The sequence below is a fragment of the Callospermophilus lateralis genome, chromosome 10 (assembly GCF_048772815.1).
Source record: "Callospermophilus lateralis isolate mCalLat2 chromosome 10, mCalLat2.hap1, whole genome shotgun sequence".
NCBI classification, from domain to species: domain Eukaryota; kingdom Metazoa; phylum Chordata; class Mammalia; order Rodentia; family Sciuridae; genus Callospermophilus; species Callospermophilus lateralis.
This window is the reverse complement of record NC_135314.1, coordinates 37096801-37168889: the sequence shown is the minus strand read 5'-3', so window position 1 is coordinate 37168889 and position 72089 is coordinate 37096801. Positions and strand designations below refer to the sequence as shown.

The window sequence follows — 72089 nt, the reverse complement described above, 5'->3', positions numbered from 1 at the left end:
GTAAAGATGTCAAACAACATACAGCATTATATTAAGTGTTTTAAATGTTTACATAAACATTGGCATATACTTCTCCCTTTGTATTTTTTTCTTTTTTATTTAGCACTATGCTTTTGAGATTTAGATGTTTTTACAGGTCCTTCAGTACTTGGGAGGGATTGATTCCAAGACCATTCTCAGATGCCAAAAACCCTTAGATGCTCAAGTTCTTATATAAAAAGATGTAGTATTTATAAATAACTTGTATACATCTACTTTGAATTATCTATAGATTGCTTATAGTATCTAATGCAATATAAATCATGTAAATAGTTGCTATGCTTTATTATTTCGAGAAAATAATGTCAAAGAAAAAAGTCTGTATATGTCTAAAACACATTATTTTTTAAATGTTTTTGATCTGCAGTTGAGTCCACAAATACAGAACATACAAAGACAAAGGGAAGACTTTTAATTCATTTTAAAGGAGGCATAGCTTCTTGTGAAGGACTATGCCAGAGTTCAATTTTCCATTTCCTTATTGTTGAATCATTTCCATTTTTTACCATTATAAATAAAGCTAGAATTAACTTCTTTAAATGTGTTCATGCAAAGTTATGCTAAAGATCTTCTAAGTTGTTAAACATACAAGAATTCTTCATCATAAGTTGAATTTATCTTTGATTTTACTAGATATAATCTAACTGCTATCCAAAGTGTTTTTAATACATGCAATGCACAACTCAAATTATGTTTTTTTGACAAATTAGCATTATCAGACTTTTAACGACATGTAATGAGTATGAAATAGTATCTTACAATGTAATTTTTATTTCACTGCTTGCTAGTGAGGAGGAACATCTATCTTCCATTTGGATGATTTCTTTTGTGTTCTTTTATCTAATTGACTCAATACAAATGTGTTTCTGGTTTTAATGATTTCTATTCCTTACTAATTTTTCTCTTTTATATTTTGGGTTTAATTTGCTTTTCTTTTATTACCTTCTAGAAAGAAGACTTAAACCTAAATTTTCCTTATTTTTGAAATATTTGATCATTTCTTCTGTGATAGCATCAAAAGTATATTGCTTAACTTTCAAATAATTTATTAATTTCTTCCTTTATTGATTTCCAACTTAAATCTTATTTTTGTCAGGGCTTACTTTTTATTATTTTAATCATTTACCTCTTACTTATGACTTATTTTCTGGCCCAGCATAAAGTTTCTATGCTAGAAAAAAAAAATCTTTTCATGTGCTTAAGAAGACTGTGCATTTTTGCCATTTAGAAAATTGTGTTTTGTAAATGTTCATTAAATCAAGTTGGCTTCCAATTTTCTATATTCTTATTGACATTTCCTGCCCCCGACCCCACAAGTTTCTAGAGGTTGAACCTAGGACCTGCACATGCTAAGCAAGTGTTTTACCATTGAGCAGCACCCCATCCCTTTTAAAAAAATTTATTTAGAGACAGGGTCTCACTAAGTTTCTAAGGCCGACCTCAAACTCAGGTTCTGCCTGCCTCAGCTCACAAGTCTTCACATATCTATCATTCTTTCCTCTGTTCTAGTTACCCTATCAGTAACCTAGAAGGGATATTGAATTATCTAAATATAGTCGTGAACTTTTCTATTTTTACTTTAATTCTAGGAACATTCATATATAACTTCTAAACTCTGCAATTAGGCATACATGCATTCATTATTAGTATGACTCCCTGATGAATTGACCTATTTTGTTCTTTTGCAAATACTCTCATTTAATTCTGGTTTTGGTGTGAGGGGAAAAAAAAGTATGAACTCAAAATTATTTTAAACATGAAAAGATAAAGAAGACTGAACATAAAATTTGCAATAGAATTTTTTTATTTAATTCAGTTCCTCTATCTTAAAACTTTAAATAAACTAATTTTCAGGAAAATGTCACCTGGGGATAGTGTAGGGAACAGATGACTCTAGAGTAGGAACACAAACTAAGTCTTTGCCTTCAGATATCCCTGGTTCTATAGCATTCTAGCTCTTGGAAACCAGTTTCCTTTTTGTTTAAACAATGCCAGAGAAACATCCAAACATTCATCAGCACAGAGGTTGCTGATGTGAGCAAAAACTGGAGGTAGGAAAAAATACCATCTTATCTAAGAAAGCCTAGAGACTCAGATCCATTTGCACTATCACCTCCATCTTCCCAAATCCAACACCTTTTGCAGTCTCTTTTCTTCTGACAGTGGACATCCAACAGCCTCCCCATGGTCATGGCCTGCCTTGCACTGAGGGATGTCCTCAGAAGGGAATATTGAAGCCATTCTCTCTCCATTTCCTCTGAGGCCCAAGCAGTCATGCAGCTTCCTAGGTCTTGGTTTCTTCCAAGATGTTTACTTTTCCCATTGTGCTTCTTCCTTCTTGTTGTTCCAAGATGGCTTCTTTCTCCTTGACTTCTGTTTAGAGGACTTCCTTTGTCTATTCTTTTAAGGAAGGCTGCTGGAAGCAGATTCTCTTCATTTTCCTTTCTCTGATGATGCCCTCATTTCTTCTTCAATCTTAGAAGATATTTTACTCCATATGGGACTCTAGGTTTACAGTTATTTCCTCTAGCACTTGAAAGTACTGGGACACTTCTTCCTGACCTCTAAGGTTCTAATGAAAAGCCTATTGGCATTTGAATTATTTTTTCCCTAAAGATAAGATGTTGCTTTTCTCTGACTGCTTTCAAGACTTTTTCTCTTCTCTTTAATTTTTGGAAACTGATTATGATGTATCTTTTTAAAAAATTTATATATGACAGCAGAATGCATTACAATTCAGATTACACATATAGAGCCCAATTTTTCATATCTCTGGTTGTATACAAAGTATATTCACACCAATTTGTGTCTTCATACATGTACTTTGGATGATGATGACCATCACATTCCACCATCATTTCTAACTCCATGCCCCCTCTCTTTCCCTCCAACCCCTCTGCCCTAAATAGAGCTCGTCTATTCCTCCTATGCTTCCCCTCCCAACTCCATTATGAATCAGCCTCCTTATGTCAGAGAAAACATCTGGCATTTAGTTTTTTGGGATTGGCTAACTTCACTTAGCATTATCTCCTCCAACTCCATCCATTTACCTGCAAATGCCATGATTTTATTCTCTTTTATTGCTGAGTAACATTCCATTATGTATACATGCCACATTTTTTTTTATCCATTCATTTACTGAAGGGCATCTAGGTTAGTTCCACAATTTAGTTATTGTGAATTGCACCGCTATAAACATTGATGTGGCCGTGTCACTGTAGTATCCTATTTTTAAGTCCTTTGGGTATAGTCTTAGGAGAGGGATAGCTGGGTCAAATGGTATGCTCGGTATAGATCCTTTGGGATCTTTCCTGGTTGGCATTTCTTATATCCATACTTTATACATTTTACTCAGTTTCAAAATTTTTCAAACACTATTTCTTAAAATACTTTTTGAGCTCCATCTTTCAACTCCCTTCTGGCACACAAAGAGCTTTTGTTATAGTCTCCAAGTTAGTGAGGTTTAATTCTCTTTTTTTGTTTGCTTTCTTTTGCTTATACTGTATAATCGTATTGTTCTGCTTTCAAGTTCACCATTCTTTCTTCTATCCTCTCAATTCTGCTGAATATGTCCACTGAGATTTTGTATTTCAGTTCTTCTGAAATATATTTTATTTCTAAAATATTCACTTGGTTCATTGTGTCTTCTGTTTGTTTGCTGATACTTTCTACTTTTCATTTGTTTCTAGTGTTTTTGTAAATGTTTTTATTAAGTCGCTTTACAATCATCAGGAAAATTCCAACATCTCTGTCACGTTGGTGTTGACACCTCTGGACTGTCCTCATTCATGTTGAAATTTTCCAGGTTCATGATAATAAGTAATTTAAAAAATCATATCCTAAATATTTGGGGGACTGTATTATGATATTTTTTTAATCTTATTTATTTATTTATTTATTGCTTTAATAGTCTTCCTCTGCTGATACTGTGCTAACGGGGAAGGGGGCCATTGCCTGATTGATGTCAAGTGTGCTTAGAGGTCCAGGTTTCCATTTAGCCATTTTTGACACCCAAGTAGAGCACCTCACTGCTGGTCGATGACAGTAAGTTTGGGCTCCTACTGGGCACCACTGATATACTCTGGCAGGGAGTGAGAAGGGTGCTTCAGTTTTGCTTTCCATGTGGCCTCCACTGACACCAAGGTAAATTGAGGGCCATCTTCCTGAGGTAAGGTAGGTGAAAATCCCATCTCCCACTAGGCCTCCTCTGACACATGCCCTGGGTGGGGAGAGTGGTCCTTGTAAACAACTTTTCTGTCTTGTTAGGCAGCCCTTTATCTGGTCCTTTAGTTAAAGCAGAATTTTCTTGGAGCTTGTTTTATCTGAATCCATTGTTGTAACTGGGGTACCAGCTTCTCCAACACTAAGCCTTAGATATATAAAAACAAAACAACAAAAACATGCAGGAAACTTGCAGGAAATAAGCAGGAAACCATTCAACCAACAAGAAGGGAACTCACTCCCCTATTTTCCCTGAAGTCCTCGGGTTCTTGGGCCCCCCATTTCATTGCCTTATTTTGTTTGTACTAGTGGTACTTAGTGAAAGGAGTAGGAATAGTCATGCCTACTCTGCCCTGTTGTGGAACCAGAAATCCAAACTGGCATTTTTATCATTATGAAATGCCCATCTTTATTCTGCTAATGCTCCTTAACTTGAAGAATACATGTCCTGACATTGACATAGCCACAGAATCTAACTTGTTTTTCTTAGAACATTGAAAATGTTATTCTTTTGTGACTATTTAGAAGCATTTTTTTTTAAGTCCAAGTGTTTCCTTTGTATTTTGCTTTCTAATTTGTACATTTCTTTTGATTTTAAAATATTTTGTTTTAGCTGATATATACAATCCCACTATATAGTGCTCTGGATTTGAATTCCAGTGTTTTATTCAATAACGTTTTTTTCCTGCTGCATTTAAAGATAACTTCATCAAAAACTAAATGCTCACTATAGGCTTGTAGACATTATTTTGAAATTATTAGTAGAATTTTATAATTTTTGTAAATATAGAATGTTAACAATTAACTTTATTTGAAACAAACTTCATTATAGTGTTTTTAGGTTAAAATCTTGCCTACTGTGTCTTATGTTTCAAAGTTTTACAAGTGACCTTTAATGGATGCTGGACATTGATTTGAATATGTTGATGAAATCACTTGGCTTACAAGATATTTGATAGAAAAATGAAACCTTAAACTACCAACTCTGTTTGAACAGATGATGTTTTTCTGCCTAACGCATCAATATTCATTAAACAGAAGTATGTGCCCAGAGTTCAGGTATGAATAAAAATGAAATGGATTTTCTGAGTGCTTACATGTTAATCTCCTTTTGGTCATCGTTTCTCAACACTATTATGATTTGCCTTCTGTTCTTCAATACAAAAGAAGCAATTAAAATATTACAAAGTCCCCATGAACCCTAAAGAACTTTTGTTCTCATTACTAGTCATTTTTAAACTAGAATTCTGCAGTTGGCTTTACAAACTTGCGTCATTGACTAATTCTAGGAACTCATTCTACTCCTCCTACTTCATCATTCTTATCTCCTTAATTTTTCTCTCTAAATTATGGATATCAGTATAAATAAATAAAATAGGTACTAGGAAGAATAATTTAAGAAAATAAAGACAAAATTATTTATATTATTTTACCTTGTGCTTTCCTATACTTTTATGTGTATCACAAGTGAAATATGATCAATGTTCCCTCTTGCATAATAAGTCCTGTTTCTGTCTTACCTAACAGAGTCACTAAGTTTTCTAAGGGTCTTTTAAACTCACAGCCTATTCTCAGTCCTCTGCAGTCTTTCCAATCCCCTTCTCCTAGCCACCTCTGCTCTTCCTTCTTCTGTTTTTCCCTCAATCACTCCAATGTGTTTAATCCCTTGAACTTCTGTAAAGTCAAAGTAAGACGCATAAGAAAAGTAAGGTACCTGTTATTTCATTGTGTACTGTTAGTGAAGACAGGAGCTTAATAAGGGGGAATGCATTTTACAAAATAATTTTCATGCTTTTTATATTCTATAAACATTATCAATATTTTTAATCATTTATTATTTACAACTTCTGAATCACTGAATCAGTGACTCATTAGAAAATAACTGTCGTGAACAGTATAACGTACAATGTCTTTTAAAATGATCTTACTTCAGAGAGTGAAATAACTAGATAATCCTGATCAGATTCAATTTTGTATTTTGTCATCTTACTCTATAAAAACACACTTTTTAATTCTCACCTATCTGTATTATCCTAAGCATTTCAATAACACTGGCTTTATTTATTTTATGCATTTAATTGTATTCTATACAAAACTTTCAGGTAGCTTAACTGTCTTACCTAGATTAAATGCTTATCATCATTAAAAATTCAGAATTTAGCTAGCCCAGTTTTTAAAAATTCTGTCAAGGCACTCTGTTTCCACTCGACATGTTCTCTGAGAACCGTGGGAAAAACAGTTTGAGCCCCAGAGATGGTTCATTCCTGCAATGTACAGCAGAGCAGTTTTCATTTGCAGAATCAATCTAGTACCAGGCAGGTGTCTGAGTGAGAGAAATTCTGGTTTTATTTACCTTTTATTCAATCCTTCAATTTTTCTTAATTAAATGTCCAGGCTTTTGTCAAGAGTAATTTAATTATATTCATTTTATTCAGAACTCTAAGATCTAGACAGAAATTAATCTCATACACACACATATACCTATGTATACACACACACATATACATATGTATTTCATTGCTATTAGATGGGGCATGAGGAAGCATTTTCTTACAAATTATCCCAATCTGCTCTCTCCATTTTCCCCTGCATAGATAAAATACATTCTACTTGCTCAATAGGAGACTTAAAGAATTAATTTGAGTTTACTTCTATCACTTTGTTCAGTTTCTGCGCTGAAATAATTCTCCTATACAGAGAGATTAAGATTTTCATTTTAAATATAAATCAGAATATTTGGATTTTTCTATAACAGTTACAAAATATAAGAATATTACTTTGTAACCAAAGAAACAAAAATGATAAATTTACATTTTAGTAATCTAACAATGTTTTGAAAATATGCAAAAGAGATTAGCATATCACTTGAAGACCACTAAAATTACATTAATTTAAGTAACATTCGACTCAATAATGTATTTCAAGGCAGTTTACTAAAATGAGGAACAAATAGATGTTCAATAAACAAACACTAAATGAATCTGGTTTTGGGTTCAGAAAAAATGTATTATTATGGAAAAAAATTATTTTTTAACAATTGGTTATTGAAAATACATACCATGAACAGTCCTCAGCAATATTTTAAAATGTATCCTCTGGTATTTTTTTTTTCAATAATTCGATTATGCTGCCATTAACTTCTCCCATATCTAACAAACGATTAACTTTTTTCCTATTTGAATTATAAATTGAGTAAGATTTACCTACATCTCTTTTCCTTAGTGATTCAAAATAATAGTGATTTATGATAGTTTATTATTACATCTCTTACTCAACAGTATGAATAGAAACTTATAAATACTTCATCTACCCACAATATTCCTACATGAGAACAGAAAGAAGGAACGGGAATAAATTATACATTTAAGCATGTAAATGTATAATTTACACACACGCACACACACACACACACACAGAAGGATAACTAGAACTGGTGTAGACTATTATTTTAGGATAGATAGTCCAATCATAGAACATGGTGAGAATATATCTTTTAAATGCCCTTCTTAGTCTTCACCATGATTTGACTCTGTAATAAGTCTTTTTAACCTTCATTTTCATGAATATTTTTAATCAAATGCTGTGAATTATACAAAAATTTCTGAATATCTCTTCCACCTCAACAATACTGATAGATTGATGAATTTTTCTTAACATAGCCCAGGCACCCCCAAAAACACAACAAAACACTGGGGCAATCCCAAATAATCAGATGTATCCTTTGATCTCCATCAGAGGAAATGAAACACCTTTCTTCCTCCCACTTTGCACCCGTTTACCTTGTTCCCTTCTAAAATCCCTATATTAGATGATCTTGTATCATGTACTAAGCCATAGCCAGATGATTATAATTAAATAATCTCATTGAAGTAACTAAGACAACATTCTCCTTCTTTCATCTTTAGAGACACCTGAAAGAAAAAAGAAGATAGGCTCACTCAATACAATATCAATTAATTTGCTGTGTTCTGAATTCATTTCTTGTTACACCATATGATATCCTTGTGTCACCCAGTAAGGAGCTAATCATTTCCCCCTTTACATCATGAGTTTAAGGAATGAAAGTCTTCTCATTCAATCTCAATAGTAAACACATCTCTTTTGAAAGATTTATACACTCTGAAATGTACCTCTTTGCATCACCTATTAATGCTATGTAATGAAACTCAGAGCAAAGAGGTTTTCCAATTTAATTAACCCAGGCACAGCAGTATATTGTTTGGAAAAGACTGAATCTATTTAAGTGAGTGAGGCAAATGATAAATCCACCCATGAGTTATAGTACAACAGGGATATGGTCCTTATGGGTAAGCATCATTCCTAAGTCAGTGTCTCACCTTGACATTTATTTTCCAAAAATTACAAGCTTACCCTTTGGACAGCGTTATGAGAGCATTCATCTTCAGCAAGGTTGCAAGCCTTTGACATAATGTCTACCTTGGGCAATAAAGAACTTTAATTTCTGGGCATGAAAGAATCTAAGAAAGAATGAACTGCATAATGTGAACATTCATTGCTGTGTTCACAATCAATAAACAGCCAAACATGGCATGCATGAATGATATGTGCTGAATAATGTGTGCTTCCAGTGTGACAACATCCCTTTTCAAACCATATGGCTGTATAATCTTTTCTTTAAAAAACTGCTTTGAGTAAAATTCATCATCTTTTCAAAAGTTATGAGTTGTGGGAATACTACATTTTATTGCTACTTAGACTAACTGAATAAATTAATTTAGATTCATCTTCACTTTCTTATTCACATGGGAGTTCTTCATTTTAATCCCTTCCTCTTTATCAATTTCTTAATATTTAAAATATTTATAGCTTGAATTAGTTCAAAGTGATTTGAATGCAAGTTGGCAGCAAAAGAATTACCAACATTGATTGAGTATATTGTATCACAGTATTAAGTTATTTGGTTTGCCTCATAATTGCGCCACAAGAAAAAATGCCCATGCCACTCAGGTAATACAGCTTTGTACCAACCCAGATTACAGAGAAATGTGGTATTACTTGCTCATAATTCCATAGATATAAAGGTGTAATAAACTGAGACAGTTGGGCTCCAGAACTTGCTGATGTGCTGAGCATGTTATACTGCTCTGAATAATAAAAAAATTAGAAAACATAAATATGAAAAAAGACCCTTATTTCTACTACCTAGAAATAAATAGATTTGGATATTATTACATAATAGTATTTTTCTAGCGCTTATATATTTCTCAAAGTGTGATTATTCTTTCAAACCTAAGTGTATTTCAAAAAAATGATCATCTTCTTAGTTTAAAAAGAGCTACAGTCATTGAATTAGGCTAACAAATACACCATTACAAATAATTTCCTTGTGTTTATTCTTTTATTACCTTAATTTGAAGTAGTCTTTATTTTATCTAATATTTTTAATTTAGCTATATTTTTCATTAATATATAAACATTTATAAAGGAACTCTAGAAACATAATGAATATATTAGCCTAAAATGTCAAGAGGAATTTTGTAAGACTCAAAATTATGAAAGTGAAAAATAAGTAAATAAGCCTTTGGATAAAGAAGAATTTTAAAATTTAAAATCATTAAAAAATACAGAAATGAAAAGATCAACATGTTTATATTTTACATAAAATATTGTGGATGTTGGGTGGGGTTGTAACTTAGTGGTACAGCACTTGCCTAGGATGTGTGAGGCACTGGGTTTTATTCTCAGCACCACATATAAATAAAATAAAGGTGCATTGACAGCTACAAAAAATATTTTAAAAAATATTGTGGATGTTAAGGTCTAGCACAACTTTAAAAGACATAAAAATATTGGAAAATTTTAATAATAAATTGAAAACAATGAAAATTAATATTTTAGTATATTTCAAAATATACAAATGGTAATAAAACTGTGAATGGCATTAAATAAAATGGCAAAATGTGGAACTAATTATCAATCTGATAAATATAAATAAAATGAAAGGATAGCATATTAGCAATCCAAAAATCAGAATAAAGCCATAAAATTCCATGGTCCTTTCAAACTGATAAAGCATCACTACCTAGTCTTTACTACTGACATTAAGAGTGTAAAATAATTCATAATTCTACTAATGGTGCTAGCATATGATCATATAACAGCATCATTTCTATTTTAACTGTCCTCCCCAACTATACCTATCCCTTTATCTACAAATACCTATGTGCATTCAGGGCAAACCCATTCATTCCTAAGCATGGACCAATAGAAGCCAAGCTTGTGCTTCTGTATACATCAAATAGCCACACCCAAAAAGAATATTTCTGTTATAAATGTAGATAAAGAAGTTGCAAAATCATCCCTTTGCCTACTTGAAAGTTTAAGATGATGCGTGGGGTGGCTATGGAGAAAAAAATAGCATAGGCTACTCTGCAGAGAGTAAGAAAATTGAGAGACAGAATAAAAGAAAATAGAAAAGGCGAACAACTGTGACAAATGGCTTCCCATTTTCTCATCAGTCTTTTCTTCTGGCCTGATTTTAGAAAATTCCCTTGTTCCCTGATAATATGCAATGTGTTTTGCCCAATTTGTTCATAATATTTGAAAACAAAATCATAAGAGAACAAATTATTTTAAAAATGATAAAAGTTTGTAAAACACACTGTATACCCCTACATATCAAAATCAATCTTTAAAGAGAGCATGCAAAAAAATCCTACGTTATATCATAAAAATACATCATTAAAATATTTTGGATGGAAATGTTAATTACATTCTTGTTTACAAAAGTAAAAAGAAGAAAGTAACACAAATACCAAAAATAAGTGAAAAAAAATTTTTTTTCAGGTTTTTTGTTTTATCTTAATTTATTTAACTGTGTACCCCCATTTAAGAGTATACAATTCTAATTTTAGTGAAAAAATTTTAATTGCTACTTATATACAATTCAATATTATATGAGTATTAAAATTGCTTTCAAGACTTGTAATAAAATTGGTAAATAAATAGCTTTTATGATATTGAGAAGATTATAATGGAAATATCTGTTTCTTAGCTTGAGAGCATTTTAACTCTATCATTGAAGTTTGCATTTCATAGACAGGTGTTTAATTTTTTTTTTTCAGTACTAGAAATTAAACCCAGGACCTTGCACATGCTAGATGCTAAGCCCACTATCCCTGAGCCACAACCCCAACTCTTTGAGGCAAGGTCAGCCAGGTTGCCCTGGCTGGACTTGAATTTGTGATCCTCTAGCTTCAGCCTTCAGAGTAGCTGGGATTATAGGTGGTTGCCAAAATGCCTATCTTAAACTTTTTAAATTACTTTATTAAAGCAAGACTGTCTAATATTGCAATTTCATAATTTAATTATTGTGATAAATTACTAGGAAATTTTTTATTATTTGCTAGTCAGATTTGATGGTATTCCATTATTACTTTATTGATATAATTTAAAAAAATATTCCCATGATGTTTATAAAATACTAGTAAAGTTATTAAGGGTGATTTTCAAATTGTGATCACCATAAATATCATATAGCTTAATCTTTTCATTAAGTTATTCTCAATGAAGTTATTTGCATTTAGTTTCTTAGCATACTAATTTTATAAACATACTGGAAGACCAGGTTTTTATATACTTAAGTCTGAAAATTACTAAAATTTTGCAAAAGTATAATAAATACTTTTGGCTATATAAATCTTCATCTCTTTAGAGCTGGTTAATAGGGTTATTATAAAAGAGCAGATTAATTCAGAATGGAAAAATATATCTTTTTAGAATAGTATTTTTAGTCAATATCTAATGATTTAGGCAATCTTTAACAAATTTTCCTACAAACTATCAATTAGTTACTAATTTTTCTAGTTTTTAGAAGATGTATTCTTTTCAATATTAATGTTAAACTTAACCAAAAGCAACCAATTCTAACTTATCTTGAAATATTCCATAATAAAAAACTTCAGAGTCTAATGAAGCATGACCTTCACATCAGTAATGTCTAATGTCTATCAGATAACTCTTTTCTTACTATTTTATCCTAGCATATATACTCTAAATAATATTGCATTTACTCAGTTATAGATAGAAATCATGATCATTTAAAATCTTGACGCTTATATTTATCTTTGAATCAACTGGTTTTAGTATATGTTTTTTTTTTCATTCCCATATAATGTCAATATTTTCGGTGTGAGAAGTCTGCATTCAATGCTACCATGGTCACTCCAGGCTCTGGCCCAGACTTCAGACTCTGGCACAGTCTGGCTTAATGAGGATGATATGATACATAACTCACAGAAGTGCTGTGAGATTTGCTTGACATAGCTATAGAAAGAATCCTTGAATACTGTCAGCATTCTAGTTAAAACTTAGTAAATGTTAGTGGTTGATGAGTAAATTGAAATCAAGGGAAAAATGTGGACACTCATGTTTGTATTCTCTGTACATTACTACATTTTATTCCTTTTTTTTCCATTTTCCACTTAAGTATAGTATCAATTTAATTACTTGTCACAGTTTTTAAAAAATGTGCATGGTTGGGCTGGGTTGTGGTTCAAGCGGTAGCGCGTTCGCCTGGCATGCACGGGGCGCTGGGTTCAATCCTCAGCACCACATAAAAATAAAAAAATAAAGATGTTGTGTCCACCGAAAACTAAAAAAAAATAAATAATAAAAAATTCTCTCTCTCTTTCTCTCTCTCTTTCTCTCTCTCTCTTTCTCTCTCTCTCTTTCAAAAAAATGTGCATTATTGTGTTTAAATTAGTAACAGCCAACTTATTCTTTCTCATATTTAGTTGCATCTGCTTTTCTCAGTAATTGTTCTCCAATAATATTTAAATATTCAAATTCTTAACATTACATAGTATGTATTTCTCTTGTTTCATGTTATTTTTCAGGTTTAATGATAATTTAGACAAAAAGGGGGGAAAATGTATAAATTGGTAATTATGTTTGCTAGTTGCCAAAAGACACCTACTATTTTTCAATTAATTGTAGCATTATTTCTTTGAGACACACTTTTTCAAAGTTCTTGAGTCCTCTCCAACATATCCAGATTACTAAAGTTGTCAGAGTTTCAGATTTCTCCCTTCGCATCAAGCTATCCCCCAGAACCAGCTTCCTTCTTGGGCATGGATATGTTTGGGTAAGAAAGGAAGACAGTTCAGGTTGATAAAGCAATACTCCTGGGAAAAGACTATTAACATGTATAAAGGGATTTCCTTGCAGTATAAATGCTAGCACGCGCCCTCCTGGTGCCTCAGAGCCTTCTTGATGTATATATGCAGGTAGGGAGAATTGAATCAGCCCTTTGATACAGTAATATAATAAAACTTTCATTTGGGGAGCAGCAGTTCTTATTTTTCTACTCTCTTGTGGGAATGAGTTGCCAATCTTTTACTCCGGCTGATACCTTTATACCTCTGAATTCTGACGCTTCTGCAACTCTGCCTCTGATAATGCATCACAGTGCTGCCGAGTGCCTACCAGTCTCCAACCATGCCACCAACGTGATGTCTACAGGTACTGACTCCTTTGACAGTTTCCATATGGCCAGGCCTAAAATTTTCCGAATGAATGCTTTGACTCTTGCTACTGAATAATCTCTTTGCTTCTTTTATATTTTCCCTTCAATTTAATTTGATTTGTTAAATATTAAACATATTTTAAAAAAACAAAATGCCTACAGACTTTTAAATGAAATATTAAGGAAATCATCTAGATTATTATTGATTTTATTACAATAAAGAAAATCTCTTTTAGACATGAAAGCAGTGGGCAGGATTTTTTTTTAATCTGAAAAATATTTGAGTGGAAACATTTATGTATAACAAAAAAATGAAGTGAGTATTCTAAAGTAGTTTAATATTTACTAGGTACTACTTCTTTTTATTAAAGATTTAGTTGGTTTTCAAATCACAGGTGGAACTGTTTAAAAGTCATAAACTTGATAGTAAATACAATTGAATAATTTCCAATGCCAACAACAGTAGATTTTAAGGAATAAAGTAATTAAATGTTTTAATAAACATGTCTTAAACATAATATAAAATCACTAGAATTAATCTAACATTTATAGTACATTAACTTAGTTAAATTTCCCAAGACTGAGCTCCACAGAGACTATATAAACAAGCTCTTATGATATTCTCATCTGTTTTAAATAGAATTTAAACTTGGGAATTTAATATTTTGTCTCCCCACAATCAGTCAAATATGTATGCTTTCTTACTGCATTAATTCCTCAATTAAATGGTAACAAACTGCTTCAAAGTTGATTTATTAGTGGATAAAGGTTTGAATAGAGTATATCTCTTCCATTAAGTAGCAATGCACTGTTCACTTTTTTTGTTCTAGATGTAATTTGCCTCACAGTTAAAAATAAAATAAAATTTTGTACATCCAGAATCAAAATTTGAGTTGATAAATATATGTTCTGTTTTTAAAGATGGAAGGTTTAACCTTCACTATAATTAGAGAGTTTCGAAACAAAAAATTTAGAAGAATTTTTAAAAATCTAGAGATTGGATACTTGGACTTTTATAAAATCACTCAATATAGGGTTTTTTTTTTCATCTAAAAAGGTTCCTATAATTAAACTAAAAAGACAATATTGGAAGTATCCTCAAACATATTTTTTTAAAAATAGAACCAAGTGTTTCCTATAATCATTTGTTATATTATATATATATATATATATATATATATATATATATAGAGAGAGAGAGAGAGAGAGAGAGAGAGAGAGAGTTATATACATATAATATTACATATATAGTTATATATACTTTTTACATAAACTATAAATCAATCTAAAAATTGCCATATAGTTAATCATATATTTTAAATAATAAATCATTTTACAGATTGAGTATAAGAACAATATATTGCTTCTTTTAACTACTTCTGTATGAAGAAGTATTAGTCAGCATGAAAATGAACTTTAGAATCGAGGTAGTGATCTAGCAAAGAGATCTAATTTTAAGCTCAAAACCCTACTGATTTGTTTGATTTTAGGCACAAGCAGAGATTTTTTTTTTTTTTTAGGAAAGCAGTCAAAAGGAAGGCGTATGGGCTTCTCAAGAGTAAGAAGCCTATTTATTTAAGAAACAAATACTAGAGCATTTAGTAAATGAGCTTATTCTTTACTCAACTTCATAAAACCAGAATAAAAAATAATTTAAAAGTTGAAAGTAAAAAAGTTTCATTCCAGCAAAAATGGTTAAAAAACCTTAAACTGTTTTAAATTGATTAATACTTTTTTTTTGGTGAAATTATATGTATCTAATTGTCTACGAATTGGAAAAACTGGTTTTAATTAGAAAATTGGGGTATTAAATGTGTTTATATTTATTTGTTTGATTTTTGAATACATAGTAAGATTTTGTTGTCATCTTTATATTGCAAAACAACTTCAGTTCTTTTGATGTCAGTTATAAAATGACTTTCAGACATTTAAAAAATTAAAGATTCTTCTATATTTAGACAAAATATATTTTTCTTTATGAATAGTCCTCAAGCCTTTAATCATTAGATCATATCTTAATATTTATTTTTTCCTATTTGGTACCAGGGATTGAACCCCAGTGTGCTTAACCACTGAGCCAAAGCCCAAGATTTAATTTTTATTTTTTAGACAGGGTATCGCTAAGCCCTTAAGGCCTCTTTAAGTTGCTAAGGTTGGTCTGAAATCGGCTATCCTTGTGCCTCAGCCTCCCAAGTTTCTGGGATTTACAGGTGTGTGCCACCATGCCCACAGTCAAAGGGAAAGAGTATGGGCCTTCTCTTTTCAAAGGATCTTAGTCCTATACTATACGATATCTCATTTATTCATGAGATTGGTTTATGTTATGATTATGAAAATCTTCCACCTTATCCAGAATATAAGGGAAAAGTGAGAAAATATATAAAGAAACATTGACAATTTAATATTTGATAGTTCTTGCTCTTTGTCAACTTGATTTATATTTAAAACTTGATAAAATTTCAGTAATTCAAATTTCCATTAAAATACACATTGATTCCATGAAGCATATATATAAATAAGATTATGTTTACACAGAGCTTTATGTATATCTTCAATTGACAATGAACTTATTTTCCAATTGACTTTATCATAGAAATGGTTGAATAAATGTGTGTGTAGAAAACCTGCATAAATACATCAAATCCATCATACCTTTTCACAGGTTTTGCTGAACACCCTGAAAGCAGGGATATTGTTACAGTTGTATGCACTGGCAGGATACTGTCATTTCCTCTTCTGTAAAAGGAAGTTGTTAGGAAAATAAGCAAACCTACAGACTATTCAAGAGTCAATTTCAGTATTTATTCTTACAGAGAAATATTTCTAGCACAACAATGTTAAGAGGCTATTCTTGGTTGTTGTAATATCTATGTTGGATGGAAACTCCTCCAAAAGCCAGGATTTACACTGACCCATCACCCCTTTGTGGGGTACTTGTAGCTATAGCACAGATCACAGGATAATTGATGAAAGTTATAGTTCACTCCAATGACTTAAGATCTCATTACTAGAAGTGAAGTTTGAGCCCTAATTTTGCCTACTCACTAAAAACTTCTCCCCAGTGAAAAGAAATTATTGGCATATAGCTTTAAGAATCGCATAAATGTGTATCTTTGAAATGAACTGAATGTGTCTTGAATCCTCATACATTTTCTTACCAGTCCCGTCTATTTTGTCTTTGATCCAAACTCCTAAATGTTCGTGCACATATTTCTCTGTGACAACGTTGGGAAATACAGCAACAGGACTTCATTATTCTGTTCCTTCCTGTCATTATGGAAACCAGCCGTCAACCTATGGAGTGATGGCAGGTAAGAAAAAATATCTTTGTATATGATATTGAATTGAGGTAAAATGATGAATTCTCTGATCTTTTGGGAATGGTGACCAGTACATAACATAAAATTCTTCTGATATCCTAACCTTGAAATTTACTGGTAAAATCACCACTTATTGAGATGTTCCCTAATCTTTGATGTCCTCAGAGATCATAGAGGTCATATCTGATTGCTCTATTCTATATACCCATAAACTGTTGTCCTTCTAAACTCTTATGTTTGCCTTGCATTTTTTAATTTGAAAATTAAAAAATCAAACTGCGAATTGACACCTGAGGCTATTGCGGGCTTGCCTTCAAAAGTTATACAGTAGCATTTAAATTTAAATGTAAATTAATTGAAATAAAGTAAAATTTAAAATCCAGTTCCCTCAGGTGCCCTAGCTACATTTTGGGTGCTCAGTTACCTCATGTGGCTATGGCTGCCATATCAGACATAAGAGATTTGTTGAACATCTCCCTCACCACAGTATTTCTTTTGAATTATTTGGTCCATAAAGATTAATAAGACACTGTCTGAAAGCTCACAGTAATCTTCCAGGACTTTCCTGATAGCTATTTGGGGCTTTGGCCACGCTTTCTGAGATGCTTAAGAGTCTTAACTGAGAATGAAATTAATTAAGTTACATACTTATCTCTTCTGGATAAGTAAAGTATCACCATTTCAAGCATAATTGCTGATTTACTTATGCTCATATGAACACATAGCATTTTTAAAATTTGAGTATTATTTATAGTATTTGGGTTCATTTTGGCAAAATTATATGTGCAAGCAATTTGATTTCAATCCTCATTCAGTGCCCATTCCCTGCCCTCTTCTTCCCCCATTCTGCCTCCTTTCCTCTATCCATCTTCCTCTCACTCCTTTATTTATTTACTTTTGATTGGAATTTTCTACAAATATGTACAGGTGAAATTCTTCTTGGTACATTTACATTTTTATGTAACACATTATTGTTAAATTCATTCTATATTTTTACCCTTTTCCCTTCTTTCCTCCCTCTCTCCCTCTGGTTCTCCTACTCCACTGGTTTACCTTATATCTTCATAATATCTGATCCCTTCCCTCACCACTTTCCTTCCCTTACTTTGCTAGAAGTGGATGGAAATGGGAAAAAAATCATGCTAAGTGAAATAAGCCATATTCAATACTCAAGAGTCAAATGTTTTCTCTCATATTAGGAAGAAAACATTTGACTCTTGATTATTGAATCTGGCTTATTTCACTTAGCATGATTTTTTTTTCCAATTTCCATCCATTAACCAACAACTGTCATTATTTTATACTTCTTTATGGTTAAGTAGAACTCCATTGTGTATATACCATAATTTCTTGATCCATTCATCTGTTGATGGGCATCTGGATTTATTTAATAATTTTTCTATTATAAGTTGTGCTGCTATAAATACTAAAGTGTCTGCATCACTGTAGTATGCCAATTTTAGGTCTTTTGGATAAATACTGAGGAATGGGATAGGTGGTTCATATGGTGGTTCCATTCCTCAGTTTTGAGGAGTCTCCACACTACTTTCCATAGTGGTTGTACTAATTTGCAATCCCACCAGCAATGTATGAGTGTACTTTACCCCACATCCTCACCAGAATTTATTATTGTTCCTTTTAAACTTGACAATTCAAATTCTGACTGAGAAGAAATATTAGTGTAGTTTTGACTTGCATTTTCCTGATCCATAGCATAGACTTTAAGGAAGGTAAAAAATCTGGATAAGAGATCTCCTCATGAAAAAACTCATTGCTCATTTTAGGGCATGAGCAGATAAAAGATTTTAATTGATTAATACAGTACACAATTTGTTGTGCACAAATTTTTATTTGTTGTTTATTTTGTAAACAAATTTGTTAATCTTCTATGTTTATTTCTATAGCAGGAAAAGAACTCTCATCAGTTATATTAAACAAAGACTCTGTGTGTGTGTGTGTGTGTGTGTGTGTGTGTGTGTGTGTATGTGTGTGTGTGTATGTATGTGAGAGAGAGATGACACTGAGAAATTTTGGATGAAGGAATCATATATTTAACTTTTAAATCTCTTTTAACTTATGTTTCATTATAATCTAGATAAAATTTGAAATGAAGAAAAATCAATTTATGCCTATAATTTTTAAATAAAAAGAAATAATTTAATCCTCTATTCTTGAATTTCTTAAAACATCTTAGTTTAAGTCTCAAAAACAGTTAAAACTTTAAAGTATTTCAGAAAAAGGTTAGTTTTTGTTTTTTTTTACATTCTGTCATATAACATTTCAAATATACTAGTGTCCTCACTTTTATGGTAAAATGAAGCCTGATATGATTTCTAATAATTCAGAAATAGGGAAAGCCAAAGATACTCTTTGTCTTTGAGAACTGACTACTTATGACCCATGTCCTAAGTTAATCAGTGTTCACAGGTGATCAGAACAACCCTCCTCAGGGATGAACTACTCCCCATTATAAAACAAATCTGTGCATTAAGCTACTGCATTTGCAGGTGGAACGCGTTCTTTTGTCTTACAATATTTTGATTATTTAGACAGGAAATGACAAGCACATAGCTAGGTGCTGCTGTCTCTTGGAGGAAAGTTCATTGCCAGTGACTTCTAAGAACCACGGGTTTATTACCTTTCGTTTCTCTCTTATTCCAGCACAGAGGCAATCTCTGCCCCTGTTAGAAGACAGCACAAATGAAAAATCGGCCACAGACCAGTAGCCAATAGTCTCTTGCCTTAATACCTTCAGCTCCTTAATGATACCTCTTCCCTTCCACCACATCAAAGACGGCCACGGCTGGCCCAATGGGTTTGCAGCTGGCCTCAGAATCCTAACATCCATACTGTTCCTGGGACTGGAGCCAACAAACTGGGTTCACAGTAAAAGTCCACAGGCAGTTCAGGTTTTGTGGGTACAAGCAGACAGTCAACAAACCCTCTTTCACTAATCCCTTCTTCATCACAATTAAAAAGGAAAAGCCCCGGCTTAGTGTCAATAAGAGCAAAAATGTTAATTTCAGGTATCATTGTGACATTAAAATTATTTTTTTCACTGAATGAAAAACTCACTATGGCAAGCATACAGTTGTATTTGAATATTTCTGAGAGAGATATCATTAAAATGTGATATGCTTTATAATTTGTCAGAAAGTCTGTATTTTGACATTATATCCACCATTAGCATTTTCTTCATGGCAGATTAAACCTTAAAGAATCTATATTTTCATGCCTTCATTCTCAGAGAAGCAGCACAAATTGAGTCATAAAATACAGGAATTCATAAATAAGAAAAAAAGATATAAAATACATAATAGAAATCTGGTTGTTATTTGAATTTTCTGAAGCATTAGAAGGTGTGAATCAGCTACTTTCTCCCAATCCACAGACGCATCTTATCAACAACAAAGACAGATTGTGTCACATGCTTTGCATGAAAATGAAGCTCCAGAAATAATTACATTTCAAAGGATATGAAATTACTATTTTAATTTATTTATTTTATTACCTATACTCTGATGCTTTCATTTGAGCATTTTATTAAATTAGCTCACAGGAAGGGAAGAGCTACAGCTAATACTTTGTTAGTTTAGTATGGGGGATTTTAATCATCAGATGAATCCATTGTACCTCCTCGTTCAGGCATAGGCATAAACAGAATGACTAATTGGGAGCAAAAGCCACACCATTAACTAATTACTAACCTTGTTCAAGTCACATAGCACCTCTGAGTTTCAATCTTTCCACATCTATAAATCTAGCAGCAAAATTTGTACCCGACTCAACCTGCTTTCTGTTTTGATCTCTTCATATATTCTTGTTGCTAAAATTCCTTCTTCTGTTCCTTCACTTCTAACAATTTAGATAATTCAACAATCTACAGTGCAAATAACAGGAAACAGAGAAATAAAAATGCTACTCCAATCTTTTCTAGATTAGCACAGAACGAAATATTAACAAAAATCCTTAACACTGATTCTTGGGTATCTGAGATTGTTTGTGTTCTCCAGTTTCTAAAGCAGAGTTTTAAAATTTAGCACAGTGGGATGTCACTCCTTCTTAGGAATTGAAGCAAATCAGCCTCCTGACACTAAATATTAACTGTAGCTTGGATATAAGATGCAATGGAGAACCAAGAACTGGCATGATAGTTCTTGTTTTAAAGTTTAATTTTAAGAAGGAAGAAAGAAATATGCTCAGGAATTAACCAAAAGGATGAATATCCATCCTCTTTTGATGAGAAGTGGATAATAAGGGAAAGGATTATTATGAGTGAAAATGTCCTCCTCCGGACCTGAATTAATACAAGGGGCACCCAAAATTACTTCCACCAATGAGATGGGGGGAAAAAAGTCTACTTTCAAGTCCATCTCTTCATTAAAAAAAAAAAAAAAAAAAAGATTTTTAAATTTCTTTGTCCAGTCTGTTCTTTCCTCTCTCCCTCTTACCTCCTTCCATTGCTCCACTCCTCTTTCATTTTGTTTTACCCTAAAGTGTTTCTATGGTTGTTCAGAATTATCCACTGTGAGGGAAGGAATAGTTCCAACGTCTTTTGCCTCTCAACCAATCACAAAAGGTCTTTCAGTAGCAGTAATGTGAAGTATTTTCCCTTTTAGACTACAAATTTTTGACCTTTTCCTGTCAGGAGCCAGACAGTAAATATCTTATGCTCTATAGACTGTTGCAACTGCTTGATTTCGTCATTGTAGCAAGAAATCAGTCCCAAGCTACATGGTCATGGCTATGTTCCAATTAAACTTAATTTACAAAAACTGGCAGTAGACTGTGTTGCAAACAGTTGCATTCACCAGTGCAATAAAGATGAAAAGATCATAATTGGGATTTATGATTTGCTTTCAATTTTTATGCATGGGGGAAAAAGATGGAATAAATAGAAATATTCAAATACATATTTTCATGCATTTCTATGGCTAAGTAGTAAGGCACCAAGCCCATAACCTGAGAAGTTGTCAGCTAGCCACATATTGCAGAGGACAATTTGCCCCATGCCATGGTACAGAATCACTACCTTGCAAGGCAAGCCCTACCTCTGTCCTCCACTGCCTGCTTTAAAAGAGTTACCTCTATCCTTCACCTCTGCCATCCAGAATTACATACAGAACAAATCAGAAGGGCTGTGGTGGCTTAATCTGCAATGTGAAGACATATTTAGGCTGTGGAGAGGATGAGAATGGGTCCAAATTATTCAAATGTGTGCTTGTCTAGTGCATACTCTCTTTAGACCCTTTATCTAAAGACACAATGTTGCTTTACAAATGTTTCCCAAAATGTGAGATTTGCTGCATAAGAATAGCACATCTTTTACTTTCTTTCTGTTTTTCTTCCTCAGTAATCCAGACTCAAAAAAGATTTGAAAAATTTCTTGCCACATATTCCATACCAATTACTCCCCACTTTCCTTAAGTAGAGAAACACTTGCTATAAATGGCACTTTGGTTGTACTTGCAACTACTATGCTGAATTGTGTGAGGTTAGTTCTAAGAAAACTGTTAGACTGCAGATAATTGTGGAAACTTTTATATAACATAGAATAAAAATGTATTGCACATCATGTCTTTATTCTTACTTTGGATGCCAAACTTGAAACATAGTATTTCTTGTACACATTTCTTGGAATTTGTTAAAATTTATTTTCTAAGTGTCCACTTCTTTGCAATATTTATAATGTATAAACTACTTTTGAATATTCCTGGAAATAGGGATAATACACTTTTTTAATTAATTAATTTTTTTGTCAGAAAGCTTTTGCTTAATGTAGCCAAATGTGTTTAAATGCAGGAAAAACCTTTAAAGGAAAGTCATTTAACTTACCTGAGTGCATACAGTTTGGAAGATAAACTAGGTAATTGTCTTGATGTAGTTTATTTGAGTGCTTAGTGGAATTCTGTTCTATTTACTATTGAATAGTTCATTGTGGCACTTGAAAATTATTTAATTTCTTCTTAAATTTCCTAGATTTTAAATTTGGGGGGAAAATACATATTCTAACTCATTCGTTTGTGTAAGAATGAGGAACATTACCATGAGAAATAAGCCTTAAGTGTTGCATAGAGGATTTGCAGTAGTAAATGATTCTGATCTGAAAGACAAATTGAAAATAGTAATCAAAATTGCTAACAGATTCAGACCTTATGGTATGCTTATGTAGAAGATACACAACAATTTAACTGGATAATTTTGGTTTGTAAATGCACACATTTTTCAAGACAAAACTAGTGTCTTCCAAATATTTTTCATACATATGAAGCAACCAAATTTATTTAATATCATTTTATTTAATCTCTCATTAGTATCTTTAATTTTCATTAGGAAATGATATATTCTACTGGATAAGGGTGCACTTTATAATTACATGTTCTCATATAAATAAGTCAACACTTTGCTTAGTGATAATTTTATTCATTACATACTGATATATTAATCAAAGATTTATTTTTTACATTATTACTCATGTCCGCTTTGTGAATATGTTTATGGGTTTATGGATTTTGTAAGGAGCATGAAGCCTTGATATATATTTCCACTGTTTTCAAGAATAATTATTGCACATATTTTATAATAATTTGTTTTTAAGTATTTGTACTTACAAGTTACTCAATATTTTTGTACCAAAATATCTTGGTTATACATGTCATTTAAAATAAACAGAAATGAAATCTTTATAAAATAGTAATGTACCAATGAAGAAAGATTTTAAAAAGAATGTTGGAACTAGTCTTATATGCCATACTGTCACCTATGCTCCTATAGGGAGATAGATTCCTTTTTTCCTAATGAGGAATGGAGTTGGACAGCATTTTCTAAAATATCAGAACAGTGTATCATATTTGTTATCATTTAACAAACTAATCAATAGTTCATCATTTATGAGTGATTACCTTTAATATCTAGAATTGTATCTCCCTTGCCATTTGTTTTTGATTTTCCTTAAATAATCACCAAGAAGTTATTCCATTCTATTACATATTTTCTAGAAAGTTTGTTGACAACTTTTTAATAGAACTTGTAAAATCACCCTTTGTTGGACTGTTCATTCCTAAAATCTACTTAAACATAATAATGTATTTTAAGTTCTCATAATTTCTTTTACCTGTTTTTGTTTTTTAAAAAATATGATTATTTCCCAATTGAAATTAAACATTTACTAATTCTTTAAAAAGTGTAACTTATTAATATTGTAAAATCAATTTCCCAGTCACAAGAAAACTTGTTCAAAATGATTGGTGCCTCAAAATGATTGGTGCCTCAATTTTACCCAGCACTAAAGATTATTTGTCCAATTAATTAAGAGAACAGAGGTACAAACTCAGATTCTCAGGAATAGGTGGTAAGAGAGAGAAGGGCAAAAAATATTGACAATCTTAAACTTCTGAGAGAATTGTAAAATATTTCTATTTTAATTATTTGCAGTCTCTTGCTACTTGCCTGTGACATTATTTCTGTTTTTGCTGCTCTGGAGAAGGTGAAGATAAATAATTTCATTTCTACTGAGTTACTGTGACTCCTACTTTGGGAGACTGGATGTAAGGTAACCTTGAGGAATTGAGACTGGCCAGGGAAGAATAAGGGGTTCTAAAAGGCAAGACCCTGGCTTGTGTGAAAACAAGGGGTAATAACCAATGGCCTGTGCTTTCCTCTGTTTGCTCACAGGTAGTTTAACTCCTTGCCTTTACAAGTTTCCTGATCACACCCTGGGTCATGGGTTTCCTGCCCTCCACCAGCCTCTCTTGGCAGAGGACACCACAGTCGCTGAATTCAAGCAAGAACTCAGGCGGAAGAGCAAACTGGTTGAAGAACCAATAGACATGGATTCTCCAGAAATTCGAGAGCTTGAAAAGTTTGCCAATGAATTTAAAGTGAGGAGAATTAAGTTAGGTATGTGTTAAGAGCAAGGATTGTTAATATGACAATCCTACTCTGTCACTGTGAAATTTCTTATGCTCTGTTCAAAAGTCTAAGACAGTTCTCATTGTACATCTCTCCTGCAGATTTCAGTTAGTCAAACTATGAAAATCTACAAAAAACATTATTTCCATGTAAATCCTTAATAGCCAAAAAAACGTGTTTTTCTTTAATTTGTTTGTTTGGATTTTGTTGTTGTTGTTGTTTGTTTTTTAAGTAAAGGTACTGTTTTAAAACTTATCTAAAAGATAAGATTAGTTTGGGAGTGCCCTTTTAATCTATATTTTATGTGAACTTTTGAATAGACCATACATTCACATGATTAAAAATTTCTGTTTAACAATGTTGTTAGTTTCTCCTGTATTTTTCCAGATATCTTGTGCATATATAAATTAGCACATATTCTTTGATGCAGTTTTATTTGGAAGAGTTTTGAGTTTTTTAGAGCTTTTTTCCTTGTATGGATCTGTTGACTTCCATTTTATAAAATATACTACAATGTATTCTACAAATCCTCTTCTGGTATAATTTAGGTTTCTTATCATCTGCTGTCAAAAACAATGCCTAACTTTAACAATGCCCACAGTTCTAACTGTAAATATGCATATAAATATATACATAAGAAAAATGTACAAAGGGACTTTGCTGATTAAAAATTTTACTTGTAATAGATCTTTGTTGAACTAGTCTCCACAGAAATTGTACCAAATTTTACTACCACCAATAGTCTGTTTTGCCACCCTCACAATATAAGAAAATAGATATTAGGTGTTTTTTTTTTTTTCTTATTTCTTTTTGTTTTGTCTTTAATGGTATATCCTCAGCATCTAGAACACTGACAAGAATATAAAGTCAATAGTGGTTGAAAAATATGTTATTAATCTTTTATATCTTTCAAAACAAATAAGTAAAAATGATATCTCATGGTATTTCCCCCCACCCTTCTGTTTTTACAATGCTGGCGGTGGGTGGGGTGGGGGTGGGGGAGGAGTTGTACATGCTAGGCAAGCTCTCTACCACTGAGCTACATCCCCAATCCCTCTCATTTTAGTTTCATTTCAAATTTCTCCTTTGAGAGAGGCGTATTCTTTTACATATTTAATGCTCATTTGTATTTTGTTTTCTGGTGACAGTCTATTCAGAGCTATTGTTCATTTTCTATTGAAAAGTGTTTTTAACATAACAGCTATAACAATTAATTGTCATTAAAATTCATGAAATAGTTTATTTTAAAAAGTAGAATGAAATGACAGTTTGAACCGCTGAACTTGTGAAATGAATCCGAGAATTTTATAATGATACTTATTGATGGCATCATATGTAGTCACTTTATAGGTATAGGTATATAGCTTTAGGCCCTGAAAATAATATGTAGTTTCTAATGTAATAAACATAGCAGTAGAAATCTTTATGACATTCATTTTCAGTCTTCTGTTTGTATTGCTGTGAATGTTTCAAATTACATGTTGATGGTTTATTTTAGCTTGTATTCTAGAAATGTTTGGGACAGTCAATAAGGATCTTTTGCTTGGAGACAGAAACATTACCAAACAATATAATAAATGTGCTTGGATGTATGCATACACTGTATGATCATAACCTCATTATAGACATATTTTTAGAGAAAGTATACATATTTCTTAGTTTTATTTGGTACTTTTCAACAATATAGTTTAATATTTCACTCATATTTGGAGTTAAAATACCTATAACATATTTTATGCATTATACTTGATATATTAATGTTTTTCATCATATATCATCATATATTTAATAATTATGATAAAAGATAAGAATATTTTTCTTATAAATTATTTATAATTCATCCATCCAACTTGACTAAATATTACAAATGGTAGATGTTCCCATATGAATTTTTAAAATTTTTTTTTAGTCATAGATGGACACAATATCTTTATCTATTTATTTTTATGCGGTGCTGAGGATCAAACCCAGTGCCTCACACATGCCAGGCAGGCACTCTATCACTGAGCGATAGCCCCAGCCCAGCCCCATATAAAATTTTTTGACTTTTAGAAAAAAAGTAATTCATTAATTAACAAGGAATATTTTTTGAAGTACTGGACAATCCTATACTGATCCTTACTAAATAATTCTAAATTGTCAAAAATATATTATTTTTAAAAAGTAATAGTTGGCAAAGAAAGATGCACAAATATTTGTGATAATGAACCAAAACTGATGCTTTTTAAAAAGCTGAAGCTAATGATCTTTATTGCCCTTTCACAGGATACACCCAAACAAATGTTGGGGAAGCCCTGGCAGCTGTGCATGGCTCTGAATTCAGTCAGACAACCATCTGCAGATTTGAAAACCTACAACTCAGTTTTAAAAATGCATGCAAACTAAAAGCAATATTATCAAAATGGCTGGAGGAAGCTGAGCAAGTAGGAGGTACTAAAGCTAAATCCCTGAAGACTGTGCTGAGTTTTAATCTGAAGTATTTACTGCAAGTGGAAGGATTAATGCTAAAGCAAGAGGCTTGAGGTTTTCCTCCCCTTTTCTCTTTGAGATGAAAAGTAAACATCTTGTTACATCACAAAAAGAGACAGGAAGGAAGGGAGGAGTAAAGGAAGGAAGGAGGGAAAGAAGGAAAGAAGAAGGGGAAGAACAGTGCAAAGAAAGTATAGAAGTCAATTTATTGAAGACAGAATAAGCTATATAAGGAAAACTTTTAGATGATGTGACATCAGAACGAAGTGGTAAAATATCTGAACACACCCAGATGTTTTACCTCTGTGCTCCACTGACTTAACAGTACATGAATACCTTTACAACCTAAAATTGGTATATGCAGAGCATTTGTACACACCAGTCTTCCAAATAAATAACAAGGAATTTCTCAATGAGTAATTTAACATTTTTAACACCCACTAATGTCAATGCTGGATATAGAGCAACGTTTGAATATACTTATAGCAATGTTTGAAGAAAAGTAAGGTGGGGATATGATTTTCAAAAAAATTATATTTGCAAAGTTACTATTTGTTTCAACTTTTTTTAAAAAAATGGAATGTAAAATAAAATGGCAAAGACTGCAAAAATTGAAGACAAAAATGAAAAGTAATTTTATTTTTCATTGCTTCATGAAGAAAATAAGAAATCCAAATATGATAGTTATTTTCTTTTAAATTGACTTTGTAATTATCTCTCTCTTCCACATTATAGCTTTGTACAATGAAAAAGTGGGAGCAAATGAAAGGAAAAGGAAACGGAGAACAACTATAAGGTATTCCTTTGCAATATTATTATAGGGAAAAAAGATACTTTACAAATGGAATCATCATTTTAATATAATGTAGGCACAACATAACATACATATAAAATAAATAAAGTTGACTGAAGGAAAAAAGATAGATTATAAAACAATTTAAAAACTTAATAGTGAGCAATAGAGAGCTGGTAATTTTAACAGTTCATGAAAAATATATATTGTTTGATTAAAAAACATTTTGGTTTCAGAATTTTTGGATAAAAACAAAAACCAAATAATCACTTCTAAGAAAGTTCTAAGAGAACTTTTGTAGAAAATGTACTTGCTCTGATAGGACAGTTTCTATCTGTCTAAAAATAACAAAACTAGCCATTTCAGTGTATTTCAGTCTAGTATTTCCATCTTTAACATTGTATATGACATCTTGCATTTCAACCCCCAAAGTTTTTTTTTTATTTTTTGTAATTTATGTGGGGCACACATATAGAAAATGATAGAAGACAGGTTTTGCTTCCATTGGTTAGTTGTTCACAAGATATTTTGTTTATTAAAAATAACCCAAACAATTTGGAGAAGGAGGGGGATATTTACAAATGCCTATTGTTCATTTTCTTTTTCAAGATTTTGGTGCCCTCCTGTGGCAATAAATGGAACAAACATAGAAAAGCTGGGACCCTCATTTATTTTTTCCTGTGGCATCAGTAATGCTCTCTGGAATACAATAAACAACTAAATGTTAACAAAATGTATTTTGTATTTACAAGTGTTTAACCTTATTGTTCTTTTTTCATATCAATATGTAAGAAATTCAACTTGATTTTGTTCTTCCAAAAAATTCACTAAAATCAACATAATCTCACTCTCACCCCTACTGCTCCATCCCAGTATTGCTGCTAAAGATGCTCTGGAGAGACACTTTGGAGAACAGAATAAGCCTTCCTCTCAGGAGATCATGCGGATGGCTGAAGAACTGAATCTTGAGAAAGAAGTAGTAAGAGTTTGGTTTTGCAACCGAAGGCAGAGAGAAAAGAGGGTAAAGACAAGTCTGAATCAAAGTCTATTTTCTGTTTCTAAGGAGCATCTTGAGTGCAGATAAGAGTTCCTATTGTGTGACAGCCATTTTTTCCTTACTATTTTTCATTTTGTTCTCTTTCCCAACAAAAATAGAAATTAGGTACGTGGTTGACTTCAAATTTATTTTATATCAATAACTTATGCAGTTTTTTTTAATGAATTCAACAATTTAAATTATATTATTTTCTTTAAAATAATTATTCTCAGAAGCTACAATGTACGTTGTAAACAAAAGATACTAATAGAAAAAAAATGAGACTGCACACACACATAGACATCAGTTTGTATGTTTTTTGTTTGTTTTAGTTTGAAACTTTTATTAAGCCAGGTTATTAGCTTTGTAATTTTTAATTGGTAATATATGTAAGGAATATGATCAGGGAAGAGCCAATTAGAAGATTCATTAACATTGATTAATGAATTGGTTCTGCTGATCAGCAGAGATGTCTTAGAATTTTATTACTCCATGTAGGAATAAATTCAATCAGAACTGATGCCTTTGAATCTAATATTTATGGCATAGAGCCCATATAAGTCCTTCAAAAGAGATGTATAGAAACACTATGTAAAACCTTTTGATTTTCCCCAAACATTGGCTTTTTGATGTTCAGCTACAGAAAATACATGGGCTAGGAGTGTTGCTCAGTGATAGAACACTTGCCTAGCATAATAGGCTCTGGGTTTGATCCCCAGCACTGCCAATTTTTTTTTTCTGTTTATGTGTATGTGTGTGTGTGTGTGTGTGTGTGTGTGTGTGTGTGTGTGTGTATACATTTTTAAGCTATATATAATTGAGCCCCAAACCATTAGTCTGTAAGCTGCAACAGGGCAGTGAAGGTATCTGGCTTGTTTGCAGTTATTTCTCCAGTGCTTGGAAGGTGTTTGCTAATAATAGCATGTAATGTTTGTTAATAAAGGGATGTACTGTTAACAATGGCTACAAACATGAAGGGTGCTGTCTAATTTAAAAACTAAATCTATTTTTGAGAGCTCACAATCCTGAACATCATCAGGGATCCTATAAAAAAGACAGTCAATTGGTTAGAATCTGATTTATTATTAATAACAAAGTTTGATATTTGAGCTTTTCAGTTCTAGTAATTGTATCTCAAAGAAGACATTTATTTAACTTTTAAAAATAAACTTCTTTGAACTTGAAAGTAGAAGCAAACTGTAATATAATATAAATCTAGAATAGTCCATTTTGGGGACATTTTGAATGTCTGCTGGCAATGTTACCTAACTTATTTTATATAACAATCTGGAAATTGTTGACATAGAATGCTTACTTAATAAATTATTCTGTACAGCCTCCTATTTTTATATTATTAATCACTTAGAATAAGATCCTTTTATAGCTCATATATGTATATGCACAAATAATCCATAACCTTAATCTTACTAATAAACATAGATATGTTACCAAGAAGTTTTTGCATTTTAATTATAGATCTGCTGGTAACTTATGATCCAACCCAGCTGAAACATACATTTAGCACCTTATAAGTGTTAGATTTTATACTTTCATTCAAGAGTAAATTCCAAATTATTCATCCCTAAAGGTATTTTCTTTGTAGGTAATTCAGTATTTGTCACCTATGTAAAAACCACATAGAGGAAGAGATTCTATAGTTTTCAAAAGAATCATCATATGTATATATGAACACATATATACATGCAAAATTACATATATGTATTTTGAAAACTTAAAATAGAATCAATATAATGCAATATGAAACTAGATCAGTGTTTTTGCATTTTAATTATAGATCTGCTGGTAATATTTAACATGACTTACTTTATATAATATAAACAAGATTTTATACACATCCACCCACACCCACTTTCTAATCATAAATTCATCCATAAGATCATACTTTTCAAATTAAGGTAGAACCAGCACTGTGAACTAATTTTTACCACTCCCCCCCCCCCAAAAAAAATGTAATTACCTTGAAGGAATACTTGGTATGTCTTTAGGAATTCAGTGCATTCATCCATTAAAATAGAAAGGTCTGTTAATTATGCTGATACATTAAGCTTTACTTAGAGATGGTTGACAAACTGACTCATGTAACTTTCCATTTTTTGGAAAGGATTTATCTACTCAAAGAAATGTTTTTAGCATTGGGGGATGGGAAGGTGTGTGCATTTCAAGTCCTTGAGGGACCATGGAAGGTATTTTGGGGTGTCAGAAATCAGATTTCACAATTCACAATACTTAGGTTTGCTTTTTGAAAAAAATTTTATTTATTGTTTTTAGTTATACATGACAGGAACTCAATTCAATTGACTCAAGGAACTAGGGTTAGAAGAATGGCTGATAGAGAAGATATAAGAAGGCTGATCTTTTTCTGAGAAACTTTTCTGTGCAGAGTAGCGGCATCAAAGAAGAAAGTCACTCCTTTTCATACTGGGACAAATCTTGTTTTGACATAGAAGTATCTAAAATAGTGGAATATATTTAAATTAGGTCCACAAGCATCAGGCTAGAAGTGGGGCAAGTGAATGTAGGGAATGTACTTTTGGTCAAAGGGGGAGTACAGGCTCCTATTGGCATTCAAATGGGAGTAACAAAATATAAAATCACAGTGTGGGTCAAATAACACAAAGCTCATAGATGGCTGGCTTCCTACTCCCATTCTATAGTGTCAAACAACAGACACCAGAATGGCAATATGTAAATCAATGGTTCTGCAACTGATGTGATTCTGCAATCTGTATATGGGGTAAAAATGGGAGCTCATATCCCACTTGAATCAAAGTGTGAAATATGATATATCAAGAACTATGTAATGTTTTGAACAACCTACAATAAAAATTAATTTAAAAAAAAATAAAAAAATAAAAATAAAAAAAAAAAATCCTGAGGCCCTTTCCACTAGCTCCTGCCATATCCAGGCACTCATCTTAAGAGTATAAAGTACAGTCTGTGTAACACAATCATCCTGACAGATGGTCATTTTGTTTCCTAATACCAGGTGTTATCATCACGTCTACTGACATTTTCATACCCCCACATTCCAGTTCTCTGGTACTCTCAAATCTCCTCCATCCATGACATTTACATCTGGTAACAAAATGTGACATTGCACTGCCTCCCATTTGGTACCAGAGATTTTGCTGTTATTATTCTGCCCTCTCTATTGGCAACCCCTTGCAGCTTGAATATAAATGTTAAAAAAAAAAAAATCCTATTACCAAGTTACAGAGAACAGGGTTTAAGAAATAAATAAATAATCAACATTCATTAAGCTCAATCTATAAAAAAAAATCTTGCTCCTCAAACGTCCAAAAGGAACTTTCAATATTTCATAAAAGATAAGAGTAACATTACAAATTTATTGTGATCATAAATATGCCACCCAAAGCATTTTATATATGTAGCCAAGTCAGAATGGAGTATACTCTGTTTTGAGTCCAAAATTCTGTGGTATCCACATTTAACAGAAATGAAAGCAATCGCAAGAATTATGAGCTTAAATATAAAACTTAAAATTTAGTCCTTGGAAACTCCAGTAAGAGATTATCAGAATAATTTAACATGAAACCACCACTTCTTAGGCTTACTCCATTCACAAACATCAATCCTGTACCAAATGCTAATTCTTAAAAAGATAATTTGTTTTGTTGTGAAAATGTTATGTAGCAGTTTTCCACTTTCCTTCCAAAAAAATAATAAAAAGCACTCTTTTGAAAATTACCAAACATCATAAGAATTCTAATTTTAGCAGAAGCCAAAAACAGAGTAAAAGAGATTTTTTTAAAAAAGGATAACAGTAATAAATCTTTATTCAGTTTTTTTAACAAAATAGTTTAAAAAAACCAAAAGCCCCCACATGTAAACAAGAAATTAAAGTTAAATGGCATTATTATGTACATTCAAGAACCAAAACATGTTCTGGGTCAACATTCCATAATCCAGTAAATTGTTTTGACTCATCTCTCTTCAGGGAAATTGTGAATATGTTCTTAGTAAACACAGTATGATTGATGGATTCTAAACTTAGATGGCTTAGTTTTCTGTTCCTTCCACAATTCACACATTACATGTATACTAGTCCTAAAATGTGACTTTGCCAACATCAAGGCAAATACCCACCACCCCAAATCCACCAAGTTATACATAAACAACTCCAGAGTTTTTGTGGTAGGATGTGTCAGAATCCATATATTGTAACATTATTTTCAAAACTAACCAGATTGAAAATTCTAACTATTGTTCTCTTATTCTCTGTATACATAAAATACCATATCAATTACACCTCAGAGAATGCTAACATAGTAATACACATATAGGCAATCATTTCTGACAAAGTTGTTTATTTACCACCAACCCACCCAAAAAAAGTTAAGATTTTATTTTAAAAGTTTAGGTCAAGTATTGTCATAGTAGTTGTACAGTTGTACTTCATTAAGAATAATGCCTTCAATTTAGAGTATACATTAGAATATACATTAATTCAATTTAAATTAAACAGAAATTAAGTTACATGGAGGAAATCTCAGTTCTTGGAAGAAAGGCCAAAATATACTATGGATTACCATGAAGCATTATGAATTCAGTGTCTTTGTTTCTATTATATTTAATTCACTTTCATAAGGTTTAGAAGAGAGCCTGGAAAACTGTTACAAGAGGCCTCAATTTTTAGTTTAAAATGAAATTCTTTTCTGCCAGGTAAAATAATTTAAAGATGAGCACAATATGTTTGTGCTGTTTAAGGCAGGTCCCAAGCACATTTTGAAAGGTAATAAACTTACCAACTAGAATGTTCTCCCAAAGGAAAAAAAAAAAAAAAGGAAAGAAAACCTCATGGCAGTTTTAAGACAGATGTTGAAACAGCACTGTTCTTTTTGATCATTTAAAAATAATTTGGCAGATGAACTGCCTATGGTCATAACACATAATCATTACAAAAAACAAGCAACAGATACAGAATTAACGATATACTTTTAATATTTTTACAAGTCCCTTTCTAAGTTGGTGCCTAGTGGCATTTAACAAGAATTTTGTATTCAGTGTAAAAAGATTTAGAACATAAACAGACACTAATAGTTATAATTTCTCTATGCCATGCAGAAAAGAAATCCAGTTTTACACATCATCACTCCTAAATAGTTCTAATTAAAATTCAAACTGTTTCCATTTTTGCATCATTGTTATTCTTTGGCAAGACTCAAAATGGCCATGGGTTAGGAAACAACTGTTCACTCATGGTTTTCATTTTTGCAAAATAAATGTGTTTTTGTAAAAGGAATCTGCACTGTGCTTGTTTTATAATAAATCAGTACACAAAAATATCATGACTTTTTGATTAATCTACTCCTAAGGCTTTGAGTTGCCGTTCAATCTCTTCATCGGAGATTGTAGCCTTTGAAGTAGAGGCAGATGGTAAACTTCGGGCAGCTGATGGAGCTTTGGCCATCTATAATAAAAAAACAAAAAGAGAAAAAAAAATGTTCATTTGCAAACACTTAGGCAAGAACATAAAGATCAGCTGCAAAGTAATTTACTTTTGAAGCAAATATAAAAACATGTTAACACTAATGGACAACCTAAAACAATGAACAAAAGTGGCCAAAACTATTTTCATCTAAGAAAAGAAGATGTTCATACCTTTCCAGAGATTTCAATTCCAATTTCATCAAGAACTTGATTCACAATATCCTGGCTTTCTTCTTCATCATCAGAGCCATCAAAGATGTCATCAAGTGTGTCATTGACTTGGTGGAGGGAGGGGGAATAAAACAAAGCTGTTACTTTCAAACAGATTTCAGGACAGTTTCACATTTTTAGAAGATAGTCCAACTATGTGTACATATTTTTTACATTACAGAAGGCAAATTTAGGTCAACCAATGAAAGACAAAAGTCATTTTGAAATGTCAGTGAAGTATACTGATTAACACATTTCTAAACCACTAAATTTAGAATAATGTTCATAGCTAGAAAAATTATCCTATAACAAAATAGTTCTACTCTGATTTTTTTAAAAATCTTATCTTTAGGGCTGGTGACATAGCATAGTGATAGATTGCTTGCCTAATACATAAAGGCCCTAGCATGGCAAAAAAGAAAAAAAAATTAATAAAAACAATTATATCTTTAAACAAAACCCAGTGATATTCACAAGGCTTAAGGTCTTTAAATATGATCCACAAATTGTGAGCTGCTAGATGTTAAACCTAACCAGAAAAAAATATACAAGAATCAAAAAACCTGTTAGTATGTGGGTGACAATTTACTCTTTTTATACCTATATCATATTTTTCTATTTTTTAAGTATACTCTCAAGATATAGGCAGAATATTCTAAAAGGGTCAAAGGTTCAATAGTTTACTGAATTGGTCCAAAGAATAATGTCCAATTTAACATTTCAAAATTATTACTGCTGTAATCCTTGATTTTTTTTCCCTTCTCTGCATAAAAATATTTATCAAAAGCCTTCTACATAGAAGGCAGCATGCTGAGTTGAGGGGAAGGAATGTTTAAAGTCCTGGGATTATGTCTCATTTATCTTGATACTGGCATGTAGTACAAATACAATGGAAAACTGGAGAAAAATAAAGATCTTAGGTAGTTTATTATTGAGTAGGAAACAAAATACATTATAGTACATGGAGAAATAGATGCTTATATAGTTTCAGAGGGAAACTATACACATTCAGCTAAAAGGAATATGTGAATGACAATCTTAGAAGCATGCCTAAGGTTTGACCAAAAAGAGATACAGACGTGTGAAGCCGTCAGAACACATACAAAGAAGAGTAAATTTTTCAGTTTGATTGGGATTCAAGGTACATGAATAGAAAAGGGCAAGATGAAAAATATTGAAGTGGTGGGCCTCTAATAGTACTTCCCCTGAATAGAGGAAAGACAGGTAGTGTAGGCTGATCTTCTTGAAACCACCTTGATAAGTGGCTCTTGGTAAAAGACAAAATATCTGCTACTGAAACAATCCTCGTCTACTGAAACAATGCTCATAGCAGAATGTCCTCTAGGATAGTAATAGCGACAGACCTACAACCTGTGGGCTTATGATCCATGGATCCTGGAAAATGCCATATGACCATTAAACATCTGGGGAATTAACATGTTGGAGTTATTTCATAATCTAAATGCTCCTCTTCAACACAGGATGATAAGCAATTTTATCTGCTGCATTATCTATTATTCTATATGATTACTGATCAGAGATCTTGTGTCTAGATAGGAAAAATAGATACAGAGAATCATTTGTGATTCCAAATCTTTTCCCTGCTTGGGCTGTATTACTCTCAGCTGCTTATATCCTTGACATTAATAATAAAGCTTGATACTGGTTATGATTTCTGGTCTGTATGAACATGATTTGAAAAGCTGATTTTTTTGTGTGTGTTAATTCAACAGTATAAAATTGGATAAGGCTCAAAAGCTAATGGATAAGAAAAAAAGTCATAGACTATCATCTCTGAAGAAACAGAGTGAACATTTTTAAGACATGAATTAGTACCAGTTGTTCCTTTCAGTATCCATTCAACTTTTGGGAAAAGGTATTTTACTTCTCTGGAGTTCAATATTGTCACTGGGAAAATAAAAGAACTCACTGGAAAATTGGTTTTGATTTATGATTTATTATTTTGAGGGTGTTACTTTGTGATAAATAGGAAGTCATTGAAAGAATCTGTCAAGCATACCCTAGAGGTAAACTTCTTTGCTACCTGGATGGTGGGAAGTAATAGGGAATGGGAAGCCCAGGTCTGAGTTTTTAAGGGCCTGAATAAAGAAATGTTTGAAAAATAATGAAAAAAGGGATAGATGAGCACAAACACAGAAGTATAACCAGGGATTAACAGAGAAGAATCCTTTCAGAAAAGGCATGACAAAACTAATCAAAGATATAATGAAGATTTCCCAAAGACCTTGTTTCTAAAACTTGAATGTGGACAACTTTTGGAACAACATAGCAATAAATTCTCATTCAAAAAGATATATTCATTTCCACTTTCAATGTATCTTTGGTGAAAATTTTGTTAATGTACTTTATTTACTAATCTATTGAAAAAAAACCATAAATTACTGCTTTACTTTGTACTGATTTTCAAAGTACTAAAATACTAATGGAAACAACTGTGATAGATAAGATAGATAAATAAGGGCTTGATTATTTTCATTATAGCTTAATGGAAAAGTTAATTCCTCTAAGAGTTGCTCACACCTGTGTCATCACTGGAAATCACATGCAAATTTGTTAGATACTATGATCATTATATAAATGATAATTCTCTCAGTCATTAGACAATTACTGAAATGTTTCAAGAGCCTTGAAAAAAAAATTACATTTTCAAAGTAAAGGCATGAAGTACAAAATAAAAAAGGTCTGGACCTATCAAAGATACACACACAGTATCATTATACCCTTGGAAAAAATTTGATGCTCTGAAAAAAAATCCTACAGCAACAGTGAATATGAAAACCCTAGCAATTTAAATAAATACTGTTTTATACATCAAATGCTGTCAAACTAAAATGCTGGCAGATATGCAGAGCCAAACCAGCATATTCCTACATAGTTGTAAAATCACCAAGAAGTATTTTTCCAAAACAGTGGTGCACATTTTTGACATATGAGCAATGATTCAATATTGACCAGGGAGTTGTAAGGAGTTACTCATCCATTTTTGACAAAATAAAATTGGTGTGGTCTTTCTGTGAAGAATTTGGTACTATAAACCAAATGCCTCATAAAGCTTAGTCAATACTCTTAAGAAGATAAAAAAGCCACACATATATACACACATATACACTTACAAAGAAGAAAACTAAATATAAATGACATTCTGTGAAAGAAAAGAAAAAAAAAACGGTTCCATTAATTCTACCTCTAATATATATATATATATATCTCTCTTTTATGGTATGACAGAATTTATATAATTCTGAAACTACCTAACTTACCCAACACTTATTTTATTCACAATTTTTTGGGTATGATAATCAATAAAGTAAGACTGTTAAAGCCAATATATAATAGAAATATGGTCTGACATCTTATATTTATCCCTTAGTTATACATTAAGAGTTTTGTGCCTTGAACACTGCCAATATAAATGTATATTGAAGTTATGAAAATAAACATTTATATAGTTGCTCTATCATTCCTTGTTTCCTCATTTGTGCCTTCATGTATGAGAATATGAGACTGCTAGCAAATGCACCGGGCTAATTCAAAGATGAGAAAATTGTACATTTCATCATAACTTCTGAAACTTACTCATTTCTTCAGTCATTTCCATTTTCATGTTTTCCTTCTGGAAATTCTGCATTGTTTGTAATGTCTTTTGTGGATCCATTTTCTTGTTAACTGCCTGCATTGTCTGTAAATATATAAAAAGATTAATGTTAGCTACACAATTATGAAACTTTTACCATGGAGTGCCAGGCCACTGTGGTACATGTCCATAATCCCAGTGACTTGGAAGGCTGAGGCTGGAGGATCACAAGCTCAAGGCCAGCCTCAGCAAGGCCCTAAGCAATTTGGTGAGACCCTGTCTCAAAAAAACAACAACAACAACAAAAAAAAAAAAACAGTTGGGTTTGTAGCTCATTGGTAAAGCACCTCTAGTTTTTTGTTTTGTTTTGTTTTTTGAGAGAGAGAGAGAGAGAGAGAGAGAGAGAGAGAGAATTTTTTAATATTTATTTTTTAGTTTTCGGCGGACACAACATCTTTGTATGTGGTGCTGAGGATCGAACCCGGGCCGCACGCATGCCAGGCGAGCGTGCTACCACTTGAGCCACATCCCCAGCCCAGCACCTCTAGTTTTAATCCACCTCTAGTTTTTAATCCACAGTACCAAAAAAGAAAATTTTTACCATGAAATAAATCTAGGGAAAGCACATCATACAATCACATATACATAGGCTTTTAAAAAATACATACTCTGACATTCTAAAACAGTGTTTTCTATTCTAGAAAAAAAAAACGGAATAGTCATTTTAAAACCACGTTTAACATCTACATAATAAAGACCAGTGCAAACTACTTCATCTGAATAGCAGGCAAAAATTATATAGCAAAAAAATTATCAATATAAAACTTATTTCTATTCTAAAGGGAAAACTAAATTGACCTGTTACATGGTGTTGTGGTTTAGATGTGGTGTCCTCACCCACAAAAGCTCACATGTGAGACAATGCAAGAAGCTTCAGAGAAAAAGTGATTGGGTTGTGAGAGTCTTAACCCAATCAATGAATTAATCCCTTGGTAGGGATTAACTGAGTGGTAACTGAAGGGGTAGGGTATCACTGGAAAGGTGGGAATTGGGGGGTGGCTATGGCATATATATTTTGTATCTGGAGAATGGAGACTCACTTTTTCTCCTTCCTGATAACCATGACATGAGCTGCTTCCCTCTGCCACCCTCTCCCACCATGATGTTCAGCCTCACCTCAAGCCCAGAAGAATGGAGCCAGCTTTCTATGGGCTAAAACCTCTTAAACTGTGAGCCCCCAAATAAACTTTTTCTCCTCTAAAGTTGTTCTGGTTAGATCCTTTAGTCACAGCAGTGACAAACATGTGGCAAATAGGTCATATTTAAATTTAAAAGAATTCTGAAGTTTAATTATAATTTTTCTTAAAATTTTCAATGTGTAAAAGGATTAGAGGTTATACTAGCATAGCTACTCAGGCTATTAATACACTTTAAACCATAAATAATTATGAAAAATTGTTTTGCAAAAATATGTAAAAAAAATCTTGTATATACTTAATAACTTCATTTCATTAAAAGAGGTTATTGTCGGGCATGGTGGTGCAGGTCTGTAACCCCAGTGGCTTGGGACGCTAAGGCAGGGAGATTGAGAGGTAAGCACTCAGCAAAACCCTATCTCTAAATAAAATATAAAAATGATCGGGGATGTGGCTCAGTGGTTAAGCCCCTATGGGTTCAGGATTCAATCCCAGGTACCAAAAAAAAAAAAAAGAGAGAGAGAGAGAGAGACAGAGAGACAGAGAGAGATAGATAGATTACTATTCTCGCATAGTCACAATTTACATCTATGATGCACTATATATGCATGAATATATACGTATTTTATTCATAGTTAATCCGGTATATTAAAAGATTATTATACACTGACAATATACTGGTATCAAATATATAAAGAAAAAAAACAGTCTTTTCTCACACAATCTCTACTCATGCTGTGCCAATGTAATCTTTCACCAACATGCCACTGCACTCGACTCCTCCAGTGCCCCACTGCCTCCTATACCTAACTCTCCAAAACCTTTTCATTGCTCTTAATGTTAAAAGTCAAATTCCATAACTTACCAAAGAGACCCATCATCAGCTGCAATCTATTTAACAAGAGGTCTGATTTGCTACCGTTGTCTTACAGGCACACACTGATCTTTTATTTCCTTAACTACTCTGCTCTCTCCTGCCACAAGAACTTTACTTTTCCCTCACCTGGAGTGCTCCTCTCCACCGGCTTCACAATCAACACTTGACACTGCAGTTAGAAGCTACTTTCATAAGGAAACAGCCACTGACACCCAAGATTAGAACACTCTTGTTAAAACCCAGCACTACTGACAAAATTTTACATTTGTTGGTTTAAATTATATTACTTTAATTGCAACTTACATTATTGTGGTAAATAATGCTAATAACATTAATGAGGAGGACGGTAATAGAGTAGCTAATGCCTGCATAAGTAAGCCAGACACTGTTCTAAGCATTTTACATATAATAATATTAAAGTTAAATGATATTTTTGCTACATTACAGAGAATCAAGGCACAGAAAAGCTAAATAATATCCCCAAGATCACACAGTAACTAAATGAAATGAGATCTGAACTAAGCAGAGCTTTCCTACTACGTCTTAAATGTGCTACTGGTTATATAGACATTAAGCTCTACGAAGGTTAAGCCCTTGCCAGGTTTTACTTTCCATTTCATGCCCACTATCTAGTGTAGTGGCCACAAAAAGAACCTAAACAATATTTGGTAAGTTAACACATTTCTAAGATATTTAAGTGAGAATTCCAACTGAGACATCTCTACATGGAAAAACTATATTAAATATGTTTTCCTAGTCTATTAGTTACAGAAAATTAAAAAATGAGTAATTGTTCTCCCCTAACACTACTGCCTACCTAAGTGATCTCCAAAATGATCTTTCCCAAAAATCAAACAGATATTAACTGTCAATCTGTAAGGCCAAAAAGATACAAAAGTTCTGAAGTTTTGCCCTTAACTACAAACTTTTGATTGTAAAATGACTAAAATCCATCAAGAGTAAGTTAACTGAGAAACAAAACTTATGCTGAAACTTTCTCTATTTTTTTACAGAATGTGTTACTACACTTTTTATACCTCATAAAATAGATGCATTCTGTTTGCATGTTTTTCGTAGTCTAAGCAGAAATCAAAATTGATTTTTGTTATTTGTGGAATACATATGTATAAATTTTTCTAGTTGCTAAAATGTATTTGTAACTTCACATCAATATTTACAATGCTTTAATATGGTGACATTGGCAGAGAGACAAATTAAATTGAGTCACCCAACAGGCAATGCACTACCTTCTTGTCTCAGCTTTCATACTGTAAATCAGTATACCTTTGGCAATCTCTTTAGTAATACATTTTTCTCATTTTTTTTTTTTTGCTTATTATTGCACTTTAAAAAGTCCCTAAGCATAGTACTAATGTGCTGTCTAATGTTCCTAAGTGAAAGAAGGTACAGTGTGCCTTACAGAGAAAACACAAGGTAGATAAGCTTCATTTATGCATGAGGCATAGTGCTATTGTCACTATGTATTAATAAATTGACAATATCTATTAAATATGGTGTCTTTAAACAGAAACACACATAAAATAAGGCTGGGTCAATGCAAATGTTGTGAACAAAAGCCTCACATGAAGCTGTCCACAATGTTCCCCATAAGAGCAATAGTGCAATATTTGCTATTTCATTATTCCCGAATTCACAGACTATAACTACTGTTAATAAAGAGACTCCACTACACATATCATTTTCATAATATATACCTCATAATTTTCTCTGGATATTTTCCCTTTGGCTCTTTATATTCATACTCCCCCTTACCTACATCTAACACCTCATAATTCATTTAAGACTAGGTATTTCACAAAGTCCTTTGGACCATCCTACTCAAAGATCTGTGCAGTTCAACAAAGCTTCATACAGACTAATGTATGGCAGCAAGTTTCCTATCAGATATACCTTATGCTTCCCCAAGCTGAACTGCAAAGTCTGCAAAAGCAAAGTCTTTTTGTAAAACCATTTTTGATTACTCACAGTGTTTGATACATATCAAGGACATTACTTATTAAATGATTATATACTCAGATTTTAAACTCTACAACGAAAGCCATATGTGTGTGTTAATATATATGCTATGTTACATATATATAGTTAAAATATAAAACTCCTGAAAAAACATTATTTGATAAATCCTTTTGACACTATCCATACATCCTTCTAATACATTCATAAAAGTGAATCAAGAAGAAATTATTACTAGAAAGTAGTAAAAAATGATAACTTAATGAAATGATCTGACAATTTAATTTTTTTCTAAGTTGTAGATGGACACAATCTCTTTATTTACTTATTTATTTTATGTGGTGCTGAGCATCAAAACCAGTGCCTCACACATGGGAGGCAAGAACTCTACCACTGAGCTACAACCCCAGCCTCAAGATCTGACAATTGTGGAAAAAAGTTAACACTGCTTTAAGGAAATATTATAAATTTAGAAACTACATGTGCTCTTGGGAAAGCAGAAATGTCCTTATTTTATATTAAAACATACCAACAAAGAATACAGAGCAATTACTAAGGCCTAGAATTCTGTACCCCCCCCTCCACACACACACACACACACACACACACACAAACACACACACACATATACATACCAGAAGGTGCTTGGAAATCTGATTTGAATATTAACATTTACATATCTTTCGTGGAATTTGAACACAAAGCCTCCCACTGACCTTTGCTGTGGTAGACATTGCTCCGGCCATCTTCATCTGGGAATTCATCACTTTTGTTTGTGTGGACATAGAAGTGACCTTTGAACTTACAGCAAAAGTTCTTGTTTTCTGTTTTCGTAGATGTACAAGCTGTTTGGCTAAAACCCTGCAAGCTTCTTTATTACCAATCTTTGCCATTTTCTTAATTTCTAATTCCTAAAAGGGAAAAGTAAGAGGAGGGAAATAAAATCATTAAGCAGTAGTTCTGAATGATTCATTTCAGAAGAAAAGACCTATAATAAGTTATACATTATTTTTCCCTAAAAGGAAGAGGTTGTCATAAAGGTCATAGAGAGGAAAAGTAATTTGAGAGGGCTATTTATTCTATATCTATATGTTCACATGGGAAGGGGAGAACTAGCGCCTCTATCTATGAATACAAAGCAAGTCTACAAAACAGGAGATACATAGAACACAGAAAAAAAATGTTTTAAAAATGTCTAAAAAGTAGGTAGGCAGATATTGTGGTGACTGATTTAAAGATAATAATATAGTAATAATATAGATAACTGCACTAAATGAAACAGTCCATCTTATACATCAATTAAAAGGGCAAGTGTCAGATTAGATAGATAAGTTAATCCAATTACATGCTACCTCAAGAAACCAACTTTAAATATAAAAGCAAATTTGGATTAAAAAGTGGAAAAATAAAAATTATATAAATATTTACACAAGTTTGCCAATCTGGATAACTATAATTAATAACAAAACAAATACACTGAGAACAAGGAATATTATCAGAAATATTAAAAAAGCATTTCATGATAATAAAGGAAAAAAAAATACAGATCTCAAGGCAATCATAAATGCATATGCACCTAATTAACAGTGCTTGAAAATACAGGAAGCAAAATTAACAGGATTTAAAGAAGAAACAAACACAAATAGCATAAGAGATATCATTATCTCCTCTCTCAAGTACATAGCTATAATTGTTAAAATTATAGTAGTCCCTCCTTATCCACAGGAGAGATGTTTCAAAGTCCTCAATGATGTCTGAAACTGTGTGTGGTACCAAACCCTATACATTCTATTTTTTCCCCTGTACATATATATCTATGATAAGTTTTTACCTTTTCATTTAAAGGAAGCACATTATAGTTTGTCTTTGGCATATGTGAATTGTCACCATCATTATTACTCTTGCACCTTGGGCTCATTATTAAGTAAAATAAGGGATATATGGACACAAGTACTTTAACACTGTTACAAATGAGCTGATAACCCAGACAGATATGAAGGGACTAATGGGCAGGTAGCATATACAGTGTGATACATTGGACAAAAAGATAATTCATTTTTAAGTGGAACAGAGCTAGATGGTATAAAGGTACAAGATTTTACCAAGTTACTAACACAGTGTACAATTTGAAACTGATGAATTATGTTTTTGGAATTTTCCTTTAATACTTTCAGATCACAGTTCATCATGGGTAACCAAAACAATGGAAAGTGAAACCACAGCTAAGGGAGGAATATTGTGATCAAGACATCTGTAATGATAAAAAAGACTTTAAAACATCATCAATCATTTGACCTGATTTACATTTATAAGAAATTTTATCACCAACAGTATATTACACATTTTTTTTACAAGTATACACTAAACGATCACTGAAATATACCATATCTATATCAGAAAGTGATTTAGTAAATTTAGGAAGACTGAAATTATACAAAGTACATTCTCTAACAAAAGAAATTAAACTGTCAATTAATAATGCAAATATGGAAGGGAAATCTTAAGTGGAAATTTAAAAACACAGTTTTTAGTTAAGTCATGGGCTAAGAAAATCAGAGTAAAAATAAGATAGTATTTTGAACTCAATAAAAATGCAACATCAAAATGTGTAAACTACAATTAAAATAGTTCTCAGGAAATTTATAGCTTTAGAGCTTATATTTGAAAAACATGAATTCAAAGTAACAAAAAGAAGGAAATACATAAATAGGAAAGAAATTATAAGCTAGGAAAGAAAAAAATCAGTACAGAAAAATCAGTGAAAGCAAAAATTATTTTTCTTTTTTACAAGATTAACCAAAATGATAAACCATGAGCTAAACTGGTGAAGGAAAATAACAAATAACTAGGGCAGACAAAGAACATATAAATTATAAATAATAGGAATGTATAGGAGAACATCACTTCCTAACTTAAAGATGCTAAAAGGTAACAAGGGAATATTACATACATCACTAGGTCTTTACACTTAAAAATTTAGTAGAAATTGACAAATTACTTCATATATTCAAAAAAACAAAGGTCGTTCAACATAACAGATAGCCCAATTAGCCCATTAGATATCTGCTTACAATGAAAAATAACTTGTACAAAGCTATTCCCAAAGAAAACGTTATTCACAGATGATTTTACTGATGAATCTATCAAATATTTAAGAAACTAATACACAAATATCTTAGTAAAGAAAACGGTAAAGGACATGTGCCAGTTCAGCATTTTTACTACAACAGCCAAAAAAAAACAAAAAACAAAACCCACACACAAATATATAATTATGTATATGTGTGTATACATATATATCTCACCAAAAAGAAAACTAAAATTCAACATCTTTCATGAACATAAATGAAATGTTCTTGACAAAGTTTCAGTAAATTGAAAAAGTTGAAAATACATGAACAAATGCATCATTATTACCAAAAGGGGTATAGTCCAAGGAACAAAAAGCTGTTTTAACTTTTATTGTTGTTGTTTTTGGTTTTATGGGGGTTTTTTTGTTTTGGGTTTTTTTGGTTCTGGTACTGGGGATTAAATTCAGGGACATTAACCACTGAGCCACATCCCCAGCCCTTTTTTGTATTTCATTTAGAGACAGGGTCTCACTGAGTTGCTTAGTGCCTCATTTTTACTGAGGCTGGCTTTGAACTCATGATCCTCCTGCCTCAGTCTCCCAAACTGCTGGTATTACAGCAGTGTGTGCCACTGTGTCCAGCTCTGTTTTAATTTTTGAAAAATCAATGTATTTCACTGTATTAACAGACTAATAAACTACACAATCATTTCAACAGATGCAAAAAATACCAAATGAAACTTAATAAAATTCATTCCTGATTAAAAAACTCTTGGCAAATTAGATAAAAACAAAACTGAACAAGCTGGAAAGGGCATCTATACAAAGCCTGTAAGTAATATCAGATTTAATCATGTAAGGCTGAATGTTTTCCCTCTAAATTCAGTAAAAAGATGAAAATGTCTGTTAACATCACTTCTATTCAATATTTTATAAGAGGTTCTTGATAGTGTAAAAAGAAAAGAAAAAAAATAAGGAAAAAAGATTGGAAAGGGAAATGTAAAGTCTTAAAGAATCAAGATGACATACCAAATTCTTTAACAAGACTCCTAAAGCACAAGAAATAAAATCAAGAATTAATGAATGGGATGAATTCAAACTAAAAAGCCTCTTCTCAGCAAAATAAATAATCAATGAGGTGAAGATAGAGCCTATGTTTTGGGAACAAATTTTTGTCATACACATCAGATAGAGCACTAATTTCCAGGATATATAAAGAACTCAAAAAACTTAACACCAAAAAAAGAAAATAACCTAATCAATAAATGGGCTAAGGAGCTGAACAGACACTTCTCAGAGAAGATATACAAATTGATCAACAAATATATGAAAAAATGTTCAACATCTCTAGTAATTAGAGAAATGCAAATCAAAACTACTATAAGATTTCATACCCCAGTCAAAATGGCAGTTATGTCAAGAATAAAAACAACAATAAGTGTTGCTGAGGATGTGGAGGGAAAAGGCACACTCATATGTTGCTAGTGGGACTGCAAATTGGTGTACCCACTCTGGAAAGCAGTATGGAAATTCTTAGAAAACTTGGAATGAAACCATCATTTGACCCAGCTATCCCTTGGTCTATACCCAAAGGACTTAAAATCAGCATACTAGAGTAATGCAACCACATCAATGCTTATAGAAGCTAAATTCACAATAGGTAAACTGTGGAAGCAACCTAGATGCCCTTCAATAGACAAATGGATAAAGAAAATGGAGAGTAAAATTATGGCATTTACAGGTAAGTAGACAGAACTGGAGAATATCATGCTAAGTGAAGTAAGCCAATCCCCAAAATCCAAAGGCTAAATGTTCTCTCTGATAAGTGGATGCTGATCCATAATGGGGGAGGGCATAGGAAAAATGGAGGAACTTTGATTGGGCAGAGGGGACAAAGAAGAGGTGAGGGCTATGGGGGCAGGAAAGATGGTGAAATGTGATGGACATTATTACCATAGGTACATGTATGACTGCACATATGATGTGATGCTACATCGTGTACAAACAGAAATGAAAAGTTGTGCTGCAACTATGTACAATGAATCAGCATTCTGTGTATAATCAACAGCATTCTGCTGTTGTATATGCCTAATTAAAATAAATAATTTTTTTAAAATACCACTGGAAATAAAAAGAAATCTCATGAAATCTACAAAAGGGCTACAAGAATAAATAAGCTCAGGAAGGCTATGGGATTCAAAACAAACACACAACAATTTAATGTGTTTGTATATATACTAGTGAAAAATGTCAGAAGTTTAATTTGTTCTTATAAATGATAAAAAATAAAAATTTAGCAAACACTGAGATATTTAGGGATAAATATGAAAAATGAAGTACAAGACCTATACTTAACAGTACAAATCACTGCTGAGAAAAATTAAAGATTTAAATAAATGCAGACATAAAATATTCATGGATTGGAAGACTTATTATTGTTAAAATGTTAATTCTTCCCAAGGGTTTACATATTTAATGTAATTCCAATCAAAATCTAATTGTTTTTGTGGTTGACAGGTTCATATGGAAATATAAGCACCTAAAATAGCCTAAACAATTATGTAAAAAAGAAATACAAAGTCGAATGATTAACATTGTTAAATCTGAAAACTTACCATCAAAAATATTAGTAAAAATAGTGTGGTATTGACTTACATATAGTCAGATAGTTCAATGAAACAGCATAGAGCCCTGAGATGCCCCTACATGCTTGGACATGATTTTCAATAAAAATGATAAGGGAAAGATTTCAGCAACAAATCATGTTGGAAAAACTCAAACTGCACATGCAAAAAAACAAAACTGCACATGCAAAAAAACAAAAACAAAAAACCTCGAACCTTATTTGACACCAAGGTGAAGTTTAATTCAATATGGTTCCCAGTTTTAAATGTAAAAACTAAAACTATGATAATTCTAAGGGACACATGAGAGAAAGTATTAGTGCCTTTGGGTTAGGCAAAGATTGCATAAGACACTAGAAGCACTAGTCAAAGAAGAAAATAATAATAAAATACTTTGGTTCCCCCCACACATACAAGAAAATGAAGTAAAAGACCAGAAACTTATTTCCGAAATATGCATTGAATAAAGCATTTATATCCACAATATATAGAGAACTACCACAATTGAAAAATAAGAAAACACCTAGATGAAAAAACATGGGTAAAATAAAGTACTTGAATAGGAGCTTTCACAAAGAAGATAAATATATGACAAAAAAGTACAGAAAAAGATATTGAGCATCATTTGTGAATTAGGAAATGCGTTCCTACCAGAAAATTGTGATTCTCCTACACTGTTAATGGAAAGAGAAAATATTAGAGGTACTTTGCAAAATAGTTAAACATATATTTATCATATGATCCAGTAAAAACTCATTCTTAGAAAACCCCCCATGAAAATAAATATTTACACAAAACTTCATTTGACCGTATATAGCAACTTTGTTCAAAACAACCTAAAACCCAGGAAAACCTCAAATGTCCATAGGCCAACAAACGGATAAACAAACTGAAAAATATCCACATAATGGATTAACACTCATGAATAACAAATAATTAATTCTGATATATGTAACAATATTAATCCCTCAAAACGATTATGCTGAAAATAGCCACAAGAGTTCAGATAGGATTCCATTTTTACAAATTTTTATAAAATAAATTAATCTACAGTGACAAATCAGTATTTGCCTCACTGAGGAAAGAGAGGGAGGGATGTGCAAAAAGTATTTCAAAAGGTATTAGAAAACTTTTGAGGACAATGGCTCTGTTCATTACATAAACTGCAGTAATGGTTTCAGGTGTTAATACTTATATCAAAACATATCAAACTGTACCTTTGAAATATGTATAGTTTATTGCATGTCAATTATACTCTCAATAAAACTGCTTTATAGAAAAACATCTGAAGCAATATACATTTAGAAACATCAATAATATAGATGTTATTTATAAAAAATGTTATTCACTGCCACAAACACAGTGATCTTTAAAATATCATAAGACACCTCTGAACTAATTTAACTTTTCTATAACTCTCTTGTTTTGTTGTGACAATTTTATCTTTGCAGTTAACTAAAAAGAAGGTGATTCTATTTGAGAAGCATTTTTTGATATTCACAAACTATGAGGAATAATCTGATTCTATATTCAGAAGAATACACAGAATTGTGATGAAAGCAGAACATAATGAACGTAAGCAGAAAATGCAGGAAAGCATTAAATGTCATTTCTAAGTGAAGTAAATCACTTACCACCTGCCATGTGCTTTTTTCCTGGTTAGCTAATGATTCTGACACCAATTTCCAAATTTGTTTGAAAAGTTAAACTGAAATTTAATGTTCTACTTACCAGCTGTTTTTCCTGCTTCTCTAAAGCTGCTCGATCTCTGATTATAGCCCTCTGAGTACCTCGTAACTCACGATTCTGTTCCTTTATTACATCTATGAGAAGCACACACACACACACACAAAAAGCGAATTTATCATTATACAATTTACTTCGTTAAAATACTGGACTAAGAAATTGTAATAGGAAAAAAAAAAGCCTTGCTTTACTAGATGTTAAAATTTTTTTCCTTCAATTTAATACACTAAAAATTACTGAAATAATAAACCATGGATTATAAATACTGATTATAAAGAATTGACAGAAGATAAATGGAAATATGATAGTCTGAGGTTTAACCACAAATACATATTATATCACAATGAACTATTCCATTTTTTAATTAGTACATGATTTTATATGGTAGATACATATCACACACACACAAACCATCTCTCCTACTCCAGTGCTATAGGAATTTCAGAAAGAAGGTATGTCTCATATTTTATTGCCTTTTTTTTCCCTACAGTAAGTCATAACATAATGAAACCTTTTAATGAGGCAGATGTGGATTTGCATCACACCTCTATCACTTTATTATACAATTAATTATATGTTGGCAAATTTAGCTAACACTCTAAAACTTTCATTTTGTTAATAAAATAGGGATTGTTTTAAGGAGTAAATAATTCACAAAATGCCCTGATATACTGTATGTGTCCACTCAATCATAATGTCTTTTTAACTTACCTCAAAACATTTGGATTCTTTATTTCCACTTTTGGTAAAATTGACATATAACCTAGAATTGGTGTGCTATATAACAGCAATATCTTAAAATTGGTGTGTTATATAACAGCAATATCTTAAAAGGAACACAATGTCACTGTTAATTTTGCCAACATTGATTTCTTATTGTCAGGAATCTTATTGTTTCATTCATATTACAAATCTGATGTTCAAAATGTTATAGAGTTGATTTTTGCATTATTTAATATATAACAAATTGAGTGTTAGGAAAGTTAAATAACTTGTCAACATCCCATAGGTGGTAAAAGTGATGACATCACATTTGGACTCAAAGCATTCTGTCTCTTGAACCAGTGATATTATACACTTCACTGGAGCATCTTTTCAATAGAGATAGATAAAAAAATAACAAAAACAACAAAAAGAATAGTCTCTTAAAATGACATAACTGGACATTCACATGGTAAAGAACACCCCACACCATGTACAAAAATTAACTCAAAAAAGATCAACAATCCAAATATCAGAGCTAAAGTCATAAAATTCTTAGACTACACTGATGTAAATTTTCATGTCTTCTTAGAATTGGCAATGAGTTCTCAAATATGACATTAAAAGAATAAGCTTTTAATGAAAGAAATGAATGAAAGAAAAAAACTTATAAATTGGACTAAATAAAAATGAATGTATTGTTCCTCAAAAAGTACATTATCAAGTGAAAAGATGACCTATAGATTGAGAGAAAATGAATGAAAAGCACATATTTGATAAGAATCTGGTACTTGGGATATATAAACAATTTGTATAACTCAAGAACAAGAGACAACCCAAATATAAAAGGGGCAAGGGCTTGAATAGACATTTTCGCAAAGAAAATACAAAGAGTCAACAAACACATAAAAAAGATCTAAAACATCATTTGTCATTAGGGAAATGAGGAGCCATTTCACATCCACTCGAATGGTTATAATAATAATAATAATAATAATAAAAAAACGGAGAACAAACTGTCCATAAAGATGTGTTGCCTGGACCCCTTGTGTGCTCGTGGTAAGAATGTAAAAAGATCTGGCTGCTGTGGATAAGAGTGTGGTTATCCTTAAAGATTAAAACTAAAAATAACCTATAATAGAGAAATTCCACTCCTACATATTTACCCAAAAGAATTTAAACAGGAGACCTCAAAAGCACAGAAAACAAAAGCAAATATAGACAAGTGGGATTATATCAAACCAAAATGCTTATGCACAAAGAAACAAGCACAGAGAAACATGCCTATAGAACTGGAAAAATATTTCCAAATTATATATCTGACAAGAGATTTATATCCTGAACACACAAGAACTCCAAAGAACTCAAGAGCAAAAAAACAAAAGAATAAAAATAACATGATTTAAAAATGCACAACAGACCTAACAGACACTTCTCAAAAGAACATGGTATATGAAAAAAATGCTCAACATCATTAATTATCAGGAAAATGTAAATTTAAATCATAATGAAATATTACCACACCCTAATGAAAATGGCTACTATTAAAATGACTAAAGATAAGTGTCTATGAGGATGTGAAGAAAAAGGAAACTCACACACCCTCAGTGGGGATGTAAATTAGTACAGCCATTATGGAAAACAGTATGGAGGTTCCATTAAAAAAATAAAAGCTGACCCACATGATCCAGCAGTCTCACTACTAGGTATACATCCAAAAGAAATGAAATCACTATGTGAAAGGGACATCTATATTACCATGTTCTTGGAGTACTCACACAAAAAGTAAATAACATACAATAGCCAAGAAATGAAAACAACCTAAGTGTTATCAACTGATCAATGAATAAAGAAAACATGGCACAAACACAATGAAATAATATTCAGCCACAAAATAATGAAAGCCTGTCATTTGCATCAGTATGGATGGAAACAGAAATTATTACACTTAGTGAAATAAGCCAGTATTAAAAAGACAAGTCCTACATGATCTCACCTGTATGGAGAATCTAGAAAAGTTGTTCTCATTAAAGTTGAGGGTAGTGTGGTGATTATCAGAGGCTGGGGAATAAAGGAGGAAAGAAGAGATGGGGGAAAAGCTGATCAGTGGGCACTAAGTTAAGGTTAGAAGCAAGAAGTTATGATATGCTAGTACATAATAGGGTAATTAACTACAGGAAACAATATACTATACATTTCAAAAATCTCTTAAGAAAGGATTTTGAAAGTGTTCACCATGAAGAAATCGTAAGTAAGAAGACAGACATGTTTTCCCTGATTTAATGTGTACATGTACCAAAACATTACATGTTACTCCATTAACTTGTATAACATTTATATTTCTATGTATCATCTAAAATAAATTTAAAAAATTGACATAGAAACTCAAACACTTCTTCATGAATGTTTACAGCATTATTCATATATAAAGGTGGAAACAATCCAAAGATCCATGAAGAGCTGAACAAATAAACAAACTGTATTATATACATTCAACAGAATATTATTCAACTGTCAAAAGAAATGAAGTAATGAAATGTACTACAACATGGATGCACCTCAAAAACATTATGGTAAGTAAAAGAGGCCAGATAAAAAAGATCCCAACCTATGATTCCACTTAAACCAAATAGCCAGAGTAGATAAATCCATAAAGTCAAGCAGGTTGGTAGTTGTCAGGGAGTGGGAAGAAGGGAGAAATTTGAGTCACTACTTAATGTGTTTACTGTGAGGTAATAGCAATGTCTTGGATCTATATATTGTAGTCAACACACCACTGTGAATGTACTGAAAGTCACTGAACTTCCCAGTTTAAAATAGTTAATGTTATATGAATTTTACCTTTAACACAACTAAAATAAGCCAGCACTCATCCTTTTTTTAGTATAATATGTAACTAGTAGTTACATTAATAGTTATTATGATTAAATTGTTGATATAAACCAGTCAACTACAAGGGCTTTTGGAATAAAATTTAAAATAAGATGCCAAAACTCTTATCTTATCTATAAGAAATCTATTTTCTCTCTTTCATTGACCCTATTTCTCCATTAGATTATAGGGTGGGCCTCTACTGCTCAAGATTTACTGGGTCCCATTCTTGATGTTGGTTGCATATAGAAACACATGTGCAAGGATTACATATAGAAACACATGTGCAGGGGTGAAGGGAAATCTCCACTCTCTGAAGAGTCACTGGAATAAACTGACAAACATTAAATAGGAGAAAAAGCATACTTTTTTTTTTTTTAAACACACAAACACACACACAAAATTCATGGAGGAGGGGATTTGCAGGAGTATGGTTACCTACCAGCTCGAAACTATCTGAATTATTATTACCCACTATTTAGAAATTTATATACCTCTTTGTGGAAGTGGAGGACAGGGAATGTCAAGGGACGAATAAATGACTTCTAGGGGAATACATGGACTGGGAAAAAGTGTAGTTGGCATGCAGAACACCTCATAATATGTAAATGAATGCAACAGAGGATGATGGTATGTGACTAAGTATGTCAACAATCTCTGGTTTCTTTTCCTATGATGTGAGTTTAATTAATGGCAGCTCAGGGAAGAGATACGGAGGTAGCTGTTTTCTTCCTTGGGGGTTCAGACTATAAGTAGACAAGAAGACAGCTTCTTCCAGTGTTTGCTATTAAGTTCTTTTAATTTAAAATAATCAGCATTCTTTAGTGCCATATTTTGGTATAATTCCTGGATTTTTTTTCAATAGTATCTCTACAGTGAAGATGTAGAAAGTGAGGGCTTTTTCTCCTGCTACTAACTTTCTTCTCCTAAAATGACTAGGACTTGATGGAAAACACTTCTTATTTAAAAGAGACAGAGAAGATGTTATGTAGACAAATATTTGGGAACTGTTGAAATTGAAAAAAAAATTTCTTTGCTTCAAGATACCGTATGTTTAATATGTAAATATACATTGCAAGTCTTTAAGAGGAAAATATATTATAGATTATTTGTCAAATTTACTAAACCAAGAATCCCTTTTAAGAAATATCTATTAACATTTCCTAGATATTACTGTTTCATGGGGCATTGGTTTGGATTCTAATGTAAAAATAACAGAATGTATTAGTTACTAAAATTAAATAAAAATTACAGGAGGTCATTGCTTTTGATGAAGTTCCTGTACTAGGTCCCAAAAGACCACTAAAAATCAAAACAGACTTACTCTTACTACATGTTTCATGTCATTAAATGTAAAGTGTTAGCTGACTTTCTAAGAAATCAGAAGACAAAAGCCAGACTTCCAAAGTTAGTTTCAATGAAGTTCTCTAAGTTTAATCTTCAAAAAGGTATCTGAAGTAACTAATGTTAATTATTTATTATCAGATTATTATTTATCTCTCTGTCCCTGCCTAACTAGGAAAGTAACTCTGAAATGACCAATCTATGAAATTCTATTCATAAAATTCCATAGAATGAAATCTAGAATCCCGATCTAGAATCATAATCTAGAAACCCAATCTAGAATTACAGATAAAGCCAATAAAGATCTTTAAGTTTGTTGTGGTTTTGTCTTTTGACCCCAGCACTATCAGAACAAAATATCACAAACTAGAGGCTTAAACAAAAGATATTTCTCACATTTTTGGAGAACTGAAGTACAAAATCAAGTGTCATTAGGTTTGCTTTCTCTTGGGCCATTGTCCTTGCCTTATAGATGATCACCTACTTGCTGTGTCCAAACACGGTCTTTTTTCTGTGTGTGCCTTTTCTGATGTCTATTCCTCTTCTCATCAGACCAGTCAAGTTCAATCCAGACCCCACCCTTATGACCTCACTTACTTTTAGTTACCTCTTTAAAGGTCCTATTTACAAATACAGCCACACTTGAAATCAGACCTTCATCATACATTTGAAAGTGGAGAACATAATTTAGCCCATAAATCAAAATCTCTTTCCTCAAACATCTATGATCGACAAACAAACAATGAAGAAAAACTCTTCCCCTTTCAAAGCAATTATCAGCCTCTTCATCCTCAACTCAAACACACCTGCTTCTGGACCAAGCTTCCTACCTTGCCATTGCTAACAGGTTGGTATGAAGACATTTACCACTTTACCCACTATTTTGATAGAAAATGTGCTCTAAATTTAAAACTAAAATTAAAAATATGAAGTACAATCCCTTTGTGTTACCAAAGTCTCCCAAACTCACCTGGTAAGAGAAAGTGACAGTGCAGTGTTAGTGATTATGGTCTTCAGCCACAACAATACTACCCAGGAAAGTAAAGTCACTATACTGACAAGTTAACTATGGTCAGATAATTGACATAGGTGTACACAGCTGATAAAGCCTTGATTGCTAAGATTTAGAATTCTATCAATATACATTGTTTAATCACTAGATTAGTAAAATCAAAAGTATAAATTTGGTTTTTATTATGGGTTCCTGACACAAAGGGCCTAAAACCCTTGGGATATTCTAAATGATAACAAATCCTTTTTATCTTTCAGAATAAGCTCCTTTCTACCACATATGAGTATGCTATTGTATGTGTGGATTGGAGGAGGAAGTGGGATAAAGACAGGGCTAGACACCAGAAACATCAAACATTTGATTTTCAGCCCCTCTCCCTCCCTGTACCTTAAGGGTGGGAGGATTTCAGAGACTTGGATATAAAAGGCCAAAGAGATTCAGAGCTTCCTCAGAGCAGTGAACACATTTATGTGATAGGAAGGTGGCACACCCAGAGTGGGCACGGAAGCTCTGCATTTCTCCTTTAGTTCTATATATCTTCCATATGACTGTTGCTGAGTGATATTCTTTACAATAAACCAGTATTTGTAAGTAAAGCACTTTCCTGAGTTCTGAGAGCGGTCCTATCAAATTATCAACCCTGGAGAGTAAGCTGTGGGAACACCTGGTCAAAAAGAAGCATGAGTGGCACGCAACCTAGGAGTTTCAAGTGGCATCTGGGATGGGGCAGTCCTGTTAGACTGAGTCCTTGCTCTACAAGGTCTACTCTACCTCTGGATAATTAGTGTCAGAATTAAAACATATTATTGGACACCTAGTTTTCCAACAATCAAGGGTGTAGATTGGTATAGCCATCTTTATTGAAAAAAAGAAAGTGTTATGACAAAAACAAACATGAAATTTAATAACAGTTTGATTTTAATTTTCTTAGTTTTATATAACTACATGTACATTAACTATTACTATATATCATAAAAGGAAAAATAAAGAAAATTAACTACTGTATATTCCACAGTCTCGCTTGTTAATAGACCTATTAATATTTAAACAATTCCAAGCTATAAACTCAGAGCATCTAATGTTACATAGTGTTATGATTATAACACTTTAAAACATATTATGGTAAGTAGAAAATGAGAGTAAAACATCTTTTCATAGGGAAACAATAGGAATAAACTAAAACAAATAAATTGCTCTTCAATTTTTCTTAAGCAGCCACTATGTTAAACATACATTTAATGATTTGGCTTCTAGATAATTCAGAATGGATAAAATGAAAAAAGTAGAGACATATTTAATGTTTTTTAAAGCCAGATTTCTTTTCCACTAGATTCATTTCTTTTTAGGTTTCATATCATCACAAGACTACAAATTCTTCAAAAGCAAGAAATACACATAAGAAGAGATCCCCTAAATTTAATTACAAGGGCCAGAAGATGGAGATGAGGAAAGATGGGGGAAGTTAATCAACAACAAAATAACAAAAACCTACTTCACAATCCTGAATGTATGTTAGAACCTTATATCGAAAATTCCATCATTATTCCCTAGGCATCACCACATTCTATTTACCATCACAACCAACCCAAAAGCAACAATTATTTCTTCTTATCTGTCTTCTTATTCCAAAGCTTTTCCCAACTCACATTATTCCAACTCTCTTATTGCAAGTCAATATAAAAACTTCTGCAAATTCCCCAAATTTTCATTATAAAATTACTCTTCGCTAGAGGTCCAGTAGACATTCTGCCACCTGTTCTCTATAATTGATGCTGGATGTGGTGGCAACTTGTTTCAGGATGTGTAAGGTCCAATAAACTATTTTATTTCAAAGATTCTAAGAGTGGTTTGATAACATATTTAGATGTTTGTCAGTACTCCCATTTTTACTTGATGTTAAATACTATCTCAATATATTATACTTCATATTCTAGGAGAGTACAGTTACAATGAAATGTAAAAGGACTGGTCTAAAAAGCACATTTAACATGTTCCTTTAAACAGAAAAATAAAATCTACTGATTATCAAGAAAGATGATTCATAATTTAACAGCAGTAAAACCTGAACTAAGAAAAGATGTCTTTCTACAACAGAAACATGGATCACTTAACTAACCAGCTAATCTCTAAGATGTTAACTAACTTTCATTTCCATGTAGAGAACCCAGTATACCTGATGACCTTCAGATAACATCTCAATGTGTAATGCCTCTCCTTGTTTTTCAATCCTATGTATAGACTAACACAAAGCACATAAATTGTGGTGAGGCAACATATCTGTTTAAGGAAAACACAGTAACTAGTCCCAGGAATCAAGATCAATTGTGATGTTCAAGTTAGGCCAGAGAAAAAAGAAGACATGTCTTGAATGATGAAGATTCTGTTCAGCATGCAGCCTTCCTGTTCACTGTCTTAGTTCCCTTCACTTCTCCCTATAAAACCCCTTTCACTTACCTGAGTTCCCCAAAATGGAGCATTGATGGACCATAGCCTCTCTATCTTATCAGGCCATCCCTGAACGAAACTGATTCATTCTCATCATCTCTCATGTCCTAAGTATTGGCTTTCAAGCAGTGAGCAGTTGAACTTAGGTCCAATAATATGATCTCCATCAAGACAATCACAGAAACATGTACAGGTACTAATGATACCTAGGAGATAGATAGAATATATGGTTCCTGTCCACACTCTGCTTCTTTCTTTATGCAAAAAAAAAAAAAAAAAAAAACCAAAAAACAAAAAAAAGCCTGAACTTTTTAAAAAACTTTAACACTTCATCTACCTTGTGGGGCTATTGAGAAATACTTCAGAATACTGATAATAGAAAACTTTCAAATGTGAAAATGCTAAAGGTATATAGGTCTGTTACAGCATGTTCTCTCCATTACTGTTCACTCAGTGAGATTAATAAGGTCCTGGAAACAGCCCCACCCACCATACTTTTCTGGCCTATGCCAAGAACACCACTTAGGGAAAGTTCACCCAGGCCAGCTCAGGGATCAATGTGTACCTCGAGATTTTCAGGCTCTTTTTTATCAATGAAATAGATGTGACAACATCAAAGACTTAAGTTTGGGACTTTAAAATAACTATAATAGGAACATTCATTAACTTGAAAGTCATACAGGTTGAAGTACCTTTCTTTGGGGACAAGGGAAGAGGCCTATCTCAAGTTTGCAGGACAGTTAGGGATTTCTGTCTCAGGAGTGCTGAGGCACATCAGGGAGATCACAGTATTCATGGGGATTCAACCTGGTTTAGTAGACAGCATTTGTTCTACTGAATTCTGTAATGTGATTTACTATAAGGACACAATGGATTAAAAAAAAACCTAATAAGTCATATTTTCTACTTTTAAATGTATTTCTTTGTGAAAAATCATTTTATCTTTACAATTTTATTGCCTATCAGTTATCCTGATTCTAGCCAACACATGAATAAAACAACACTTAAAACATTCCTATATCCTGCTTTCTGGGAAGTTTCTACTTTAGACTTTACCTATAAACTCTGTAACAGCTGACATCAGTAGGAATAGTGAGTATTGTGGTACTGGTATTAACATTAGACAAACTCCAGTTAGAACTATGGACAGAAGAAAAACCCTGAGTAAGTGTTAGTTCAGATAAAATAGGTTAAAGGTCCAAAAAGGCAGAACGTGCCTAGAAGAAAGAAGTGGAATACTAAAGAGAAAATGGGAGACTAAAGCCTTTGGAAGCATAATAGGAAAAGAAAACAACATTCTATTTAATTTTGTCTGACCAATGAATCTCAAAAGTCATTCAAACCTTGAGAAATTCAGTCACACAAATTTATTATCATTATTATTATTAAAATTTTAGTGTTTTCAAGAGTTGAAGAAAAGTTCTGAGATGGGCATGTACCAGAAAACCTCTGAGTCTAATTTGGTCTTAGGAGTCATGAGAGGAATGGAGAAATACTGAGGAAAAAAACTTTTCTACAGGAATATCTGTTCTAATAGTATAGAGAACTTTTACTAAGAAAAATGCTCTAAAGAGCATACTGTGCTCCTCAATCCTACATTCAATTATTTTTCTTCGGTGTGCCAAGAATGAAGGAGCAAATAGAAAGTAAAATATGAGTTTTTAAACATTCAGAATAATAAGCACTAAGGGGACATATGGCATTCTAGGGAAGATACTGTAGATGCCACCATAAGAATGCTTTTATTCTGGAAGGAGGAGGACATGTTTCTTATGGTAATTCAGTGTGTATGGCTGGTAGATTTTATTTACTCTCATCATCAATGTGGCACCACAACTGACTTCTTGACAGGACATTTGTTCCAATTTAGTCAAAACACAGACTGTTCTTGGACAGCTAGCCTATACTGATATCACTCCAGTGAGACCAAACCCCAACAGTTTTGCTCCTCTACTGTGTGTAACATTTCTCAAAGTATCTCTAAACCTGCACCAAGGCTCAGAGAGGGTGCAAATAATGTGAATGTATAGAATAGTAAGCTCTAAATATGAAAAACACTTCTCATGTTCCCATTGTTTAGCATCTCTTTTCTCATTTGCATTCACTAGAACCAAAGTAGATTTTTCAGCATTCCTGAACTTGCATTATGTTTATTTTAGGACTTCCCTGTATTCCATGTTGGTTTTAGAGAGTTTTCAGCAGATTTTAAAATATCTCTACAGTAATTTACAATTTAGAGAATAGACCACACCATTAAAATAATAGTATTCACTAACCAAAAGGAGTACCTTATCTAACATAATCTGAAGTAACATTATAGAATACGTTCTGGAGAAGGCTTTTGCCTCAGATGGTTCAGCTGGGTAGAGGAAGGGGAAAAAAAATCTAAGAATGTGGGCACTAAAAGCAAAAAAATATGTCAGAATAAGAAAGAGTATGATATACAGTATACTGATAGCAGCATTACTGCTGGAGAAAAAAGTGGCCAGAGCCATGGCTAGAAAGAAAGGCAACAACTAGATCAAGGAGAGCCATGCATCCATAATCAAAGAGTTCACAATTGATTTATTGGTGCCAGAAATTAAATAGTATTTTTGAGGAGTAGCACAGTCAGATTTAGGTTTCAGGACTGCTGATTACACAATCAATTTTGTAGGCAAAGAATTTAAGGGTTATGAAGCTTCAGAAAAGAAAAGAAGAAAGGTGATACAGTAAATTGCAAGATAAGCAGGATCTGAACTAGAGCAAAAAGTTGCAGACCCACACATTTACAAGTATCAAATACTCAAGAGGAAAAGAAACAGCAGGATTTGGTAGTTAGTAACTGGGTAATCAGCTGAAAGTAGAGGGCAAAAATCAAATACTGCTCACACTGGAAGAAGAAAACCCTGGGAAGAAAGTGATTTTCCCCACCATTGGGGATTAGACCCAGGGGAGCATTCCACTAAACTACATCTCCAGTTTTTTAATTTTTGAGACAGGTTCTTACTAAATTGCTGAAGTTGGCCTCAAACTTACAATCCTCTTGCCTCCACCTCCCAAGTCACTTGGGATTACAGGCATATGCCACCATTCCACCTTGGGAAGGAACCAATTTAAATAAGATGAAAAGTTCTGCTTGGGATCTCTAACTAGAGATGCTTTGAGACATCTATTTGCAGATATTCAGCAAATTGTTGGACATACTGCTCCGAGAAATAAAAATTCTAGGTATTTGTATCTAGAAATACACTTTTGGAATACATTAGCACTTAATTTAAACTAAGATATGAGTGGACAGTGCATCATGCAAAGACAGCATGCACTGTTAGAACAGTGAGAGCCCAAGATGAAACAGCAACAACAAAACCCACTAATATTTAATGCTCAGGTTTAACAAATAAAAAAGAAAAACTGGAAAAAGAAAAAGCAGTGATCAGAGGCAAATTAGGAAAGTGTTTTAGCCATGGAAGCCAAAAGGGAGACTTTCCAAGAAGAAATTATTATCAGGATCAAATATAAAACACAGGCCCAAGAGATTATCATTAAAATAAGTGGTCACTAGAATTGATGACCTAGAAGTCACTGATAATCTAGGTAAATGAAGAGGTCCTAGCTCTTCTACTTTGTGTCTTTATAATTTGGGGCAAGGTAGTTCCTTTCCTCTTAATTCCTCATCTATATAATGAGGATAATAGTGGTACTTATAGGCTTTATGAGAATTAAATAAGATAATGTATGCAAAATTGTTAGCATAGTACTGTCTTAGAATAGGACCTCAAGTTTGTCTTTATTGAACAAAACAGATAAAAATTATAAAGTGATTAAAGAAATTCACTGTTTTTTTTTTTTTTTTTTTTTTTAACAGTGCTGAGGATCCAATCCATGGCCTCTCTAATGCTCTACCCCAAGCTACACCTTCAGCCCCAGGAAATATCCCTTTTAAAAGGCATAGATACATCAGATAGAGCTCTAATCTCTAGGATATACAAAGAACTCAAAAAGTTAAACAACAAAAAAACAAATGGCCCAATCAACAAATGGGCCAAGGACCTGAACAGATACTTCTCAGAAGAGGATATACAATCAATCAACAAATACACAAAAAAATGCTCACCATCTCTAGCAATCAGAGAAATGCAAATTAAAACTACTCTAAGATACCATCTCACTCCAGTAAGAATGGCAGCCATTATGAAGTCAAACAACAAGAGCTGGCAAGAATGCAGGGAAAAAGGTACACTCATACATTACTGGTGGAACTGCAAATTGGTGCAGCCAATTTGGAAAACAGTATGGAGATTCCTTGGAAAACTGGGAATGGAACCGCCATTTGACCCAGCTATTCCTCTTCTCAAACTTTACTCAAAGGACCTAAAAACGGCATACTACAGGGACACAGCCACATCAATGTTTATAGCAGCACAATTCACAATAGCTAGACTGTGGAGCCAACCTAGATGTCCTTCAATGGATGGATGGATAAAAAAATGTGGCATTTATACACAATGGAATATTACTCAGCACTAAAAAATAATAAGATCATGGCATTTGCAGGCAAATGGATGGCATTAGAGCAGATTATGCTAAGTGAAGTTAGCCAATCCCTAAAAAACAAATGCCGAATGTCTTCTCTGATATAAGGGAGGTGACTCAAAATGGGGTAGGGAGGAAGAACATGAGAAGAAAATTACCTCTAGATAGGGAAAAGAGGTGGGAGGGAAAGGGAGGGAGAAGGGGAATTGCATGTAAGAGGGAAGGAGACACTATTCATTATCCAGAATTCAGGTATGAAGATGTGAGGGGGAAAAAAAAGAAGTAGGTGACATTAGTTTGGGTAGAGAGTAGTGATGGGAGGGGAGGGGCAGGGAAGGAGGGAATGGAAGGACAGCAGAATAAAATAGGCATTATTATTGCTGTGGGTATATATGTGACTGCATGACCAATGTAATTCTGCAACCTGTACACTCAGAAAAATGAGAAATTATATCCCATCTGATTCAAATATATGATATGTCAAAAAAATTTAAAAAATAAAAGGCATGGATGTTTGTGCATTTATGACAAGTCCTTATGGAATCCTGATTTACAGGTTCGTAGTTAGCTTCAATAAATAGGTCACTATTAGTCCACTGGGGGCAGGGCACATTGTAGATAAACAAAATAACTCTAAATATGTGTGTATATATTTTACAAGTCACTAAAAAAAATGTCAAATACTTGATTGTAATTTCAAATTGGAAAGAATCTTCCTCTTAAATGGCATTGAGATACACCTCTCATTAATTTCTGGAAGAAAGTATACACTGAGGACACTTGTTCATCTTTGTGTCAAAAATGAATTAAACATAACTCTGAATAGTAATAAGTGCTATAATGTTGTCTCTCTTTTTAATTTACATGCACAGTCATCTTTAATGATATAGTATATAACTCTCCCAGCCAATCCAAAGAGACCAAAAGATTCAATTATTCCCCAGATCCACAAGCAGTTACCTATTTCCCTTATATATCAGAATTTCATTACTGCTAGAACAGACAAAAAGTCAGCATATAGTAAAAGATCTTATGATCAATAAGCAACATGCCTGAGAATCTAGAGGCATGCATAAAAATACATTAAATTTCATAATATATAGCCTCATTACTGCTAAGAGTGTTGTCATCTTTTAAACAAACAAAAAAAAACTTCCCTTTAATAAAACAAGGAGTAAAAATATCAGTAAAGCTCTGCATTAAAGTAATGAAAATATAATCTATAATTGAGATGTGAGTGAATGATTTGATTAATAATTTAAGAAAACATAAAGTATGTAGCTTGGTAGTTGTAGTAAACATATATGATGAACAAATTACATTCAGGAATTTTACACAAAGGTATTTAGTGGTATGGTTCCTAGCAAAAGTCCTTAAGACTATTTCCCCCAGAAAATAAGTCTATTCAGCAAAAACATTCCTTAGAAGGATTTACTAACTGCAAATGAATACATAGTAAAACACCCTCACTGCACATCTTCATTGTCCTTTTTTCCTCTCCTCTGTACTTCAAGTACAATAGTCACTAGACTTCCAAAAGCACCAGAAAGCATAGACCTGAGATATCTGTTTTCAAAAATATTTTGCAGATATTAAGCAACTAAAACTAAGATGTATGGACTCTATAACTTAAAAATGAATTCATTTTGTAACATCAAATAGGAAAAAAAATGTTTTTTCCTCTGTTTAGCATTCTCACTACATAACACTAATCAAGAAAAATTCTCAATATACAAAACTCAAACAATAAGAAAATAAAAACCCTCCCCTCCTTCAGCCCTGGAAATACTACACAATAACTGAGTATTGACACTGAAGCACTGAAAACAAAATAAAGTGCTCTGTTAAGGATTAAAAAGCATTTTCAAGAAAAATACACACAAAAAAGCTATTTCCCATAGTTGTACTACATCATATACCAAGTTAGTAGCTATTCCAGGTATTGTAAATGGTACTTTTCAATTAGTAAAAAGTCAATGATCTGAAAAAAAATATTTTTCAATCACAGAATAAGCAAAAGTGCATTATGATTTATGAGAGATTAGGGATAAATGGCATTATGTGTTGAAATGAAGGACAGAGCAGCAGCGCAAAGATGATGTCTTTGTTATCTTCCCCAAAACAATTTAGCTGGCATTGGACAGTCAACACAAAGGAAAGAAGGAGTTACCTCCAAGTCAGGACAGAGCACTGTGGTTGTACCAATCACTGTCTAGCTGCCACTGCTCCTTTTGTGGCAGGGTTAGACCCTTACAAAGAAGTGATTCTCTGGTTGAACCAACAACAACTTAGTCTCAACATTTAATGGAAAACAATTTTTAAATAACTTGAATGAATTTAATACCTAACAACTGTCAATGAAAATATCAAGACTAATTAATCAGTGTTGTATAAATATACATTACAGTCATTGCATATGAACTCAAAACTTGTACACTTCAGTACATTCATTTTTTCTTAAGATGACATTGAGCTAAACATATGAAACAAAGTAAGAAGAGTCTTTGTAATGTAAACTTCTATAAAAATAATATATAATACATCCCTTACTTTAGTTAGCAAAATCACCAGGGAGAAAAAATCCTTTATGAAAACTAAACCCAGGCACTTCCCTGGTATTTCTTTTATATTTCTCCTGAAGTCAATTAAGTAACATTTGTTTCACATGTCTACTCAGGGGTGTTCTTAAAGGGACAACCGGCCCAGACCCAAGTTCATTTTGTAACTGGAGTGGGCTACCCATCTCCACATCCAAGCACACAGATTTACGGTTAGAATGCCTTATGTAGTACTATCCTAAATTGAAGGAAGAAAAAAAAAAAAAAACAAGCAGAAGACACCAACAAGAAATTCATCAAATCACCCCAAGTCTAATGACACTCAAAGGCCAGCAGTACCCTGCGCCTCAAAATGCTCAAAACCCTGCTACAGAAAAACTAAAAATAGTAAATAAGAGTGGAGGAAGTGTTGGAGACAGAAGTCAGACTGTCCAGGTGAGCTTGAAGTAGGTAGAGCCAGAGGTGATGGGGAAGCAGAAAAGTGACGCAGCCAGGGCGGTCACCTGTGGGGCCACTTGACCCAGCCCCGCCCCCAGGGAAAGCAGCCAGAATTACAGCCGGAAACCCTAAAAGACGCCGGGAAAACACACAGCTGGGCCCTGTAAGCCCATCCTGGAACTTACCATCCACAGTTTTCCTCTTGAAGAGGGACGCCATGGTTGGGGACCGTGCCCGGGCGGCCCGGCTCGGCCCGGTCCGGCCCGAGACTAGGAAAGGCAAGAAGGGAAAGGACAGGCCTTTGGAGGGCTCGGGGTGGCGGAGCGACCGAGCAAAAGGACAAGGGCCGGGTCGACACGCAGGACCCGTGGAGGGCGTGTATCCGCGAGGCTACCGCAGCCGCGTCGCGGGGAGCTCAGGTGACCGGGAACTAAGACACTTTTTGGAGAAGTCACTTCTAGGCGGCGCCTGCGCAATCTGCACGCGCGCCTGCGCACTGCGCCTCTGAAGCCGCTGCCTCTGCCCTCACTTCAACGGCTGCCAGTTCCTGGGCGCTGCGGGGTCGTGGGTGGGGGATACCACGCTGGCCCGGTACAGCGTCGGGAGCTGGCGGGCGCGGCTGGGGCTCCAGCGGGTGTCCCTGCTGACTGCGGACAGAAGGAAGCCTTGTTTAGCGCTTTCCGTCCTGCCCCGGGGAGGCTGGAGTAAGGGGTCCCCAGGGTCCTAGAGAAAGTGCTGGTCGTCCCGGAACCGCTTGGGCCACTCTTGATTTGTAACTATCCTGTTGCTGCCAGTATTAATTTTTTTTCTTACAAAAAGAAAGAAAGAAAAAAGTAAGAGGGCTGGTGGGAATGCTGAGTTCAGCGCTCCGCGGTTGCCTTTTGAGTTCACGCCCTTTCCTGCAGTATCTCGCTCAGGGATCTCTTCCTACTGGGGGACCCAAAGCCTCAGGCGTCGTCCTTGACCCCGGTCTCCGGTGACCTGGTGTGGGTCTCGGATGGTGTCCAGGATTGGGGAATGGCGCGGTTAAGGAAGGCATGAGAAGCAAGTTTCTTTATGCACCACTTTCTGTTTAATGCTTTTGCCTGGAAACCTACATAAAAATACACAGATATTTCTATACGGGTTTAAATATCTACCTCTCCTTATCTTTATTTCTTGTAATTATTCAGGAGAAATTCATGACTCTTTAGTGGACCTATGAGAATGCTATACAGCTATATATTGGTCTTTGGTATATAAAAAAATCTCCATATCATTTAAAGGAAAAGTATAATAAAATATTTAAAGAATACTTGCCTGTATAAGTATAAATATGGAATATACAATCTTGTATTTCATATCTCTTTTTAATGTATTATTTCACTGTTTGGAATCTTAATTTTGCTTTGAACTTATTTTCCTCCCAATTTACTGCTTAGCAACACTGTCTTCCATAGGATAAAAATAATAGCTCTAGCTTGGGGTATTGCTGACTGGTAGAGAGCTTGTTTATTATGTGCAAGGCGCGGGGTTCAATCCCCAGTGCCGAAATAATAGTAACCATAGCAGTGTTTTTGTTTTTGTTTTTGTAAGTATATATGACTTCTTGTTTGGAATTTACTCCAATCACAATATTATCACTCATTTTGTGATTTATGAAGTGTCTCAAGAATTGTTAACCATTTGGGAGCATCAGTTGCCTTCTCATTTCTTTTCTCTTTGTAAAATATCAAAGCCCTCATGGCCAATGACAATCACTTTCTGGAACTAGTCACAAATATGCTCAAGAAGACTTTCATAAAATGATGTAATATGTGAAGTATAATTGTCTTATTCCTCCTCAAGTTATTTAGGTGTTCTTGGAAGAGAAAGTAAGGAAAAATTAGGGGAAAATGTACCTGACGTGATGGTCTACACCCATTGCCTGGCCTTTCCTGGAGTAAGCTCTATAGTAAAAAGGCAGATTGCCGTGGCATCCCGTTGTAATGAACAGCACAGAGCTGTGCTTGAAGGCACGAGAAGCAATAAGCTGTTATGTGTGTAGAAATCGTACTTCTCCCTGCTGTAGTCACCCTTGTTTTATTACTCCTACACAATCCCCCCCACTGACCCAATTGTAACAGTTGGGAAAATGCCAAAATACTTAGCAGCAACCATATGGAAGACCCTTCAAAAGTGCACAGCAGGAGCTAAAGGCAGGGCTTGTTCATTACAATAAAGATAAAACAGAAATATGTACTATTTAAACTCAGCACTTTAATAGCTTGATTCTCCCATAGATTGGAACAGACTGGCTGGCATCCCTTCTGATTAATTGGTGCCCAGTCTGTACCCGAACATATTTTGTGTATCATCCCTTATATGAAGGGCAAGATACATTTAAATAAAGCTGAAATTTGGTACCCAAGAAGTTGTAAACCAGAATACAATACTGTCCTTCATTTATTTAAAGTCCCCATTGTCAAGTATAAATTTGCTGAATCAGCAAGACATTTATAGAGGATAGAGAAAACATTTTAATTTTTATCTCATTAAGAATTAATGAACTAATGTCCTGTGGTCATATCTTTATGACTTGATGCTCATTTTCTAAATTGCTCAGTGAGAAGTATTTTTTCATACCTAATGAAACATACCATTCTGTATGTTGGGGATATACCAGTGAAGAAACAAATACCATCTTCTCCCCTTGGCTTTTACCTCCCTCCCTAACATTTTTTATCTTTTCTCAATTGTCCCTCACAAAGGGGCAGGCTTTGACTCAGTATAAGAAAAGACTTCTGAAAATGAGCTATTCAAAAATGAAATGAATGCTGTATAAGGTAGTGAGTTTCTTGTCACTGAAGTGTTCAAGGACTATGTTATTGTAGACAGGATTTCTTTAAAGAATCAAATCCTTGATTAGAATATTAATAAGATACCTTTAAAATCTGAAATTATGGGGCTGGGGATGTGGCTCAAGTGGTAGTGCGCTTGCCTGGCATGCGCGGGGCGCTGGGTTCGATCCTCAGCACCACATAAAAATAAAATAAAAAGATGTTGTGTCCACCAAAAACTAAAAAATATTAAAAAATTCTCTCTTTTAAAAAAAAATCTGAAATTATATAGTAAATAAAATATAACTTAGTCAAAATACCTTGGCTTGTGGTGTTTGAAACCCTATGATAATACTACTAAATCTTGGCTTTACCTATAAAAATATGGTGGAACCAAATGATATGGCAACCCACCATTACAAGTCACCCCAATTCAGCCTTCATCTCTGTTCTGCAACTTTACCACTTATGTTTTTCTGCTTCCATCCTTACCACCTCTGTTCTTTTTAAACATAACAGGCAGAGTGTTCTGCTTAGAATGACATCATGTTATTGTTTGGCAAAAAAGATCAACATAATCTCAATGCTTATATCTGAAACACTCATGTGCACACACCCACCTGTCTTATTGGATAAAATTCTGTTACATGTTCATTAGATGTCCAGATTTTCACTATCTATATTTTGCCCTTCTGATTATATTCCTTCATTATAGTGTCAGCCAGATAAAACATATTGTTTAGATGTGACGTCAGGATAATGTGATCTATTACCTCTCTTGTTCTATACACTGTGTTTCTGATAGCACACCAATTGCATTAGCAGTTTTGACAATAGTTTCTTTGACTCACATCAAACTTTTACTCTAGTAAAAACCTTTAGCACTTTTTTAAACAAAATTCCTACTCAATCCTACCCATCTTATACTTGATTAATGGATAATTTTATTCCAACTACAGAGTTTTTCTTGCATCATCTAGAAACACCCATTCATCTTTGTACTGATTCACTTATGAATACCTTTGAGGCACAGTAGCTATCTATGAATCCATTCATATAAAATAATATTTTGTAATTAAAACCTTCACCTTTAAGACCATTTTGAAGATTTTTATAATCTTTAATATTACAGAAACAATGTGCTGATATAAAGGTGTAAAATGACAATGCTATATTCATGTTTTATGAGTTACAGCAGTCATAAAGTTAAAAATTAGTTGAGTTTGGCATTAATTCTTTCTTGGAGAAACATGATTCATCCACATGCTCAAGACTTTTTCCCATGCATTAAAACATAATTCAATCCCCTACTTAAATTTGTTTCTTAGGGTACTCCATCACATAGTCTCCCCCTCTTTGAAAACCAGATACTTGCCATTTCTCATTCTTTTCGGATGTAATCTGCTCTTCTGGCTCTGGAAGGCAGGCTGCATCATGGTGAATGCTGATTGTGGACAGAGACTGCTGGGTCTACAACAGGTTCTGCAACTTTGTAGCTGTTAGATCTGGGGTATGTCACTGAAACCCTCCATATTCATTTGAACACATTTGTGATAAGGAAAACATGTTCAGACAGCTTCATATAGCACCTTCATATAGCTATTGCAAGGACTAAATGAGTTAATAACATGTGGTCTTGTGGACTGAACCCAGGATTGCTCTACCACTGAACTGTATACCCAGCCCGCCAACTTTTTTTTTTTTTTTTTTTGAGACAGGGTCTTGCCATGTTGCTTAAGTTAGTCTCAAACTTGAGATTTTTCTGCCTCAGCCTCCCATATAGCTGGGATTACAAACGTGCGCCACCATGCCCAGCAAATAAATGAATTCATGTAAAACACTCAGGAGCAGTATTAGACACTCTCAGTCCATCTCTGCTACTACTACAAAATTCTACAGACTAAGTAATTCAATAAGCAATAGATATTTTAGTCTCATAGTTGTAGAAAGTGGGAAGTCTAAGATCAAAGCACTAACATATTTAAGAGTTGTTCTTTGCCTCCAAGCTGGCGGCTTCTTGCTGTGTCCTTAAGAAGGGAAGAATGCTGTGTCTTCACATGGCATTAGGGACAGAAGGTGGGACAGAGAAGCAGCTCTTTCAAACCTCTCTTACAAGGCACTAATCCCATGCACATAGACTCTGCCCTCATGACTTAATCACCTCCTAACCCTCCCCCCTCACTGGGAATTGAACCCAGGAGTGCTTGCCTAGTAAGCCCAATCCCCACCCCTTTGTGCTTTGTTTTGTTTTGTTTTATTTTTAGATAATGTCTCCCTAAATTGCCCACACTGGCCTGTAAATTGCAATCCAACTGCCTCAGATTGCCCAGTAGCTGGGATTCTGCCACCGTGCCCAGCTGTACCCACATTTAATATTATCACATTGATAGCAAAGTTTCAACATCTGAACTTTGGAGGAGAAATTCAGACCATAGCACATAATAAAAACTAAAAAGGTATTAGTTGTCCCCATTATAGTTCCCACATTCTTACCTTTTATATTGTCTCAAGAGTAATCTCTACTTTCTGAAAGTCACTCCTCTAGTAGAGAAAGATACCATCTTTCTGATTCTGATCCTAGTTATCTACACTCTATTAGATATCTCTCTCCAAATTAGCCTATTTCTTCTCATCTTTCTGATTCTGATACAAGTTATCTACACTCTATTAGATATCTCTCTCCAAATTAGCCTATTTCTTCTCACGAACTTAAAAAAAAAATCCTGTTTTTATTGTCCTTGAACCTATTATTTTTGTAAAATTTTACTTGTTCTAGGATTATGTGTCTAACTTTGGCATTTATTATTTAAAAGCTTCATGGCAGGTCAGTTTGTGACCTTTCTCCTGAACTCCAGCTTTAAACCTCATGGATCAGAGCCCTTATAGACCCGTTAGTAATTTTCCTACTGTAATATAAATACATTTAGTAGCAACTCAATGCAATAGCATTTTAAAATTACCTATGGTTCAAGATTTTTAATTACAAAAATGTAACTCAGTACATTCATATTAACTTGACATGATTTCAAGTCTCACATATCTGAAGAAAAGCCAAAATTATCAATATTATATATCTCCATGAACAGCACAGGTCTAGAGAGCTGGTTTCCAAGTCAATAAATAGTTCTGTTTTAGCTCTAGATAAGGATTTAATTTTGTGTACATTGCTTTTTTTGTTTGTTTGTTTTGTTTCCAGTTTCACTTAAGGCTCAAATTTGAACATACTGAAAATTGTTTTACTATTTTACTAACTACCTTATACCATTTCCCCCTAATATATCCAATGATGCTACAGTATAAATTGTCATATTCAAAAACAAAAATTAAGATTGACACATCAACTTATCTAGCATTTAGATATTTTTT

General features: G+C 33.1%; 2 protein-coding genes across 3 annotated transcripts; one reads left to right on the top strand and one right to left on the bottom strand.

Moving 5' to 3' along the window:
- The first annotated feature begins 13601 nt into the window (after positions 1-13601).
- Positions 13602-29324, top strand: Pou1f1 (POU class 1 homeobox 1). Of its 2 annotated transcripts, none has more exons than XM_076868456.1 (6): positions 13602-13743; positions 16987-17058; positions 24742-24966; positions 27244-27408; positions 28183-28243; positions 29114-29324. In XM_076868456.1, the coding sequence occupies exons 1-6, from the start codon at positions 13602-13604 to the stop codon at positions 29322-29324; spliced, it is 876 nt and encodes a 291-aa protein (XP_076724571.1). The 2 variants fall into 2 exon arrangements, with proteins under 2 accessions (XP_076724571.1, XP_076724570.1); XM_076868455.1 differs by having other exon boundaries at positions 16909-17058.
- Positions 29325-33939: 4615 nt separating this feature from the next.
- On the bottom strand, positions 33940-66314 carry Chmp2b (charged multivesicular body protein 2B). The gene is made up of 6 exons (XM_076867621.2): positions 66111-66314; positions 50026-50117; positions 43317-43511; positions 38556-38658; positions 34920-35026; positions 33940-34728 (listed from the first exon to the last, which is right to left on the bottom strand). The coding sequence occupies exons 1-6, from the start codon at positions 66142-66144 to the stop codon at positions 34618-34620; spliced, it is 642 nt and encodes a 213-aa protein (XP_076723736.1). The 5' UTR covers positions 66145-66314; the 3' UTR covers positions 33940-34617.
- Positions 66315-72089: the final 5775 nt, after the last annotated feature.

What these genes read in the sequence shown, in the direction of transcription:
- Pou1f1 (XM_076868455.1), top strand. Translation starts at nt 13,602, where the DNA reads ATGAGTTGCCAATCTTTTACTCCGGCTGATACCTTTATACCTCTGAAT. An exon ending in CACCAACGTGATGTCTACAG is followed by an intron (nt 13,744 to 16,908) that starts GTACTGACTCCT and finishes TTTTCTTACCAG; the next exon opens with TCCCGTCTATTTTGTCTTTG. An exon ending in GGAAGCTGAGCAAGTAGGAG is followed by an intron (nt 27,409 to 28,182) that starts GTACTAAAGCTA and finishes TCCACATTATAG; the next exon opens with CTTTGTACAATGAAAAAGTG.
- Chmp2b (XM_076867621.2), bottom strand. Translation starts at nt 66,144, where the DNA reads ATGGCGTCCCTCTTCAAGAGGAAAACTGTGGATG. An exon ending in CAAGAGGAAAACTGTGGATG is followed by an intron (nt 50,118 to 66,110) that starts GTAAGTTCCAGG and finishes TGCTTCTCATAG; the next exon opens with ATGTAATAAAGGAACAGAAT. An exon ending in AGAAGCAGGAAAAACAGCTG is followed by an intron (nt 43,512 to 50,025) that starts GTAAGTAGAACA and finishes TTTCCCTTTTAG; the next exon opens with GAATTAGAAATTAAGAAAAT.